The following is a 72,089-nucleotide window of genomic DNA, read 5'->3' as shown; positions in this document are numbered from 1 at the left end:
ACATCGGAAAAACGACTCTCCATGAGTTGGAAAATGCACAAAAAACACCTGCTCAGGTCAAAAGATGAACAAAGAAACTCAGATTTGATGTTACAATAGTCATCAACATGACGAGCAAACAGCTCCAGCAGGACCAGACTCATGTTAGACACACATCTGCTGAGACCGTGTTGGAGAGAGGGATAGAGGGAGATGGGATGGTTATTAACCCTTGAGGCATCCTTTAAACATACTCACAAGTTATTGCTTAAGGTCCCAAAACGCGCCCTCTCATAAAAGTGTCATAAAAATGTAATATATGTAAAAAAAATTTACTTTCAACACATCAAACGTTTTCTACACATTCAGAGCTAAAAATTGATAGAAAATTCTGTATTGTTTTTTAATATTTTAAATCTTTTTATTCCCTTTTTGTCATAAAAATCCTTTTTTTTTTTTCGATCGAAAAATTACAAAATGTGCAATATTTTCAAAAATGAGGTGCTGAATGGAATATTACAGATGAGGTTATTAGAGCCTTGACTAGGTCAATAATTGATAACAATATTGATTTTGATGCATTATTATTTTTAGAGCAATGAGAGATTATTTAAAAAACTCACAAGTTATAGCTTAAGGTCCCAAAACGCGCCCTCTCATAAAAGTGTCATAAAAATGTAATATATGTATATATTTTTTACTTTCAACACATCAAACGTTTTCTACACATTCAGAGCTAAGAATTGATAGAAAATGCTGTATTGTTTTTTATTATTTTAAATCGTTTTATTCCCTTTTTGTAATAAAAATCCTTTTTTTTTCGATCGAAAAATTACAAAATATGCAATATTTTCAAAAATGAGGTGCTGAATGGAATATTACAGATGAGGTTATTACAGCCTTGACTAGGTCAATAATAGATAACAACATTGATTTTGAACAGTGAGTATTTATTTATAAAAACAGACTCAAAACATTGTGTTGCTTAGGGTTAACCCCTCCCTACTGCTCACACAGTCCGCAGCTGATGGAGAGATGCATCTTGCAGACGTGTGCACCACATCTGGAGCACTGCTGCCAAACTCTCATGCGCTTCTTGCACCGGATGCACTGCCCCCTTGTCTTTGAGGGCCCTGGCTGTGGTTCCTCCTCCTTCGCCTCCTTCGCCTTCTCCTGAACCACGGCCTGGCTCCTGGCTTCTTTGACCAGGCTGGCTGCATACAGTCCCCTGGGCAGGCGACTCCTTCTCGCCATGTGTGGGGCGATGAGCGCTCTCCCCAGCTGCTCCAAAAACAGATGGCGCCTGTAGTACTTGCCACTATTCCATCCGGGCTCCACTGCAGTGAACAACACAAAGGCATTGAAGCCCGAGATGTCCAGCATGTGGTAAAACAGACACATTGGCCATCGTCGTGTCTGCCGACGGCAGGAGTAGTTGCCACAGACCAGCAAAAAAGCAAAAAAAAGAAATGATCAGATGACATGAATGCATTTATCAGAATCAGAAATACTTAATTCAGTCATCAAAGTTGCGTCTGTACACATTAATTAGGAATATCAAATAATATAAATACAAGAAGTAATTAATAAGATATAAATACAAATACTAAGAAAATAGATATTATATTTATAGACATCCTTCCTATTATTTTGCTAAATACAAAAATACAGAAGAAAGTAAATAGTCTATGGCTATATTAGACAATCATACATAATAAGTAAGTGTAAATAAATTTGCAAATAATTGATGTAAAATTGTCCTTACCTGGTCCAGGTGGTCCACGGCCCCTTTACACTTGTTGTAGTCCAAGATGATCTGCGTTTTTTTTTTCCCTGTTTCCTGGAGCTTTGGCTCCCGATGTTTGGTGCTGAGCAGCAGCACATTTTTCCCCTTCTTTGGGAGATAGGACACAGCAGCCCTGTTGTCTGTGAAAGCAAAGACAGAGGAATACAGCTCCCTCTGTCTGGTTTCCAGGAGCTGGGGTGGGAGCTCAGGTTTGTTAGAACGAAGGGTCCCCACCAGGGCCATCCGCTTCTTTTGCAGCTGCTCAGCCAGAGGAAAGGAGGTAAAAAAGTTATCAGTTGTCAGGGTGTAGCCCTCAAGCTCATCCGTGAGCTGCAGAACCACTCGCATCCCCTGGTTCACCTCTCGGGAGGTTGAGGCAGACTTCCCAATATACACCTGGAGCCTCCACGCATATGAGGTCATCACATCACAGAGAGCCCAAATCTTTAACCCATACCTGGCTGGTTTTGAGGGGATGTACTGGCGGAATGAACAGCGGCCCCTAAAAGCGACCAGCTGTTCATCAATGCCTATTTCTCTCCCTGGGTTGCACATTTTCGCGAGGTAATCGCTCCACCTATTCCACAGGTTCCTTATCGGGGCCAGCTTGTCCCTCCTGCTGCGGTCTGGCCTGTGCAGGCGATCGTCAAACCGCAGGACCAGATTGATCTGTAAGAAGCGCTTCTGGGACATTGTGGCAGGGAAAATTGGACGCCCCATCTCAGTGTCCCACAGGCTCTTGGTTGACTCATGTTTGGATTTGAACAGGCCTGCCAGGATCAGCAGCCCCAGGTAGGCCCGCAGCTCCTCCACACTCAGCTCCTTCCAGTTATCCTCTGACCTCCTCCCCTGCAGGTTGGTGAAGTGAAGGATCAGCTGCAGGATCTCGTCACTAAAAAATAGGTTAACATTAGATTGGTATTTAAACCTTAATAACGCAGGTATGTTAGTTAAAGGTGACATATCATGCAAAATGGACTTTTTAATGGTTCTCTACCTGAAATATGTGTCCCTGGCATGTCTACCCACCCCCCCGAGAATGAAAAAAATCCATTCTGCCCCTGTTCTGATTTCTCCACCTTTCTGTAAATGTGTGTGAAACGAGCCGTTTCAGACTTCAGTGTTTTTGTTACGTAACAACAATATCCGGTCTGTCACGGAGTCAGAGCTCGGAGCTTGTTCAGCCCATAGACTGTATAAAATACAACTCAACCCCTCCTCCGTTTTTCATTACCTGCACACGTGTGCTAACAAGGAGCTTAGGAGGGAGGCATGCTAGTTGTAGGCTGTCTTAATAAACACAAAGGTCGGTTTTACTCCCCACGTCTGCAGATTTGAAGATCTAGTGGATGATTTTTATTTATCATGGATAAGTGCTAGTGCTAGTTAGCATAGCTACATAGCTACATGTTGTAGCTGTAGCTGTGTACCAAGACACACGTCAACATACTGACAAATGAAACAACAAGAAACACTAAATCTGTGACCAATCCTTCAGAAAAGGTCCCGCTGCCTTTCTTGCAGAGGTCGGTTTTACTCCACACGTCTGCAGATTTGAAGATCTAGTGGATGATTTTTATTTGTCATGGATAAGTGCTAGCGCTAGTTAGCATAGCCACATAGCTACATGTTCGTAGCTGTGTACCAAGACACACGTCTGCATACTGATAAATAAAACAACAAGAAACACTAAATCTGTGACCAATGGTTCAGAAAGGTCCTGCTGCAGGCGCCTCTCCGTCAGGATCAGATTCTGGATCAGATTCAGAGGGTTGAAGTAACGCGATCTCTGAGCAGCCGTGTATATTCAGCCAACATGTAAACATTAGATCAACGTGCTGGAGAGCCGAGGCCACATCCACTTCCTGAGGGGGCGTGGTCAGAGAGAAAACAGACTGTTCTGAGGAGGACTGAAGAAGAGGACTTTTCAGGCAGACCAAAATCTGGTTTCAAAGTGTTTTTTTGAGCATAAACTTTAAAGACATGTTTTGGGGACCTCTTAGACCAATATAAGTTGATGAAAAAAGCGTGATATGTCACCTTTTAAAGCAATATTTAAGTATTCATTAACATTAAACATTGATTAAACAGTCAGGTAATGTTGAACCCGACTTTCAGAGTTGAAAGCATGTGAGCATGTCCCTACATCATGTTTGACCCATGACTTTTTTGATTAATTACATTTTGACTTCTCTTCACCAGCCCGTCTGATGAATTTGTTTTTGTAGTATGTTATGATAACTCCAACTCCAACTCAGTCTTAGCAGATGTGTGTCTAACATGAGTCTGGTCCTGCTGGAGGTTTCTGCCTGTTAAAGGAAGTTTGTCCTTGCCACTGTATCTTGCTAAATGCTGCAAAGTGCTCTGCTCATGGTGGATTAAGATGAGATCAGACTGAGTCCTGTCTGTAAGATGGGACTGGATCTGATCCTGTCTTGATGTTGGGTCTTTGTTAATAATAGAACATAGAGTACGGTCTAGACCTGCTCTGTTTGGAAAGAGTCTGAGGAGAACATTTGTCGGGCTATATAAATACATAATTATTATTTTTATTCTTATTATTTTTCGGGCTGTAAATGATTGCGTTATTAATCAGGCTGTGATTAATTGTTTTGTATTTAATGTCAGAAGCTTTTGTTCAGATTTCTTGCTTTTATCTGCACTTGGACAGAGTCAGGATCAACTCCCCAGATGCAATAACACTGAATCTAGACTTTTAACTTATTTAATATATATTTTTTAAATGTATTTATTTATTCATTTTTAGTGTAGCATCTAATTTTGTTTTAATAGTTTAATATTTTATTGTTTTATTATCTTAGAAATTTATTTTATTTTGGTGAGTTTAATTTCCTGTGTTGAGTTTTAACATATTATGTTTCCTCTAGTGTTTCCTCATTAAGATATCATATCAATCAATTTTTTTTTTCATTTATTTATTTTATTTTATTTTATTTTCATTGTTATTATTATTATTGTTGCATATATTGTTTTATTAACCTTAGGAATGTGGGGTTGGGATTAGGATGGGGGTCTTTTTATTTTTATATATAAATCTTTTTTTAAATGTATTCTATTTTAAGTAGTTTTTATGTACAGCCCTTTGTGTAACAATGCCATTGTATGCAAAGCGCTTTATAAATAAAGTCTGATTGATTGATTGATTTAATGTCACCCTGTGATACTATTGGCTACTGTCCCACTGACCAAGTGCTTGTTCTGACTTTTTAAAAACTTCCACCACATCACCAAATCCATCATTTAGTTGAGTACAACATTACCGGACAAGCTAAAAGTAGAAGCATGCCAAATTTAAGCCCTCAGCATGCTTATTATCCTGGAGGTATTTACAGAAAGAAGTCCCAGTTGTTCTCTGACTCTGACCCACAATCAGCCCTGACATGGTTCACTAAATATAGCATTCTGCAGCACCTGTTGCCCCTGGTGCTCGGCAGAATGCTGGACTGTTTGTTTTAAGAGAATTAGCTGGTATAATTACTTTTCCACTAAGCATGGCTTTCAAAAAATGTGGAGCAAGCTGACCTCAGATTATTCACAGTTGGCTCAACTTAAAAGGTGGATCCAACACTGAGGTGTGTTTGTCTCTTCACAAAATAGAGCAAAAGGGACACAAATAGCAGCAAAATAATGTGTGCCTAGTTTTGGTTCATATTTAAAAATAGGTTTTGGTATGTTTTAGGGAAGCAGCAACTATTTTAGATTACAGAAAATAAGAAAGGGATATTTTTCATATATTATCAAGGGACTGAAGAATCAAGACTGTAAGTATAGAAATGTTTTTAACATTAAGAGTTATTATACAATAAAAAAAGTAATGATAAGCTCATGGTATTCATGCAAATATGAATTTATAATAGACATATATGATGTCTTTTTTAGAAGTATACTGGAGTTCAGTGTTATTCTATTAAAATGTTCTCAGTAGTAACTGGACATAAAATAGACAACATGTCTTCATTGCTGCTCATTGTGAGATATAAAGCCAAACACCATCCTGTCCATCAATCTGATGAAGGAGCGGAGCAGGTGAGAGAAACTTTAGGTTAGTGATCTCTGCAAAGAAAGTTAAACCATGAGCGGTGGTGATGATAGCAGCAGGGTTCAAAGTTGTGACATTAGTTTCTTTTTAAAGGTGTGTGAACCGCAGAGCTCAGAGAAGAAGGAGAGCTGAATGAGGACAGTTTCATGTTCAATCCACCACAACAGGCAGAGAAGAATCCATCACCATGGAACGATCACTGACGAGGAATCACTGGGACTATTTTTAAAAACTGTAAACATAAATCATTTAAATCAATGAAATCATCTTTAATCAATGTTTTAACAACGTGTTTGTATCTTAAGTTAGTAGCCGGGTAATAAGCGGGGTCTTTTATCACCCTGTAGGATTAACCTGCTCATCATATATTATCCCTTACTTAGCCACTGTGAAATCCTGAACCATGATTATTTACCTTGTCAAACATGTCACTTATATTGAAATCAACTGTTTGGGTTGTGTTTCAACATTTTCCTCTGTTGAAGCTTGTAATGGTAAAATCCGTTCCTTTGTGGTCAACTGCCTGAGACGCCCCATCTCTTGACCCCTCATCAAGACACTAGGTCCCATTGTGTTTTAAATTGTGACATCTAGACCCTGAAACCTCCTTGATGAATACACAATCCCATCCTGGTGCAGATACCTACAACAGACAAAGGGTGTGAAAGGGTGTGAAAAACACCTTAGGGACCCCGCCCTGATGTAGATACCTGCAACAGACAAAGGGTGTGAAACACACCTTAGGGGGCGGTCCTCAGGTATAAATGTTCGAGCTTTCCCCATGTTCGAGGTCTTTCTTCATTCCAACCGCTCGGGTGTTGACTGACCTTTTCCTTGCAAAGAAAATAAAACCATGTCGGCCGGCAGAAGTCTCTATTTCATTATTCACCAGAAATGGGAAGTAACGGCAAAAACTTCCACAACAAGCTTTAAATGGTGACTTTGGAAAAACATCTTTTTGAGTCAAAGAAATCAGTTTTAATCATGAACATGATCATTTATTTAGATCTATTTATTTTATTTTTGAAGTCTGTAAAAGTTTAGATATTACAACAGAGATTTTTTTTACATTATTTGTTCCTGTGGGGGGAAACCAAAGCACTCAGAGTAAACCCACACCACACAGGAGTACATGCGGACTCACATATACTCCTGTGTGGCCTTGTAGGGACCTGCAGTCCTTCCTCTTGTCCAGGTTATCCTCTGAGCTACTAGCCAAAGTGAGGCTGGTACAGCTCAGAGGATAACCTGGACATGAGGGGGACGTCAGAAGAGGGAAGTGAAAGACTTGAACATGCGTCTAAAGAACCTTTTGATACCGCTGGTCTTTTCTGGAAACAGAGAGAGTCTCAACCACTAACACATTCACAGGATGAGTCTGTAACAGCAGGCTCCTCCAAAGCATCTTATCACCTACCTTGTCTTTGCTGCACAGGTCCTTGTGCACTGCCTGGCAGATCTTCTTTAAGTTCTTTGCACTTAAATCCACGTCCATGCTGCACCTCTCATCTCTGCCCAGAGCAGGTCTGTCAAAGTGGATACAGTGTCTCTGTAGGCGCTGTGGGAAGGAGAGATGGGGAGATGTTTGAGTACCTTACGTAGCAGCTCCATCACCACGACTTCACAGGTCAGTTCGTCCCATTGGTGGACTGAGAGGGGTCTGGATCTACACGCAGCTTCAACAGCCGGCACGAATGCAACGGCACTGACATCCAGCCGGCTGACGGTTGAGGCTGATGATGCTTGAATATCAGGCGTGGGGCTTATAACGGCTTCAGGCTCAGGTGAAGGGACTCGATCTTCTTCAGGCTCAGGTGAAGGGACTCGATCTTCTTCACGCTCAGGTGAAGGGACTCGATCTTCTTCAGGCTCAGGTGAAGGGATTCAATCTTCTCCAGGCTCAGGTGAAGGGATTCGATCTTCTTCAGGCTCAGGTGAAGGGATTCGATCTTCTTCAGGCTCAGATGAAGGGATTCGATCTTCTTCAGGCTCAGGTGAAGGGATTCGATCTTCTCCAGGCTCAGGTGAAGGGATTCGATCTTCTTCAGGCTCAGATGAAGGGATTCGATCCTCTTCAGGCTCAGGTGAAGGGATTCGATCTTCTTCTGGCTCAGGTGAAGGGATTTGATCTTCTTCAGGCTCAGGTGAAGGGATTCGATCTTCTCCAGGCTCAGGTGAAGGGATTCGATCTTCTTCAGGCTCAGATGAAGGGATTCGATCTTCTTCAGGCTCAGGTGAAGGGATTCGATCTTCCTCAGGCACAGGTGAAGGGATTTGATCTTCTTCAGGCTCAGGTGTGGGGCAGGTCTTGGTCCGTGGCTCTGTAGTGCTTGCTGACTCAGCCAGCTCCACATCCTGTTCATGAAGCTGCGTACCTCAGCCTGAATCTTTGCCTGAGATTGTACCTCTATACCTATCAAGTGATTGGACAGTGTTTCACTCAGGTCCTCAGCAACAGTTTGAAGTTTGTCGCTGGAGATATCGCTGGCAATCCTCTCATACAGGCAAACCTCTTTTGGACCACTTCCTGTGTCCTGAACTACCTGTTCGATCATGTCTCTCACAAGCTGATCTACACTATTAATAAGCAGTACTGTTGATGATCTGTCCTCTTTCCATGATTTTCTACCGGTGATCCTGCTTCTTAGTTTAGTCCATATGTTCACGACTGACTCTCGGGCCAATCTGTGGAGAAAGAAGGTCTTCATTCTCCTGGAGAGCCTTTTCCTGAGGAGTCTCTGATTTGTTTTCTCCATCAGCTGTGCCAGCCAGGTCCTGCTCAGCATGTTCAGTTATGACTTGAACAATATGAGAAGCTAATTCCCTTGAGTCCCTGGAGGTGCTGTCAACAAGCAGGTTAAGTTCTTCCTCTGAAATGTAACTTACACTTTCAGCAAAGCCTAAGTCATTCCCTTGATTTTCTAAGATGTCCTGTGCTGCCTTGACAGTCAACATATATAATCTGTCCTCAGACTCAACACTGTTTATTTCTTCTTGTGTCTGAGTGACGGGGGTCTGAGTGATCTCCATGACCTCCTCCTGCTCAGTCTGAGACGTGTCCACAGTCTCCTCCTCTTCCTCCTCCTCTTCCTCCTACTGCTCTAATGTTGACAAAGTCTCACCTCGCTCAGCGTCCAGAGGGAGCTGTGTTGATGTTTTATGCACTGAAAAGGCACACATGAGGGCATATTATAATGTTTTATCTAAAGCTTTTTTTCAGACATGAGAGAGTCAGGGAAGTGATACCCCCCTCCTCCCTTTCTGAGTACACCACCGGCTGGTTCACCTCAGATTTTAAAATCTTATAATGTGTACCAAGCTTTAGCTGGTTGAGAACTACGTTCAGGACATTCTGACCTGATTCCTCCCTGTTTTCAAACACATTATAACATTAAAATACCGGTTAGTGCTCACTGGGAATATTCTGTATTTCTTTGAAGTACACAAAAGAGGGTGGATAATTTATAATTTCCAGTTGCTACTCAAAGAGATGTTGAAGCTCAAGTCTGTTGTTTAGATGTCACGGCCAAATTCCACCAGATCCGTCACAGCAGGTGATAGGTTTCTATTCTAGTCAATGTGTTAACTTCCACTGGATCCGCTCCGTTACATTCCGGCTGCGTCTCTGATCCGGCAGGTCGGAGCCCTCCGGATCAGATACACAAGACTTCTATTTTTGCCGGACGCCGGAGCACGACGCATCAATCTCAACAGAGCAGATGGAGCGGGACAGGAAGTCAGGTTTCACCAAAACAAAATGAAAACACCCGGTTAATTTTCAGAATAAAACACTCTGTGTTATCACCAGATTGTATTTCACTTAACTACAACAACAAACCAAAGTCATGATGAGCGGAGCCAGACTGGGGCCAAGGCTGTTGTCAGAGGGACACATTCAACCCTGACAAAAGATACTGGAATCAAGTGCCACACGCATGTGTTCCGCCTGTAACATCAGTGCGATACCGAAGCTTTTTTATTGTATAATATTTGTTTGGTGTGGAGGGGGGGCCACAGGGGGGTCCAGGTTTAGTTTTACAGGGGCACTGGCCCCTGTTGCCCCCTCCCCAGATACGCCACTGGATGTGTGTCTAACATGAGGCTGGTCCTGCTGGAAAAGGAAGTTTGTCCTTGCCTGTGTCCTGTCTGTGAGATGGGACTGGATCTGATCCTGTCTTGATGTTGGGTCTTTGTTAATAATAGAACATAGAGTATGGTCTAGACCTGCTCTGTTTGGAAAGAGTCTGAGGAGAACATTTGTTGGGATTTGGTGCTTTATAAATAAAAATTGATAATTATATGGAAAGGAATATCAATTCACCCAAACCCTTGGCCCCCATAAATGTCTGACTATTCTGATGTTTGATAATGCCAGTGTGTCAACAACCCCTGTCTCCCCTACTGATTGCTCCCTACTCTTCAGATTAAAATGAGGATGATCAGTTTGTAATCTGAGCTGTTTAAGATTGAAACAGAGAAGATTAGCTTTTACGATTTGTCACATCAAAGATTCATTGAACCGGCTGCAGCTTTATTGACGTTGTCTTAACAGAGAATACACTATGCATGATTGTTGGGATGAAACTTATCACAATAATCTTGATCCAATGATTGACTTCCGTTGTGGTGTAAACGCTCATGAGGCTGATGGACTCTGTCAGGCTCTCGGGGCCCTCAGCAGTCAGAGAGGGGAGGAAGAGTCAATAACGGACCTCCCGGGAGGCCTCGTGGCAGCGTTTTAATGCGCGTGTGGATGAAGTGGTGTGTTTACTGCCTCGGGAGTCTCCGCGCTCATTGCAGGAGCTTCAAGCGAGGCTGACGGACGCACAGCCGCTCCTAAGAGGGACTGAAGGAGCTGCTGGAGAGGGAGAAGAAGAAGGAGAAGATGTCTGTGGCAATAAAGAGAGGAATCAGCGCCAAAGCAGAGTCTAGAAAATGCGCTGCGCGTTTCTGGAGGCTTTTTCCTCACCTGGTGCTGTGTCTGTCTCTGGTCGGGTACGCAGCGCTGGGTGCGCTCATGTTCCAATATATTGAAGGAGGGGTCCCCAGTGTCCCGCAGGACTACAGTGAGTTCCTTGGTAAGATTATCACCAAGGTCCAGAGCCTCACCGGTGAGTAACTCAGGTACCGTTTTTGATGTCGGTCCCGAAATATCATTGACTACCTCTGCATGAACTTGTCCTGGTTTCACATAGTGGACTGGACCTAATCTGTCACAATACTGCATGTCCCCTTTATATTCATGCTGGTGAACTCATTTGGACCCTTTGGGCATGCGTTCTGCTTGATGCTCGCCTTAAATAATAAATGCTTCAACACTCTCAGTCATTCAATCTCAAACAAACATTGTCTCCTTCTTCTCAGAAAATGCGTCCTGCACACACCAGAACATAGTGAAGGAGGTGGAAGGTGACATGAAAGGTGGGTTCAAGTCCATTTGGCTGCAGAATCGGGACAGATGGTCCTTTTTTGGCTCCATGTTCTTCTGCTGCACAGTGTTCACAACAGTGGGTAGGTCCGCCAACCTTAGATACTGCATGTCTTCTCTGTGCATGCTCAGACTGAATGGAACCTTGAGTGATGGTCTGTCCTGTGACTGTGAGGTAGTGTGGCTTTCCTATAAAGCAGTTATGATGAACTTTAATGTGTGCCTCTTTTAGGGGGGGTTAAAAAGTAGTATGCCTAGTGTTGTGAATATCTTGGTCCAGTGTGCCTGCTTGTTTTGGCCCACTGGAAAAGATCAAACTCCTCTCTTTTTTTTACTAAAACAGCTGTCTGCAGGAGTTATGAACAGATGTGTGGCTTTGTAAGATTAACACAATTATTTAGACACTAGTGAAACTTGAACCTTGTTCTTTAGTCCATTCAAAGCTCCACTCTTTTACTGATCCTGTCCTGTTCGTAGAGAGATCTCCTCCCTTCTTTCATCTGCGTTACAGTCAGTTGTTGTGGAAAATGTGAGCACTGTGTCTTCTGGTGTGCGTGCTATAAATTAGTTTGCTGGAATCCGAAATGACAGCAGTGACGGGCTTCAAGAATGACTTTATAGAAATAGCCAATTGTCCCTCTGATGGTCTGGTTTGTGTTTGTGGGTCATAGATCCCTCAGTATTAAAGAAAATCTCCCCTCAGTAGGTCTGAATCCATCAGCAGATCAGTAATAAAAGTGTGTGACATAAAAACACCCTAAGATCTTATCATCTCATTAATAATAATAATACCTAAGTTTTATATAGCGCTTTTAAATAACTCAAAGACGCTTTACAAATAAATAAATAAATACAAATAAAGACATACAAGACAAGCAGACGACAAGGGAAGAGGTGGAAAAATTAATGTGAGGGGAATGCCTGTTTGAAAAGGTAAGTTTTTAACTGTTTCTTAAATGAAAGAAGTGAGTCAGAAGCACGGATGTGTGGGGGGAGAGAGTTCCAGAGGGTGGGGGCGGCTATGGCAAATGTGAAACAAGGGAAAGGGAAAGTTAATTAGTTGAGGTAATGTGAGGTTTAACATGAGTAGAAGAGAGAGACAACAAAACAAGGAGTTTCCTCTTTTGTTCATCAGCAGGATCAGATAGCGGAGGGAGAGTCTGAAAACAGGAGCTGATAAATTCCATGGGCTGCACGTTGAACATGTGTCTTTTAGGGTTTTCTAGGGCGCCGTTTGTAAAGTTGTGCACACTGAAAATAACAGCCACAACTCTGCATTTGGCTCTAAATTGTCTTAAAAATGTAGTGTGGACTTTTAAATGTCACTTTTTTATCACAGTTGGATGTGTGATCATTTTCCCATTTAATTTTGTTGTGACAAATATATTTAAGATTAAATCACTATTAAATCCAAATACTGAATGTCAAATGTTAAATTTAAATACAAATGTTAAATCTAAATGAGAGTCTGAAAACAGGATACAGATATCCCATCTATAGTCTGTCAGTACTTTAGACTTGATGGCCTCCAAAACTGCCATTCCAACATTTTTTGCTGAATCAGTGCCCATTTTACTTACCTGTATGAGTCAGTTCTGACAGACTGGTTTGGATATCTGTATCGCTCTATGAAGCTCTTATTTTGGTACTTCCGCTGGACGGCAGGGTGAATTTGCATATTAGCCAAATATTTAGGATTGCAGAGCAACATGTAATATTTAGATTTTACAGTGAATTTTACTTAAGTGTATTTGTTACAACTAAATTAAATGTGAAAAAGAACGAAAATATTGCTCTAAATGTGATTTTTTTTTAAAGTGACTTCTAAAAATTCACACTACATTTTTATTACGTTTTAGAGCTAAATGTGGGAAAATGTTGCTGTTATTTTCAGTGTGCACAACTTTACAAACAGTTGCCCATAATTTTCAGTGTCACAAAGTTGGCTCTCTCTTTACCTCAGCTGGTAATAATTGAGTACACCACCGGCTGGCTCTCGTGAACTACGTTCAGGACATTCTGACCTGATTCCTCCCTGTTTTCAAACACATTATAACATTAGAATACCGGTAGTGCTCACTGGGAATATTCTGTATTTCTGTAAGGTACACAAAAGAGAGTTGATAATTTGTAATTTCAACGTACCTTCCATTTGCTACTCAAAGAGATGGTGTGGCTTAAGTCCATTGTTCAGATGTCAGGGCCAAATTCCACCAGATCCATGTCCGGTCTGTCTCCCATCCGTCACAGCCCCGGATCTGATAGGTTTCCATTCTAGTCATTGAGTTAACTCCACTGGATCCGCTCTGTTGAGAAAATAAGTTATGCGTAGGCTACTTTTTTTTTACAGTAGATGTGTCAAATGATTTGATGAGCCTTCAAGATTTAGTTGAAATGCAGCCAGCAGGCATAAACTTACTTTCCTCTAACCCAAATTTGATTGTACACTGTGTACAGTACTGTTCCATAACTTCATTAATATTCAATTGCAAACTAATTCACTGAGCTCCTAAAAAAAGATCAAGGCTGCCCTTCTTTTATCGAGTGTCTGGTGTGTCTCATTATCTGACGGCAGCTGTTTTTGGATGGTTGGGATGTCTGAATAATGACAGGCGTATGGGTGCTTCATGTTCTTCCCCTGTGGAGAAAGGTCCCTTTATGACTTTATTAGAAGAGATGTCCTGCAGTGTACTGTAGGTACAATTGGTTGATGTGTCAACAGCAGGTGGTGCTGCCCTGATGGGGAGCTGGACTTTCTCTGTGGGTTGTTTTTTGTTTTCAGTTTTCAGTTATCAATACAACTGAAGAGGCAGCAAAATGTGTGCAGCTCTAAGGTCCCTGACAAATTTCCCCAAGTGGACATAAAGTGTAACACATCATATCTAGCCTACGGTCATATAGTATCATATCCTATCATTTTGAATTGTGAAAGTGTCGTATTTTATCTTTTGGTAATGTGTTGTATCTTTCTGTTCTGTATCATGTCGTACAGTTTTTAAAAATAGTCCCAGTGATTCCTTGTCAGTTAGTTAGCTTAGTAAGTTTGTGTGTGTGTGTGTGTGTGTGTGTGTGTGTGTGTGTGTGTGTGTGTGTGTGTGTTTTTTAGGGCTGTCCCACTGTCACGTCCTCAAGTCCACGAGGGCTCTGACACGAACTTTACAATGCCAAATTACACACGTACCATGAGTCTGTTATTCTGCAGAAGCACAGGTGGAAATGTTCTGCCCATAGATCTAAAATATGGACATAGTATCTGTGACATCACTCATCGGTTCTGAAGAGCTGTTTTGAGGCCAATTGTCGGTGTGAGTCATATTGCTGCTGTCGAGCGATTGTGAGGTAAAGAGGCGGGCTTTGAGCCTCCTAGCCAACAGCTACAGTGTTCCCGCCTGTCAATCAAGTCAGCTGTGCCTCTCATTGGAAGACTCGTAATCTCAATATTTTTTTAATTACTGCGTAAAAAAAAAAATTCACCCCCCGTACAGTGTGTGCTGATAGAGAAATGAGCTATCCAGACTACACTTCCAGTACTTCTGGAGCCAGCCTCAAGCAGATCCCCGATGAACTGCAGTTTTTAGCACTTCAGCATTGGACTCATATTTTTTAGAACAGAGGTTGGTTCTGCCCCATAGCTCATTGCAGACTCTGTGAAGAGGACATGATTGATCACCCTTCTGACTATGAAGTGTTCTTTATTAAAACAGTGTTCAGTTAAATGTTAATCAAAAAAGCCTGTAAATAGTCAGATCTATGTACACTACCAGTCAAAAGTTTGTAAACACCTTCTCATACTAGGGTTTGTATTTATTTTAATGGATGTAAACACCGTAGATTAATACTGAAGACATCAAAACTATGAAAGAACATATATGGAATTATTGAATGAACCAAAAAGTGTTAAACAAAGCAGAATCTGTTTTATATTTTAGATTCTGTAAAGTAGCCCCCTTTTTCCTTCATGACAGCTTTGCACACTCTTGGTATTCTCTCAGTCTGCTTCATGAAGTGGTCTCCTGGAATGGTTTCTAATGAACATGAGCCTTGTCAAGAGTTCATTTGTAGAATGACTTGCCTTCTTAATGTGTTTGAGACCATCAGTTGTGTTGTTCAGAGGTAGGGTTAGTACACAATGGATAGTCCTATTTGACTACTGTTGTAATCCAGATTATGGCAAAACCAGATTATTTCATAGTTTTGATCTCTTCAGTGTTAATCTACAATGTTGAAAATTATTAAGATAAATAAAAAACATTTTTTGATAGTTTCACACAGAGTGAAACATGTGACTGTTGAAAGAAAGCCTGAGAGTTTACTTTCCCCAAAACACTACGTTCTCATTAGCAGGACAAAATCAGCTGAGTGCTCAGGCTTGTTGCTTTGTCCACAGGGAGAGCAAAGATTGACACGAAGCAGAAGCTCCTCACTGGAGCTTTAAACAGCTAACTCTCTGTAACACACTCTGACGTGTTCTTTATGCGATTGTTAAACTGTAAACTTCTTATTCACCTCTCTGCTCGCTTATGTTTTGAAATGATTGGACGTGTAAGAACCTCTGAAAGATACATCAGTGTGATTCTTGCAGACGTGTACTGATAAGTGGTTAAAGGAAGCCAGCTAATGGCTAATGGCTCAGCGGCAACAGGAAGCCCACAGCTCCGAGCAGAGAGGGCTTTTTACATCACCACAAAAAGCCTATTAGAGCTTGTTAGAGGTTACAAGCACATTTTCCTCTGTTTGGTCTTCTTAGTTTAAAACTTCATTTGTCTTGAGACAACCAAAGGCATGAACAGAAGATCCACTGATATCTGCCACTGTATCAGTTACTGCTCATTACTTTAAAACATTTACTTACCTCACTGCATGCACTGCCTTTATGTGTGTGTGTTTACAGTGGGTACAGAAAGTAATCAGACCCCTTCACTTTTTCTACATTTTGTTATGTTACAGCCTTATTCCAAAATGGATTAAATTCATTTTTTCCCTCAACATTCTACACACAATACTCCATAATGACCAAGTGAAAAATGTTTTGCAAATTAATTAAAAATAAAACACTCAAATATTGCATGTGCAAAAGTATTCAGACCCTTTGCTTTGAAACTCAACATTGAGCTCAGATGCATTCTGTTTCCTCTGATCATCCTTGAAATGTTTCTACAACCTGATTGGAGTCCACCTGTGGTAAATTCAATTGATTGGACGTGATTTGGAAAGGCACACACCTGTCTATATAAGATCCTACAGTTGACAGTGCATGTCAGAGCACAAACCAAGACATGAAGTCAAAGGAATTGTCTGTAGACCTCCGAGACAGGATTGTATGGAGGCACAGATCTGGGGAAGGGCACAGACAACACTTCTGCTGCATTGAAGGTCCCAAAGAGCACAGTGGTGTCCATCATATGTAAATGGAAGAAGTTGAAATCACCAGGACTCTCTCTAGAATTGGCCGCCTGGCCAAAATGAGTGATTGGGGGAGAAGGGCCTTGTTCAGGGAGGTGACCAAGAACCCAACGGTCACTCTGACAGAGCTCCAGTGTTCCTCTGTGGAGATGGGAGAACCTTCCAGAAGGACAACCATCTCTGCAGCACTCCACAGATCAGTCCTTTATGGTAGAGTGGCCTGACGGAAGCCCCTCCTCAGCACAAAGCACATGAAAGTTTGCCAATAGGGACCTAAAGGACTCTCAGACCATGAGAAACAACATTCTCTGGTCTGATGAAACCAAGATTTAACTCTTTGGCCTGAATGTCTGGAGGAAACCAAAACATGTAGGGATGTTTTTCAGCGGCAGGAACTGGGAGACTAGTCAGGAAGGGAAAGATGAACGCAGCAAAGTACAGAGAGATCCTTGATGAAAACCTGCTCCAGACTGCAGCGAAGGTTCACCTTCCAACAGGACAACGATCCTCAGCACACAGCCAAGATAACAAAGGAGTGGCCTCAGGACAAGTCTCTGAATGTCCTTGAGTGGTCCAGCCAGAGCCCGGACTTGAACCTGATTGAACACCTCTGGAAAGACCTGAAAATAGCTGTGCACTGATGCTCCCCATCCAACCTCATTAAGCTTGAGAGAATGTGCAAAGAAGAATGGGAGAAACTCCTCAGATCCAGGTGTGCTAAGCTTGTAGCATCATACCTGAGAAGACTGGAGGCTGTAATCACTGCCAACGGTGCTTCAACAGAGTATTGAGTAAAGGGTCTGAATACTTATGTACATGCAATATTTGAGTGTTTTATTTTTTATTAATTTGCAAAAAATTCTACAAAACATTTTTCACTTTGTCATTATGGAGTATTGTGTGTAGAATGTTGAGGGAAAAAATAATTTAATCAATATTGGAATAAGGCTGTAACACAACAAAATGTAGAAAAAGTGAAGGGGTCTGAATACTTTCCGTACCCACTGTATGCTGTATATGAATGTCTGTGTGTCTGTCTATCAATATAAACTTAGTTTTTAGTCACAAAGAGGAAGTGTGATGCATTTAACAATCTTTATTTATAAAGCACCAAATCCCAACAAACGTTCTCCTCAGACTCTTTCCAAACAGAGCAGGTCTAGACCGTACTCTATGTTCTATTATTAACAAAGACCCAACATCAAGACAGGATCAGATCCAGTCCCATCTTACAGACAGGACTCAGTCTGATCTCATCTTAATCCACCATGAGCAGAGCACTTTGCAGCATTTAGCAAGTTACAGTGGTAAGGACAAACTTCCTTTAACAGGCAGAAACCTCCAGCAGGACCAGACTCATGAAAATCTGATATTAAAGCAAAGACACCTTCTGCTGTTAGTGTTTAGATCAACCTGTGGGATCTATAAACTGAAGCATTTACAGTATGTCTAAACACTGAGGCCACTCTCTAAAAACTGCAGAGTAACATGTTGTAAGGAGATGCGGGAAACAAAATCTGGGCATCTCCAAGCTCTCTGTCCCATTAGAAAACTTGGTATGAATGTGTCAGCTGATACACACTCATGGGTATGAGGGCTGCCGTCTGCTCTGTATACTGTCTTACTGATGCACCCTCCTACAACTTACCTCTGTGAATCATCATTCTCCTCTTTGACTGCATTGAAGACTAAGTACAGGGCTCGCTTGCATTTGGAGAACGATCCTAGAGTCTGCCTGTCTTCCATCACTCCAAGAATTGAGAAACTGTTTAACTCATTAATTATTAGGTGAGCTCATCAAGTGAGTTATTGTTAAAGCTGACATATCATGCAAAATCAACTTTTTAATGGTTCTCTACCTGAAATATGTTTCCCTGGCATGTCTACAAACCCCCCGAAAATGAAAAGAATCCATTCTGCCCCTGTTCTGATTTCTCCACCTTTCTGTAAATGTGTGTGAAACCAGCCGTTTCAGTTTTCAGTGTTTTTCAGACGTCACAACGCCATCCGGTCTGTAACTGAAGTCAGAGCTCGGAGCTTGTTCAGCCCATAGAATGTATAAAATACAACTCAACCCCTCCTCTGTTTTTCATTCCCTGCACACGTGTGGTAACAAGGAGCTTAGGAGGGAGGCATGCTAGTTGTAGGCTGTCTTAATAAACACAAAGGTCGGTTTTACTCCCCACGTCTGCAGATTTGAAGATCTAGTGGATGATTTTTATTTATCATGGAAAAGTGCTAGCACTAGTTAGCATAGCCACATAGCTACATGTTTGTAGCTGTAGCTGTAGCTGTGTACCATGACACACGTCGACATACTGACAAATAAAACAACAAGAAACACAAAATCTGTGACCAATCCTTCAGAAAGGTTCTGCTGCAGGCGCCTCTCCGTCAGGATCAGATTCTGGATCAAATTCAGAGGGTTGAAGTAACGTGGGTCTGTGAGCAGCCGTATCTATTCAGCCAACATTTAAACATTAGATCAATGTGCTGGAGAGCCGAGGCCACATCCACTTCCTAAGGGGGCGTGGTCAGAGAGCTCATTCTCATTTAAAGGCACAGACACAGAAAACAGCCTGTTCTGAGCAGGGCTGAAGAAGAGGGGTTTTCAGACATGCCAAAATCTGATTTCAAAGTGTTTTTTTGAGCAATAAACTTTAAAGACATGTTTTGGGGACCTCTTAGACCAATATATCTTGATGAAAAAGAGCATAATATGTCACCTTTAATACTTTGAGATAAGAATGTGATGTCCTATTGCAAATATTCCAATCTAAATGTTCTGAAGTAATAAGCTTAATTACTATGATGTAGTCTGCAACACTGTTATGATAACTTCTGTTATGATTTGTTGAGCTTTCTGCAAATTATTTGAATAAGTAGCAAACATTAGTTCATTACTTTAAAGTTAAAGCACTTAATAAAAGTCAGAATTAGACTGGTAATTTTAAATGTCTGGATTTATTTAACAGGGACATGCCAGTCTTGCTACTGTTCATTTTCTGAAAGCTTTTAAGATCAATTACTTGAAAAGTATAAATGCTGTAATGTTGAGTCCACAAGGAATAAAATGACCCTCTGTTTTAAAGTATACAAGTGGTATTTACATGATTCAAATTGGAGTGTTTTCTGTTTATCACTATGGAACAGGTCTGAAGTATTTAGATTGATAAGTTTAACAATATAAATCGTTCCAAGGGCATCTAATGGGGCGTTCACACCAAACGTGAATAAAATAATTCTCGCGAATGAATTACAAGTAAAGTCAGTATACAGACGCGAGTAGACATGAGTAGTGGTCTGGTGGCGCGAATTGGGAGAATGTTTCAAATGATTTGCACGAATGACGCAAACCATTCACGTGAATAGCACTACGCGCAAATGATTCGCAAGAGTTTAAATATTTGAACTCCAGCAAATCCATCGTGGCACGATAGCCAATCAGCGTGCAGATCACACGGTGACGTGTGTTGTGTGACTTATGGACCAAGCGGCAACCTCCGATCTCAAACTATGAAGCCCATGCGGAAGTGTTATAAACTACAATTCATTGAGAATCCGCTTGAGGCTGGCTGCAGAAACACCAGAAACCACATAGACATGAATGGGAAAAAGACGATCTTTACAGCAGAAATAAACATGTTTACAGCCTGGTTCAAAAAACAGCTTGGCTCTATGTAGCTAATCTCTCTATCAGCACACACTGTACGGGGGGTGGATTTTTTTCTAACACGAAGGTTCAGAAGATATTAGGATTCTGAGTTTTTGCCCAAATAAGGACATGACTGACTTGACTCCCGGTCGGGAGCACATAGTTGTTGGCTAAAGGCTGATTTATACTTCTGCATCGAATCGACGGCGTAGCCTATGCCGGGGGTCCGCGTAGCTCCCGTACCTACGCAGTGGCCTACGCACGTAGCTGACGTGCACCTCCTCCAAAATGTAAGTACGCATAGAATCAACGCGGACCGCAAGCCCTGTGATTGGTCCGCTCGGTGGCATTGTGTTTCGCACTAGTGATGGGAATTCCGGCTCTTTTTAGGGAGCCGGTTCTTTTGGCTCGGCTCACTACAAAGAGCCGGCTCTTTCGGCTCCCAAGTGGCTCCTCAGATTTTTTCTTGTTTGAATTAATGTATGACCCAAAATAATGTAAAATTAGGCCTATATGTAAAATGAATAACTAATGTAAAAAACATACATTACATCAAATGTTTATTATTATTATTAAGGCTTTATTTATATACTCAACACGGAGTAGTGTTCTAAAAAAAAATATTATAAAGTACAAAAACAAGACCCATCTCAATTAGACAAAACGTCCAATCTCTGATTGTATATTTATTATTTATAAACTTTTAAACACCTTCATTAACAGCAGGTTCCCTTCACTGCCTTTATTCTTCCAACTGCACTGATGGATAAACAGTTCCAATACCATGACTTGGATGACTGAGATCCTTCACAGACAGTTTTAATGTACCTTTGCAGATTTTTTGTGTACCCTGATTGATGACACTGTCACCTTGCACAGTCTACATTCTGCCTTTTAAGAGTCTATGCCGTTGAACTGTGTCTAAAGTTTACTGTGTTTCCTGCAGTCACTCTTTTTCTCACCTTTCCAGTGCGTTCTCTCTGTCTGTAGCGCAAATTCTCCCTCTCATCTCCCTCCTGTTGGTGTGCTCACTGTGCTGTGTGTGTCTGTAACCCCTCCCCTCCCCGTTCTGCTCAATGTAGACACGTGATTGGTCAAGACGCCACCATGTCTTGACCAATCACGTTAGGCTTAAACAGAAAAAGACGAGAATAAAAAAAAACGGCTCCCAGACAGGAGCCAGCTCCCGTCGTTCACTTAAAAGAGCCGGCTCTTAGAGCTCGATCGTTCGCGACCGACACATCACTATTTCGCACATTTATATAATTTCCGGGATCCCGGATATCGGCCACACATCGGCCGTGTATTTCATCTCCTCCTCTCTATTCTTCATGTAATCATGTCTGTATGATAAACAGCAACATGTATCAGCTGTAGATTAACATAACACGCTCTGAATCTCTGTGGAAAAGTAAACAGAGATCATAGCGGGACTGGAAGCAGGCGACCGGCTAACAGAGAGACTACACTGCCGGCGGAGTATTGCTGCGCGACACGGACACATCGACGCACAAGTATGTGGTGCTCGTGTCTCCTCAGAAGTATAAATCAACCTTAAGAGGCTCAAACCCCGCCTCTTTACATCACACTCTCCCTGGTTGAGTTCTGCATTTCCAATACGGCTGCCGCAGTCGATTGGCTTCAAAACAGCTCTCAGGAACAGATGGGTGACGTCACAGATACTACGTCCATATTTTATACAGTCTATGGTATGGACCAGCAGAGATTCCCTCATCTGGAATATATGGGACACTTTGATTATATTTCTGTACGGCTTTCCCAAACTCTGTGACTCTACCGTTTTGTATCAGATCAGGAATAAATAGGAGCTCACTGTGAGGACAGAGAGGGAGGAGGATTATCTGCTGAGTTGTGAAAACTTTGTCTGTCACTTGAATCCTGCTATCTGTTGTAGTAGGGAGTTAGCCCTGCCCCTTTCAGAATAACCAGCTTCCCCATTCAATGTCTTCAAGCTCAACCTTGTTTGTTAACAACGGACTCTCGCGAATATTCGCGTCCTGAGCACTCGCGTACACGCGATTTTGACGTGCGAATAGAGCGAGTAATCACAAAACATTCTTGCGTCCGTGTTCGCGCGAATAGCGTGATTGTTCACATTTGGTATGAACGCACCATAAGAGTGCAAATGGTAGTAAGCATGTGCTTAATCGATGTTACAATTATGAGGGGGTCCTTGGAAAAGTTCTCACCTGTAAGGGGTCCCTAGGCCCCAAAAAGATTGATAACCCCTCGTGTAGAGACATTCTTTACTGTCAGGTCCATCAATCAAAGAATGTCTCTAAATCTCACCACAGTGTTGATTTTCTTCATTTCTCCTGCAGGCTACGGAGAGATCTATCCAGTTACCCTCCTTGGTAAGGTGGTGTGTGTGTTGTACGCCATGGTGGGCATCCCTCTCATGCTTCTCGTCATCCTCGATGTGGGAGACTTCCTTGCTATGCTGATGACACGAGCCTACATCCAGATACACACCTTCTTCAAAGACTTCCGCTCCCACAAGTGGTCACCCCGACAGGAGGAGAGGAGAGTAGATACTTTGAGCTGCCGGACCCTGGAAGATGGTACCTTTGTTTTTAGCCATGATGTGGTGGGACTCAGCGAACCCCTCGACATCCGGCAGGTGCTGCACAGCCAGGCGGACATACGACAGAAGTCCATTCAACTCCAGAATAACAAAGAGATCTTTGAGAAAATCCTGGCCAGGGAGGACTTACTAAGAAAAGGTCCACTGCTCAGGACCCTCTCATGTCCAGAACTAGCCCGGATGCCACACAAATACAGAGGCTACACCATCTGGGACTTCACAGGGTTGGGGGATGGAATGGAAACACTGGATGTACCCTTCATTCTCATCCTTTTCATTGTGTTCGCCTACATTTTGTTTGGTGGTTTGATTCTGCCATTGTGGGAAACTGAGTTCAAAGGCTTTGACCCCTACTACTTCTGCTTCATCACACTCACCACCATCGGTTTTGGGGACATTATACCAAATCACCCCAAGTACTTCCTGCTGACTTCACTTTTTATCATCGTTGGCATGGCCATCATGTCCATGGCCTTTAAGCTGTGCCAAACACGACTTGTGATCTGCTACCGCCAGTGCATTAAGTTCATCAGCAGGGGAAATGCTGAGACATTCATAAAAGAAGACAGCGACTAGTGACCAGGGGAATATCTGCCCAGCGTAGAGGGTTATACAAGCTTACAGTCCTGATTTTGAGGCAGGCTCAAATGGGAGATTGTGTTTACTGGTACAGTGGGATCTTTGCTGGCTGTTCAACTGTAAGCATGCACAAAATAAAAACAATGCATGTGTCCAAAGCCTTCGCCCAGTGAAGGACAGTTACTCAAAATGACTCCTATCAATAAGAACTGTTAAAGTTACATATCTAGTTACAGTCTAATTACAAGGAATGACCACTAGCTGTAAGTGTCACGTTTGGCTCTGAATCAGGTCTTCACTTTTATGACTGTCCTCTAGGAAACCCAAACAAAATGCCTCATACATTTTAAATAACCAAACTGACTTGCTTTAAAAGCAGTTCTTCAAAATGAAATTGAAAGGCGTGTTTGTATGTAATTGTATAGTTGTTTGTATATATCTTCTCTGGGTCCGTTTGCTAAAACTGGACCTGCATACTTGCTCTGATTTAAAAATAAAAGCTCAGGCAGTCAGCAGCTGAGACCTCATTTCCTTAAAAGTTGGGTAAAGTGTAAAAAGCCCTCAGGCATTAAAAACAGACATGACTCTGTAGTGGAAGTCACTGCATTAAAAACAGACATGACTCTGTAGTTGAAGTCACTGCATTAAAAACAGACATGACTCTGTAGTTGAAGTCACTGCATTAAAAACAGACATGACTCTGTAGTGGAAGTCACTGCATTAAAAACAGACATGACTCTGTAGTGGAAATCACTGCATTAAAAACAGACATGACTCTGTAGTGAAGATCACTGCATTAAAAACAGACATGACTCTGTAGTGGAAGTCACTGCATTAAAAACAGACATGACTCTGTAGTGGAAGTCACTGCATTAAAAACAGACATGACTCTGTAGTGGAAGTCACTGCATTAAAAACAGACATGACTCTGTAGTGGAAATCACTGCATTAAAACTGACATGACTGTAGTGGAAATCACTGCATTAAAAACAGACATGACTCTGTAGTGGAAATCACTGCATTAAAAACTGACATGACTCTGTAGTGGAGATCACTGCAATCAAAACAGACATGGCTCTGTAGTGGAAATCACTGCATTAAAAACTGACATGACTCTGCAGTGGAAATCACTGCATTAAAAACAGACATGACTCTGTAGTGGAAGTCACTGCATTAAAAACTGACATGACTCTGTAGTGGAGATCACTGCATTAAAAACAGACATGACTGTAGTGGAAGTCACTGCATTAAAAACAGACATGACTGTAGTGGAGATCACTGCATTAAAAACAGACATGACTGTAGTGGAAGTCACTGCATTAAAAACTGACATGACTCTGTAGTGGTCGATCACTGCAATCAAAACAGACATGACTCTGTAGTGGAAGTCACTGCATTAAAAACAGACATGACTCTGTAGTGGAAGTCACTGCATTAAAAACAGACATGACTCTGTAGTGGAAATCACTGCATTAAAACAGACATGACTCTGTAGTGGAGATCACTGCATTAAAAACAGACATGACTCTGTAGTGGAAGTCACTGCATTAAAAACTGACATGACTCTGTAGTGAAGATCACTGCAATCAAAACTGACATGACTCTGTAGTGGAAATCACTGCATTAAAAACAGACATGACTATGTAGTGGAAGTCACTGCATTAAAAACAGACATGACTCTGTAGTGGAAGTCACTGCATTAAAAACAGACATGACTCTGTAGTGGAAGTCACTGCATTAAAAACAGACATGACTCTGTAGTGGAAATCACTGCATTAAAAACAGACATGACTCTGTAGTGGAGATCACTGCATTAAAAACAGACATGACTCTGTAGTGGAAGTCACTGCATTAAAAACAGACATGACTCTGTAGTGGAGATCACTGCATTCAAAACAGACATGACTCTGTAGTGGAGATCACTGCATTAAAAACAGACATGACTCTGTAGTGGAATTCACTGCATTAAAAACAGACATGACTCTGTAGTGGAGATAACTGTATTAAAAACAGACATGACTCTGTAGTGGAAATCACTGCATTAAAAACAGACATGACTCTGTAGTGGAATTCACTGCATTAAAAACAGACATGACTCTGTAGTGGAGATCACTGCATTAAAAACAGACATGACTCTGTAGTGGAGATCACTGCATTAAAAACAGACATGACTCACTGCATGGGCTCAAAATCACATGTAAAACCATTTTGAACTCTGTAAAGCACTTTGAATTGCTCTCTGTATGAATGGTGCTTTATGAATAAACTTGCCTTGCCTAATCCATCTTGGAGGTAACATTTGGGTTTGCAGGAGGGTTGGAGCCTATCTCAGCTGTCCTTAATCAGATGTTGACCTGGACAGGTCATCAGCCCATCTCAGGGCCAACATGTAGAGACAAACAAATCAGTTACACACACACATAAACAGACAATTCAGAGTTACCACTTAACCCAACACGTGTGTTTTTGGACTGTGGGAAGAAGCCAGAGAGAACCCAAAGAACATGCAAACTCCTGCACAAACTACTAGCATGCTCCTGCCCAGCTTACAAACTTGAACAAGCACATTACTTTCTTTGTTTGGGTCAAAGTGCTGCTGACATCTTTCTTTGAATGTCCGTGAGTGAAGTGAAGCCACAAGAATAAACACACACCAGTTTAACCACTCACTGCAGCGACATGTACATAATGGAGCATATACATAATGGATGGAGGGATGCTGTGGCTTTTGCTGATCCCAGTGCAGGCATCATTTCCAGTAAGCTCATCCTTTGTTTTGATGCTCATCAGCGACACCATTAGCTTGATTCATATTTCATCACTGTCAGCTGTTTGTTGTTGTTTTGTTTTTTAGTGAGTGTGCAGACTTCCACAATAAAGATGTATTCTTGCTTTGCTGTTTGCCTCCTTGTGTGTTTAATAGGTTGATATTCACTTTAATAGAACATTTCCCTCTGCACATCAGAATATCTTTATTATCTGTATTTCTTTCTTATTCTTTACTTTTATTTTTTGGCATCAGCTCATAACAGAGCGTAGGTTCATTTCCTCTGCAGCCCTCGTGGTTTCTCTTTATTGCTCTTTATTGAATAAGAGTGAGATAAAGGACGTACACACAGGAGGAATCTGAAACAATAAAAAGGGAGATAAGAGGGATCAAGTAAAAGAAACATTGATGTTTGTGAGGAGCATCACAGGGTCCTTGGTTGGTGGCTCCAAGCTAATATTTTCAACCTGCTTGGTCCAGAGTTTGACAAACATTTTTCTGAAGATGAAAACAGATTACAGGAATGGTTTGGGTTAATGTGATAGTCCTGTATGATGTGTTTAAAATAGTCCACGCTGAATCTTAGCGCCGCTCGAGTGGCTGCTTGTTGCAGCAGCTCTCTCTTCGTTGTTCTTTTTTCATATCTGTTTAGTTCTCTTTGTATTTGGAGCCTGTCATGACTTTTAAAGACTCATTTGCTGGCCATGGACACCAAACTGGCTACGCTTGCAGTGGTGTTTTTACTGTTATGGGGAATGGAAGATCTATCTACGATAAGGTGGACGAGCTAACCCAGCACCAGAGTAGCATCATGCTAACAGAGCTAACACCGGACACGAACGCCACATTGGAAGGATTTCACCTGCTGTGGGCGGACAGGATACAGGAGAGCATATGACACATACACAATTCAGGTTTGGCGGGGCCTTAGTGTTTGGCTCGGCCCTACTCGTTGGGGGTCCATCGGGGCTGGGTGGGTGGCTGGTGTCCCTGTCACCCTCCGTCCCCCTGCTGCCCCCTCCCCTGCGGGGGCCTGGTCCGCGGCTGCCCTCGGGGCCGGGTTTCCCGGGGGTTCCCTCGCGGTCCTCTTTGGGGGGTGGGGTGGCGCGCAGCTGGGGGGGTGTTACTACGGCAGCCATTGGGGTGTCCCTCCATGCCCCCGCGGCCTGGTCCATCAGTCGCAGGGCGTGGGTGGGGGGAGTGATCGGGCCGTCTGGGGGGGGGCGGGGGGGATTGGCCCTGCCGCCTCCGCCCTCCCCCCGCGCCAGTTGGCGGGCTCTGGTCCTGAACCTGCCCGTCTGCCTGGCTGTCTGCTCCTGGTGCTGGGCCCCCTCGGCCCTGGTGGCTCCTTTGGCTCTGTCTTGGGGGGCTGTGGGGGCGGTGTTGTAGGGGTGTCCCTTGGGGGGGCTGCGGGATCGGGGTCTGTGCCTCACAACTTTTCTTGCAGGCTGAGAGCTCAATTACCGTACTGTAGCTAGTAGGAGTGTAAACTCCTTACAGTGAAAACAAACAGAACAAAGGGAGCGACACAGCTGAACAGAAACTACATGTTGTAGACATCGCTGATGACAACAGACATCGCCAAGCAGGAAGACAGTTTCAACTTTTTTAAATCTCTGAGAGAGTTCAAAACTTCACTGGAAATGTCCTGGAAAATGATCTTGGGAAAAGTGTAGTGTGTGTGTGTGTGTGTGTGTGTGTGTGTGTGTGTGTGTGTGTGTGTGTGTGCTTGTTTGCAGTTTTTCGTGTTGGTGTGTGTGTGTGTTTGTGTGTTTGTGTTCTTGTATTTGTATGTGAGTTTGTTTCTGTTTTTTTGTGTGTATGTCTTAGAGTGTGTGTGTGTGTATGTGTGTGTGTGTGTGTGTGTGTGTGTGTGTGTGTGTGTGTGTGTGTGTGTGTGTGTGTGTGTGTGTGTTTGCTTGTCTGTATTTTTTCGTGTTGGTGTGTGTGTGTGTGTTTGTGTTCTTGTATGTGTATGTGATTTTGTTTCTGTGTTTTTTGTGTGTATGTCTTTGTGTGTGCGTGTGTGTGTGTGTGTGTGTGTGTGTATGTGTGTGTGTGTGATTGCTTGTTTGTAGTTTTTCCTGTTGCTGTGTATGTGTGTTTGTGTTCTTGTATGTGTATGTGATTTTGGGTTTTTTTCGTGTGTATGTCTTAGTGTGTGTGTGTGTTGTAGTTTTTCGTGTCTGTCTGTGTTTGAGTGTGTTTGTGTGTGCTGTGTGTCTGTGTGTGTTTGTCTGTGTGTGTTTGTGAGTGTGCATGTTTCTGTTTGTTTGAGTTTTGTGTGTGTTTCTGTGTACTTTGTGTGTCTGTGTGTGTGTGTCTGTGTTTGTGTTTTTGTGTGAATGTTTGTAGTTTTTCGCGTTTGAATGTGTGTGTGAGTGTGCATGTGTGTTTGTGTGCATGTGCGTTTGTGTGTGTGTGTTTCTGTGCATGTGTGTGTTTTCAGAGTTTCTGTGTGTGTGTGTGTGTGTGTGTGTGTGTGTGTGTGTGTGTGTATGTGTGTGTGTGTATTTGAGGATCAAGCAGAAGCTCAGTGGTGTGTGTGTTTGTTTGTACTTATGTTTATGGACTCAGGTTCATCAGTGAACATGGACGAGCTGTAAAGATGTCATCTGTCCACTAGGTGTCAGCCTTTTCACTGAATGAGGTTTTGTGAGGGGAAAACAAATCTGGAGGATCAACATCATGATAAGTGTTATAATTCTGCTGAGGGTCAAAGGTCAGGTCTATTCATGTGACGTTCATGTGTTCTTTATTCTGTGGTGTGCGAGCTTCAGTGAACGACAAAGATCAGTAGTTGGGTCAGAGTTCTTCATACAGCTGAGCTGACACAGATAAAAGTGTACATAGTGTGTATACATCCGTAATAGTTGCCATATTTTATTTTATTTTATTTTATTCTATTTTATTTTACCCTTGTCATTGCTATTACTATTGTTATTATATTTTTTAACTATGTTAATACATTGTTGTATTCCCCTGTCCCGTGTTGTAAGCTGCTGTAACAAAAGAATTTCCCCCAATGGGGGACAAATAAGGTATATCTCTATCTCTATCTCACAAACCGTTCTGGGGAGACCATTAATGAATTTAAATGAAGTTTAAATGATAGATTGCATGACAATCAAAATAAAAAAAGATCTGTTCAGTCAGAAATGTCTGCATATGTTGCATTTTTCTTGTATTATCTTTATTATGTGGTTTGGAGAAATTTATATAAATCAAATATAGATCCCCTAATAAAATCAAGGGAAAAAAACTTTATGATAAGATAAAAAAAGATGGTTACCACAAGTCCACTGATCCATTATTCATAAGGTCGTACATTACATTTGTAGATTTTCTCTTTAAAAATATTAGAAATGATTCTCCAGCTGATTAAAAGTCTTCCTGTTTGTGTTTCTTTTTTAAGTTTAGAGGAGGACATATTGATGTAAGAGGGTCATGTGGGTTTGAAACATGTAACGTGAGAACCATTAAACAGATGAGTTCAGTTTTAGGAGTCAACTTTAAGCGACCTCAGTGATGAACTGAAACTTTGTTGTTCACTTTGGGGTTTCAAAAAAGCCTTAAAATATAAATTCAGTAACTTGTTTTTTTATATTCGTTCTTGTTGTGGTGCTGATGTTCTGGGTTTTATTACAGGTTCTATATCTTGAATTTCCCCGCTGTGGGACGAGTAAAGGACTATCTTATCTTATCTTATCTTATCTTATCTTATCTTATCTTATCTTATCTTATAGGACATGCAGAAATAAGCCTCAAGCTGCACCTTTTTATGGTGAGTGGTTGTTTTATCACTGTCTAAAAATCAAAAATGATATCAAAATAAAAGTGTAGACTTGTTTTCTTTTACAGTGAAAGACTGGAATAAAAGATATTCACACATTTATTTATTCAACATATGATGCTTGGTTTTATTTATTTAAACTGACAAATGAGAGACCAGTGAGCCTCTGAGGGTCAGGTTATTCTGTAGTAATAGTATTAGTTGAAGCAGTTTCAGTTACTGTCATTGTTACTTTAGTACATTTTTTAAGTAAATGTATGAGTATTGTTATTGAAGTAAATGGGTTTATTTTATTTAACTGTATTACAATAATCGATATATGACTTGTTTAATTAGAAGCAAATACTACTATTATTTTACCATTTTGGCAGTTTTTTTATATATATTTTTATATTACATATTTCTGATTTTTGATTGTTTTAATCTTTAATCTTTTGGTTTTTTATTCCTGCAACATTGTTTTATTTCATTTTATTTATCTTCCTCACATATCTATTTTATTTTCTTTAATTTCCTTCTTTTTTGTAAAACATTTTGTAACCCTGATTTTAAAAGTACTAGATAAATACAGATTATTATTATTATTATGATTATTATTATTATTATTAATATTATTATTATGATTATTATTATTATTATTATTATTATTATTGAAGCTCTGGCTGTATAATCTAAAGTAATAATTGTGCATCAGCTCACTGAATGTATAGTGTAGTAGTATTGCTTGAACACAGGAGGGCGCTGCTGTTTAATGATGAGGACCAGTGAGAGAGAAAGCGGTCTGTGTTACTGACACTGTTCAAGTCTCCTGCCTCCTCTTCCAGAGGAGGGCTCTACTGTGTGTGGGAAACATCTGTGAGGTTTGCATGGCTAAAGTAAAAGTGATTTAATGTTATGATCCATCGAAATCAGCAGAGATACTGAGATAAAGATGTTATTTATGACAGAGGAACCACAAGGCTGATAATTCTGAATGTTAAAGCCACAGTAAGAGATTTCACCTGGTTTATAAACAGACTGAAACTGATAACAATGACTCTTTTTGATCTACAAAAACAAACAAGACCATCAGCTACAAGACTGAAGACCTCTGTATAGTAATTTCTCAAACCTGAAACAACAGTGAGACGGTAGGTGTCTGACCTGGCGACTGAAAAACACACAGAGAGCTCACGGTTGAATGTCCAGAGGCAGAGAGTTTAGGGTCACCTCTCTGTGAGGGACACACAAGGAACATTTAAAAGGGAATCATTCGAGGACCTCAGTGATTGAGCTGGAACATAAAGTGACAGGAGATCTGTGATGTATGGAAGAGCAAGTCTGTTAAGACAAGTAAAAGATCTTTAAAATCCATTCTACAAAAGGACAAGATCTGTAAAGCTAAAGAGATGTGCATCTTTGCACACAGAGGGCGCCAAAGTGAAGACACATCAAGAATTCAGAAGCAAGTTGTTCTTTTGGTCCAAAACTTGATCTGACCATTTCACCTTCACATATCTTTGAGGAACATGCCGAGAGAGACTACCTGAACAACAATAAACAAAAAGAAGAGATGGGGAAGAGACTCTTCTTTACTAATCTGTGTCCATATTGTTGGTGTCACTTTAATCACTTAAATTGCATGCCTTGATTTAAATGACAATATGACATGATTAGAAGGTAAGTGAAGTAGGACTCTGCAGTTCTCTAAGACAGTGATGCTATTCTTTTAAACTCAAAGTTTGGATCCTTATGCAGTTTCATTGTTTTGGGGAGCTTAGCATTATAAGCCTGTTGAAACCATAGATAATAAATGAACATAGTCTCTGTGACGTCACCCATCTGTTTCTGAAGCGTTGTTTTGAAGCTGATCGTCAGCGGGAGCCATATTGGAAATGTTGAACTCAACCTAACTTCTGTCGAGCTAGTGTGAGGTAAAGACACTGGCAGCCTTTTTGTTAACAGCTGCAGTGTTCCTGCCTGTCAATCAAGTCAGTCATGTCTTTATTTGGGCAAAACTCATAAGTTTAATATCTTCAAAAATCCATCCATCTATTTTCTTCTGCTTATCCGGGGTCGGGTTGCGGAGGGAGCAGTCCAAGCAAATCGACCCAGACATCCCTCTCCCCAGCAACACTTTCCAGCTCCTCCTGGGTAATCCCGAGGCGATCCCAGACCAGGAGATAATCCCTCCACCGAGTTCTGAGTCTACCCGGGCCCTTCTCCCAGTTGGACATGCCCAGAGCACCTCTAAAGGAAGGCGTCCGGGAGGCATCCTTATCAGATGCCCAAACCACCTCAGCTGACTCCTTTCAACGCAGAGGAGCAGCGGCTCTACTCCGAGCTCCCTCCGGATGTCTGAGCTCCTGACCCTCTCTCTAAGTCTGAGCCCAGACACCCTTCGGAGGAAGCTCATTCCAGCCGCTTGTATCAGAGATCTTACTCTTTCAGTCATGACCCAAAATAATGAGTATTAAAATAATTAACTCCCCGTACAGTGTGTGCTGATAGAGAAATGAGCTATTCAGACCTCAACGTTTTTTTGAACCAGGCTGTAAACATGTTTATTTCTGCTGTAAAGATCATCTCTTTGAATGGGTGTGTATGTGGTTTCTGGTGTTTCCGCAGCCGGCCTCCAGTGGATCCTCGATAACCTACAGTTTTTAACACTTCTACATGGGCTTCATATTTTAAGACCTGAGGTTGGCGCTTGGTCGAAACACAAGCATCGGTGGGAGACATACCCTGAAGAGAACACAGATACTGCTGGTGACGGCAGGTCTTTGAACTCACCTTGGCCCTGTCACAGACATCAGTCAGTCCATCAATCAGACACATTTTATTACTTTTATTCATAAATCAGAACAAAAGCGTTCTCATCCAAAGAGCTGGATCACACTATCAATTATTACTTATAGAGACCCAACAATCAATCAATCTTTATTTGTATAGCACCAAATCCCAACAAATGTTATCTGGAGACTCTCTCCAAAGAGAGCAGGTCTAGACCTTACTCTAGGTTCTATTATTAACAAAGACCCAACATCAAGACAGGATAAGATCCAATCCCATCTTACAGACAGGACTCAGTCTGATCTCATCTTAATCCACCATGAGCAGAGCACTTTGCAGCATTTAGCAAGTTACAGTGGCAAGGACAAACTTCCTTTAACAGGCAGAAACCTCCAGCAGATCGTCTTCTTTGAATGGGTGTGTATGTGGTTCCTGGTGTTTCTGCAGTCAGCCTCCAGTGGATCCTCAATAACCTGCAGTTTTTAGCACTTCTGCATGGGCTTCATATTTTAAGACCTGAGGTTGACGCTTGGTCGAAACACAAGCATTGGTGGGAGACATACCCTGAAGAGAACGCAGATACTGCTGCATAAATTGTACTGCATCAGATGTCTTTACTGCGACTGTGTTCACACTGCACAGTATAAGGGTTCAGGGTGGTATTGAATATGATGCAGACTTTGGAACAAACCAACCACGCCACGTTTTTTTTTACAGGTGACCAGTTGTCATCCAGATTCTTCAGCAAGAAAATCACATGGCAAAGCTACCCGGCCTCTGCATCTTATTCACAATATCCAGAGGGCCTTTAGCTCGGAAAACAAGGATCTCTGAAGGTGTAACAATCGTGGGAGATAGTGATTATAAAATATCTCTTTATGCAGATGATTTGTTGCTGTTTGTTGATAAAGTACAAACTGCACCTCATTACTTATCAAATATCTTTTGGAAGTTTAATAAGACCTTTTCTTTGGTGCCATTTGAGGAACAACTGACTGTTTCATTGAAATGTTTTGAGTGGCTTTACTTCATATAAGAACTTAACGGAAATTACAAGGTCACATCAGCATAACTAAAGCGTGGGATGCAGATTTACAAAAGTTATAGACGGATTAATAAGTGAAAGAGACGACCGTAAATAATACAGAATAAATAGTCTCCTTTGCCTCCACTGTAACCAAAGAATACAGGTACATAATGTGCATGTGTTTCCTGAGGGGATCTTTTTGCCTGACATGTCTGCAGAATGACAATCAAACATGAACACCCAGCAGACATTCAGTCTCTTAACTGTTAGATTTCTTTATGTCATCATGCATTAGACTTATCGATGCATCTGCAATCAGGGCCGAAGGAGAAACATTCAAAGAAGTCAGAGGTGTAAGGGAAACACTGTGAACCAGAACTGAACTGCAGACAGCCAGCAGCTGCACCACGTCACACGTCATTATGGATGATGAGAGCTCCCAACATGTGCCCACGTGTGTTTAAACGGTCGTGCGCCTACGTAGTTTGGGAAAAAGTGAAAAGCATACAAAGCTGGTGACGGCAGGTCTTTGAACTCACCTTGGCCCTGTCACAGACATCAGTCAGTCCATCAATCAGACACATTTTATTACTTTTATTTATAAATCAGAACAAAAGCATTCGCATCCAAAGAGCTGGATCACACTATCAATTATTACTTATAGAGACCCAACAATCAATTAATCTTTATTTGTATAGCACCAAATCCCAACAAACGTTCTCTTCAGACTCTTTCCAAACAGAGCAGGTCTAGACCGCACTCTATGTTCTATTATTAACAAAGACCCAACATCAAGGCAGGATAAGATCCAGTCCCATCTTACAGACAGGACTCAGTCTGATCTCATCTTAATCCACCATGAGCAGAGCACTTTGCAGCATTTAGCAAGTTACAGTGGCAAGGACAAACTTCCTTTAACAGGCAGAAACCTCCAGCAGGACCAGACTCATCTTAAGGTGCATTACGACCAAGAGTTCCGGGTTCTTTTAGCCCCTAGAACTACTTTACCCTTAACTAAAAGGTTCCTGTGCCCCTATTGTTGTCTGCATTTCGACCGTGAGCTGAAGTCCCGGGTAGGTTGTACAAATCAGGCCAGTGACGTATGGAGAAAAAAAAAAGTAAATGCACTGAATCAACACGTGAGAGGAGATAAGCGCGAGTAGCAAAGACGTTTCAACCATAGACTGTATAAAATATGGACGTAGTATCCGTGACGTCACACATCTGTTCCTGAGAGCTGTTTTGAAGCAAATCGACGGCAGCAGCCATATTGGTAATGCGGAACTCAACTAGGCAGAGTGTGACGTAGTGTGAGTCTCTTAGCCAATGGCTGTGTGTTCCTGACCGGGAGTCACGTCAGTCATGTCCTTATTTGGGCAAAACTCATAATCTTAATATCTTCTTAACCGTCATGTTAGAAAAAAATTCACCCCCGTTCAGTGTGTACCATTAGAGAGATTAGCGTTGTAGGGCCAAGCCGTTTTTTGAACCAGGCTGTAAACATGTTTATTAATGCTGCAAAGATCGTTTTTTTCCCATTCATGTCTATGTGGTTTCCGGTGTTTCTGCAGCTAGCCTCAAGCGGATTTTCGATGTATTGCAGTTTATATCACTTCCGCATTGGCTTCATCGTTTGAGACCGGAGTTTGCTGCTTGGTTCCAACACAGCTTTAAAATCCTTTTGAACTCAAAAAGCCGTGGCAGAGATCAGCCGGTGTTTTGGTTTACACAGCGACCCTGTTAGACTTTCAGCCGGATGCATCCCTCATAAACGTCTTTAGACGATCATTAAATATCTGATGAGGATATTTTGAAATCTTAATAAAAACTAAACTAGTTTACATTCCCAGGAACTCCCTCTGTGTTTCAGCAGCTGAGTACTCCACAAACACTGACACGTTCAGCTGAAGGTCTCCAGTTTACAGGGTCACTTCTAAAACCGTAACACCGGGAGAGACGCATTCAAGGTGGGCTGAGAGAAGACTACTGTTACAAGCTGCTAAATCAAGAGAATCACAGCTTCTTCTTTTGAAAAGTACACACACATACAAAAAAGAACGAACAAATAAAAACTAATGAAAGAAAGAGAAATCAAGAGAATCACAGATGTGTGTGATGTTATTGTGGACGGAGGGCGGAATAAAAACACTGCGGTTAATCTACCAATCAGACACGTTCAGCATTGCAGGCCCCGCCCCCGAAAGTCCTGGGACCTTTGAAAAGTACTACCCCCCTAGCAGGGGCTTTTTAGGGGGGAGATTAACTACCCCAGGGGTAAAGTCCCTACGGTTGAAAAACGCCAGACACACATCTGCTGAGAGAGGGATAAAGGGAGATGCGAGGTTCCACCAATGAAAATTCACTTTTGCAACAGCAGCAGTGAAAATATCATTTTAACAGAGACCTCGAACAGAACCAGATTCTCTCCGTCTCTGCCTCCTCATCTACAGATATACAGACTGATATGGAGTCACACAGAAAGCACAACAACAACATGATCTGGACTTTTACAGATAATGTCAGTAATAGAAGTAAAACATGACAGAGATGAAGGAGAAGAGATCATTTTGCTCAGGTCGCATCAGGCCAGTGTGCGTCGCCCGTCCTCCGCTTTGCTCCAATCCAGATCCAGAGCTCCTGGTTTGAATATTTAAAAGGTAGCTCTGACAGGAACCTACACATAAAGGTTGAATGACGTCAGCAGCGGGTCCAGTCAGTAAAGACAGCATCTCCTCCTCCCTGCACAGCTGCTGCTGCTGCCGCTGGCCCCTGTGCGTCTGAGGTAAGACTCCTGCAGCGCTCTCTGTTATTTCTGCCTTATCAAGAGTTTCATAGTGACTGATAGGATTTTTTTTTTTTACCAACCACTGCTGCTTGTTTCTCTGCAGGAGGACTTTCATCCGGCTGTTTTCTTCTGCCCTGCTCTTTTCGGGACTAACACCATGGGGGGACTGGATGCGCTCCGGCAGTGTAATTTTTTAAACTGGCTCCGGGAGGAGAGGCAGTCTAGGAAACTGATTCTCTTCATCGTGTTTGTGGCTCTGCTCCTGGATAACATGCTGCTCACTGTAGTCGGTAGGTCCACTCCTGCTTTTCTCCTCTCTTACGCCAAGATTTCTTTTTCATGCGCAACAGGTTCAACAAGTCTGTGCATTTCCAAATATGCCTTTAAAACACAGCGCAGTGTGTGCATGACTCTTAAGGTTCTCTATGTGGACCAAAATCCTCCTCCTCTGAGATGTAAAGTTCAGCCTTGTAGAATAAACCCGAGTGCAAGTGCTTCATCTCCAAACTGGAGACTTTTCAATTCCTTAATTTATCTTTTTAATTCTTTAACATCTGCTTGCAGTGATGTGCATTAGAATGAAGCATGCAGAGAGCTGATATTAAAACATCCCTCACTGTGTGTGAGCTCCAGTTCATGAAATGCAAAACGGACCACAAAGACTTATTGAAAATTAAACAGTAGAGTAAACGTGCTGCGTAAAAGAGGCGTTTAGGGACGTGAATATTTGAAGGGATCCATGACTTCTCTTCAACATCTCCTTCTCTTTGCATGTGCTTTAAAACATGATCAATAAATACAGTGCAACATTTTGATATCACATGCAACAAATCTGATCTAAATGATATGTAATAGGTTTAAAAATGTCTATCAGTGGTTCTATCAAAATGTATTTTAATTTGGACATTATTATTATGTCGAGGAACTTATCACGGAATGTCTCTCACCTTTTGGATCATTCTTTAATTATTATAAGGATTCAGGTCTGGTTGTTTTTATGCTCTTAATATCTGAAGACTTATTTTAAGTCTAAGGACTTTACTTGCAAATCAGTTGCTCAGTTTTGAGTTTTTGCAGTGTGGTTAACTCAGTTGATGTGTTTGGATGTTTGGTTTTCATGTCATAAATAATTATATTTAAATAGTCTGATAGTTTGCCTACATTTTTCAATAAGTTGTTGGATGAATACGCTTTGTAAAATCAATGTGAGGTGTTTTTTAAGAGGTCAGTCCTCATATCTTTTGACCATGTATTACAATTAAAACCTCTTAGTTCATTAAAGTACATAACAGTGAAATAAATCCACCTCTCATTCCTCTGAAATCTCATCTAAAACCATTTTAATACCAGTATCAGGAGTTAGTGAAGATGGGCGTCAGCGCTTCAGAAGGGAATTTTACAATTTTTTAAAAGAGTCTGAAAAGGCTGAATGAAGCAGAGTCTGTCATTAACAAATGAGGGGAACTTACCTTTGATACTAAATAAGAATGGGTCATGACAGACCCTTTAAAGCTGAACTCATTTACAACCACTGTAATATTTAATAATGTGTGTCATAAATCACGTCAGGCGTCACAGTAACACATGATATTTGATATATGTTGCAGATATATAAGATTTATCCAAGTATCTGACCATCATTAAACAGAATGAAACTGGTTTGTGTTATTATTCTTTTTATTTATGATACATTTAGATTTATTTCTGTCTGTTCTCTTAAACAAACCTGTTCCCGTCATTATGTGATATCAGAGAGAGATTCATGTTTGGAGAAACAGCGTGAAGTGTTGACGGAGAGGGTTGGTCATCCAGGAGTAAAGTGAGTCATCAAACATCTGTTTAAAGGTGTGGCATCTTTATTTCACCTGATTTCTGATCTGCTAAATATTACAAATCTGCATGAGATGATCCAATGCTCTCCTTAGACGGGGACTGGCTTCAAAGAGAGAGAGAGGGGGCAGCAGAAGAAAGAATGAAAAACCAAACCTTTAACTATTAAAAGTGTTTTGTTTCCTGTTTTCAGTCTTTCATTTGAGGAAACAGAATAATTCTTTGACTAGAATAGCTGAGATGTATTTTTCATCCCTTCCTTTTTCCCTCAGCGTGCAGCGTCTGTGTTTGATCACTGTAAATGTCTGCATGCAGCCCCTCTTTATTTTCTGTAACCAGCAGCTTCAGGGCATTTCTCTGCCAGCCTGAATCATGTCATGTGCAGCGCTCTATTAATCCCCCCTCGCTCCTTAACTATAAATAAAGTTCCCCTCATGTACTGCACGTCTGGGATCACAACCTCCCTGATTCAAATCGCTTATTGGGGCTTTTTTCACCCTCAGTTTTTGTTGAAATTAAACATGGAATAAAAAAGGGAAATATTTTTCCATGTCAAAATTTTTGAGGCATCGGCTGGTCAATAATAGATATCTTTTGACCAGCAGTGTCACAATGGGGAAAAATGGAGGAGGACCCATGTGCAGAAAAATTAAGATTCAAATAAAAAAAGACCAAAAGGTACAAACAATAAAGAAACACACAGAGAACACAAGGAAGATGTGCAGGGATCCAACCCAGGACAGGGGAAACAGGAACTAAATACACAGAGTGATTAACACAGGTGTGAACACAGGACACAGGTGAAACTAATGAGGGTAATCAAGGAGGAGGGAAACACACAAGGACAGGACAAAGGACAAATCCAACACTAAACAAGATCAACTCATGTCCAGCAGGACTGATCCAGGTTTTAAAGATCTTTTAATTCTATTCCACCTGCTCAGTTTAGCCATGCTCTCACTGCCTTTGGCTTTTATTTATTATCTGTCTGGAATTTGATTTATTGATTGCTGTCATGTTAAAAGCCTTTTAAATAAATATAAGAAGACATACTTTGACGATCTCTGAGGGCAAATTCAATGTTTTCACTCTGTTATTGAGCCTTGTTCCACATGTAGAACAGAGTCCTGCAGACATGCACTAGGATTGTAGAGTTGGCCTCGAGATTTAAAGCCCGTGCAGAAGTGTTAAAAACTTCAGTTCATCGAGTGTCCACTTGAGGCTGGCTCCGGAAGTACCAGAAACCCATTCAAAGAAGACGAAATAAACATCTTTACTGCCTGGTTCAAAAAACAGTTTAGGTCTGAATAGCTTATTTCTCTATCGGCACACACTGTACAGGGGGGAATATTTTCATAAGCAGCAGTTTAGAAGATACTAAACTTATGACCTTTGCCAAATTAAGGGCGTGGCTGACTTGATTGACAGGCAGCCTGTAGCTGTAAGCCAGGAGGCTAAAGGCCCACCTCTTCACCTCACACTAGCTCGACAGAAGTTAGGTTGAGTTCAGAATTTCCAATATGGCACCTGCTGATGATTGGCTTCAAAACAGATCTTCAGAAACAGACGGGTGACGTCACTGATACTACGTCCATTTATTATACAGAATATGGGCTACACACAGGACAGCACTCTGAGCAGTGAATGGTTCAGTGCCTTGCTTATGGGCACTTCAGCAGTGTTCAGAAGGTGAACTAGCATCTTTCCAGATACAAGCCCAATTTTAATGCTTTTGCTCGTACAGGGACTCCAACCCTCCAAACAGACTGAGCCGCTGCCCCCACCTCTGACAATCAGTAAATCAAGCTTCATTTACACAGCACCTTTAATACAAATCAAATTCAAAGAGCTTTACAGTGATTGAAAAAATTATATCAAATATATCATGAAACAGAAATGGATTTAGAAGTGGAGAAATTTTGTAACCTTATCAAAGCAGGAATACACCCTCATTTTATATGTGGTCAAATCAAAAAGACATCCAGAAAACAGAACAATCATTGTAAAAAAAAATCAAGTTATGACCAAAGTGTACATGTTTTCTTTTTCATTGATGATTGAATCAGAGTAACGAAACATACAGCAAAAAAAAAAAATTACAATTAAATCTATATAAATAAAACCACAAAGGAAAATATTTAAGAAATAAGTAAATAAAAGATAATACATGATTAGTTAAGAAAATAAAAAAGGATGATAAAAGTCAAGATAAATAATAGTTCTGAAATAGCAATACAAAATAATTATTAGATAAAACAAATTGCAATTAAAGTCAAAATTAAACAAAGCAATAGAATATTAAAATAATATGAAATGACATATTTAATTGACTTATAAAAGTCAGCATCACCAAAAGTTTCTGTTCTCCTCTGAGGATCAGCTCAAAGAGAGGAGGCGGAGGATCTGAGAGGCCTTCTTGGTTCATACACTAAAAGCATCTCTGACATGTAGTCTGGTGCGAGGTCATGAAGGGTCTTTTTTTTTTTTGTAAAGTTATATTTTTGGGCTTTTTGCCTTTATTTGCTAGGACAGCTGAGGAGAGACAGGAAATGTGGGGAGTAAGGAGCTGGGGAAGACATGCAGGAAATGATCGCGGCCGTGAATCGAGCCTGCGACCCCTGGACGAGGACTGTGGCCTCTGTATGTGGGACGCTGAGACCGCTAGGCCGCCAGCGCCCCCCATGCAGCGTCTTTAAAGAGAAAACAGTTTAAAAAAATAGTTTACAATGAAATGGTCATCTCTTCCTTAAAATCAGCAGGATCTTTTGCAACTTTGAGATTGATAATTTTAAAGCTGCTCCAATCCATTAAAAGAAAACCCACTGATCTGTCATTTACACAATTTGGCCAAACCAACCGATACGGAGAAAGTAAACGGGATCTGTTCTTTGGTTCATAAGTGCTTAGGCAACCAAAGTTAATGCCTTTGTCCTTCATTGTATGAGGTGTTGGTAGAAGTCTGATATCAGAACAGGCCAGCTGCCCTTTGAGCGGTTAAAGAAACCTCCTGTCAGGGTTTCTTTTTCTCTTTGGGTGAAAGCTGTGAGTCATTCTGGAGGAGCCCACCTTCCTCTCCTCTGACATATGTTGCAGTGACATGTGGATTAGCATCATGCCAGTGAGCATCAGTCAGTGGTCATGTCAAATTTCACTGCATCCGTCTCCTCTCGCCTCTTTCTGCCCGGCAGTTCCCATCATCCCCAGCTACCTGTACAACCTGGATGAGTCATCAGAGGCAGCGCTGAAGAACAACACCCTTCCACAGCCGGGAGCTCCGGGGGCCTTCAACAGCATCGTGTCTCTGTACGACAACACGGTGAGGTCCTCAGGCTCCAACACCACAGCCAGGTCCGCTGATCTGATCCCCACAGCCTCCATCCCTGCAGCCCCGCCTCAGAACTACTCCGACTGCCCCAAGTCCAACAGCATGCTGCTCAATGAGAATGTCAAAGTGGGGATGCTGTTTGCTTCCAAGGCCACCGTACAGCTGATCACCAACCCCTTCATAGGGCCGCTCACAAACAGGTATGTTGTCCTTAGGGATGTAGTGTTTAAAATAATATATAAATTATCTGTCCAACATTATCAACAAGCAAGCTTTGATTTTATTATTGACTCAGGTTTAACAGCCAGGAAATTGGTGTCCCAGAATCATGGGTACACTGTGTTCTATTATTAACAATCAAGACAGGATCAGATCCAGTCCCATCTTACAGACAGGACTCAGTCTGATCTCATCTTAATCCACCATGAGCAGAGCACTTTGCAGCATTTAGCAAGTTACAGTGGCAAGGACAAACTTCCTTTAACAGGCAGAAACCTCCAGCAGGACCAGACTCATGTTAGATACACATCTGCTGAGACCGTGTTGGAGAGAGGGATAGAGGGAGATGAAGAGAGAGAGAGAGATGATAGTGGTGAGACGGATAGTAGTAGTTGTAGCAGCTGGAGTCTGGAACGTCCACAGCAGCAGAGATCAAGAGGAACCTACGAGACAAGGGAGCACAGGGACTCCAGAAAGGTCTATGGTTAGTAACAGGAAGAGTTAAAGTAAGAGAGGGGACAGATGTGATCCCAGTGTCACTCTAAGCCTATAGCAGCATAACTAAGATCTAGTCCAAGCCTGATCCAGCTCTAACTATAAGCTTTATCAAAAAGGAAAGTTTGAAGCCTCCTGGACCCTGACTGGTAGATGATTCCAGAGGAGAGGGGCCTGATAACTGAAGGCTCTACCTCCCATACTACTTTAAGAGACTTTATGTACGATGAGCAGGCCTGCATGTTGGGAGCGTAGTGTTCTAGAGGGGTAATAGGGCACTATGAGCTCTTTAAGATATGAAGGTGTCTGACCATTAAGAGCTTTGTAGGTCAGAAGAAGGATTTTAAATTCTAGTCTAGATTTTATGGGGAGTACAGGAGAGATGTGCTCTCTCTTCCTAGTTCTAGTCAGTACTCGAGCTGCAGTGGTTTGGACCAGCTGAAGAGTCTTTAGAGACGTATTAGGGCAGCTTGATAAATGGGAGTTACAGTAATCATTTGAGATGAACCGAATGATTAAAGGGTTCATTTTTGGTTATGGCAAGATCAGTTGAAACAGCTTGAGTCTGGCAGAACAGAAATACACTACGAGTACTTGTAGGCCCTACCCCCCAAAGTTCCTGCACCACAAGCAGGGACTTTTAAAGCGTTAGATCATCTGCCCTGCAGCTAAGTTTAGAGGTATAAAAGAGTTCAGATTGTGCATCCGGTGTATCCTCTGTTGACCATGTTTTAAAATCAGCTCTGTGTTTTCTGTGGATTTTAAGTTGGGTCAAACGCTGTGCCAAGGTATTTGTAAGAGTCCACAATTACCTCTTTTCGACCAACGTGAACCGGATTGTATTTCCTGGCTGGTGCTCACACTGGTTCGGAGCTGGTTGAACTCGCCAATAAACACGGCACCCGTTTGTTTTCCACCCGCTCGAGCCCGTGGAAGAGGCACGTCATGACATCAGATTTACATGACCTCTTTTCCCAGCGGCGCTAGCGCAAACTTTCCCTCTCAACAACAACTATGGCGGACAACGGCAGCTTGTCTCCTCGGCCGACCACTGCTTTGCCTTGGAATCCATTTTACCCCTTTTCGACCAAGGTAGTTTGAGGGCCGGTTTGGAGCAGGTGCCTAATTGAGAATTTGTTTTTCGTGTTGCGACTCTTTTATTTTGTTGCTGCAGGACAATGGTGGAAACTCATTGGCTTGTGTTTTTGATCACAGCTACCCCGTCCCTCGCCTCTGACGTAAGCAGTTCGCGGTTCTAGGCCAGCAAAGAGTTGGAGCTGCTCTGGAACCGGTTTTCCCGGCTGGGAGCCGGTTCACTCACAGTCGAAAAAACTGTTGTCAATTGAGCTCCGGCCCTGAAACGGCCTCAGTCAAAAAGGGGTCAATGTGGACTTCACCTCCATTGATAATACTGACTTTGGGTCTGGGGCGGTCTTTTCTGAAGTCAATGATGAGCTCCCATAGACTGTATAAAATATGGACGTAGTATCCGTGACATCACCCATCTGTTTCTGAAGAGCTGTTTGAGGCAAATCGGCAGGGGCAGCCATATTGCTTCTGTTGAGCCAGTGTGACGTAAAGAGGCGGGCTTTGAGCCTCCTAGTCAACAGCTGCAGCGTTCCCCCAGGCAGCTGTGCCTCTCATTGGAAGACTAGTAATCTCAATATCTTCGAAATTGCAGCATTAGAAAAAATTCACCCCCCTCACAGTGAGAGGACATCAAGAAATGAGCTATCCAGACTACACTGGTCTTTTGTACCAGGCTGTAAACATGTTTATTAATGCTGCAAAGATCGGCTTTTTCCCATTCATGTGTATGTGACTTCTGGTACTTCTGGAGCCAGCCTCAAGCGGATCCTCAATGAATTGCAGATTTTAGCACTTCCGCATTGACTCATATTTTTAGACCGGAGGTTGCCGCTTGTGAGCTCCTTGGTCTTATTCACATTAACTTCTCAGAAGTTTTTTTCACACCAATGGACAAAGATTGTCACCTTGATGAGGTGATAGTTGTAAAAACATTGGGCACATGTTTCAAAGTCGAACATCTGATCTTTTTTTTTTATGTTTTTAAGCTGATCTAAAAGGCTAAACATTATTTTTTCATGATCTTTTTACTTTTTGATACTTGTTGATTAAAAATTAATAATGATCACTTGGCAGAAAGTTTAAAAGTGTAACTTTAGTTAGCTTAATTAAATCTGTTTTTTCAATACATTTCTAAATATTTATCAAACATTTTATGATAAAAATTACCCCAAAATACACGTCCCTTGATGTTCCTGAGTCTACTTAATGCAATTAAATGTTGAATTTGAAATGTTAAAGCAGTAAGTAAATAAAGTAGAGATGAAAAAGATAACATTAAGAGTAGGATGACAAAGGACAGAGTGACAGGTTTCTCTTCCTTCCAGCCCTGGGCCAATACATCCTTTAGTTTCATCAAAAACAGCCAGAGGTCGATACAGATAACATTTTGTCTCTTATCTAATGCATCATCCAACACAAATTAAAGAGAAGGAGCTGCAGCAGACTCCCTTCATGCTCAGAGGAGGAACATCAGATGCTGCATATGGTAAACAAGTCAGTTTAATGCAGTTTCAGGGTTTAATGTCATGTCAGCTACAACAGATCTCATCCAGCTGAATCACACAGAGCGGAATTCCTGATCATGTGTGTTTCTCTGCACGTGTGTGTGTGTGTGTGCGTGTGCGTGCGCGCAAGCATGTGTGTTCATGGATAGCTGCACAATGTATGAGCTATTCAAATTTCAATCAGGAGTGCTTTGGCTGTGTTTCTCACATGGACACACAAAGGGACTCACAGGCATGTTTTTTTTATCACAACTCTTCTCCGTCTGTTGCTGTAAATATAGAAACACAAGCATGTTAGCTCAGCACGGCTCCATACTGCTGGACATCTCTGCTCTGCTCCATGACGCGGCTGCTCCTCGAGTGCCTGTGTGAGCCCGGCTCATTTTAACCACAAATAAACCGACTGATGTGATAATGAGAGGGTTTCTATTTAAATACTGAATGCTGTTCATTAAAATGCTTTGTGTTACAATTGGTCACACATGTGGCATCTAAAAAAAGCCCCAACTGAATTTTAAAGTAGCTCATGAGTTCATACTAGCTAAAGACTGTGTTTATTATACAATGCTACATATTTTTAAGACATTTTGATGGTTTTCAAATCATTTAAATCTTTTATTTAATAAAAAATCATTCAAAGAAATGAAAAACATCTGCTCATTTTACATTTGATAACAGCAACACATTTTGAAAGAGGTTGTACAGAGACAACAAAACAGGTACAAAGTTGTGTAATGAAAAAACACTCTGTAGTGGAAGTCACTGCATTAAAAACAGACATGACTCTGTAGTGGAAGTCACTGCATTAAAAACAGACATGACTCTGTAGTGAAAAATCACTGCATTAAAAACAGACATGACTCTGTAGTGGAAGTCACTGCATTAAAAAGAGACATGACTCTGTAGTGGAAGTCACTGCATTAAAAACAGACATAACTCTGTAGTGGAAGTCACTGCATTAAAAACAGACATGACTCTGTAATGGAAGTCACTGCATTAAAAACAGACATGACTGTAGTGGAAGTCACTGCATTAAAAACAGACATGACTCTGTAGTGGAAGTCACTGCATTAAAAAGAGACATGACTCTGTAGTGGAAGTCACTGCATTAAAAAGAGACATGACTCTGTAGTGGAAATCACTGCATTAAAAAAAGACATGACTCTGTAGTGGAAGTCACTGCATTAAAAACAGACATGACTCTGTAGTGGAAGTCACTGCATTAAAAAGAGACATGACTCTGTAGTTGAAGTCACTGCATTAAAAAGAGACATAACTCTGTAGTGGAAGTCACTGCATTAAAAACAGACATGACTGTAGTGGAAGTCACTGCATTAAAAACAGACATGACTCTGTAGTGGAAGTCACTGCATTAAAAAGAGACATGACTCTGTAGTGGAAGTCACTGCATTAAAAAGAGACATGACTCTGAAGTGGAAATCACTGCATTAAAAACAGACATGACTCTGTAGTGGAAATCACTGCATTAAAAACAGACATGACTCTGTAGTGGAAATCACTGCATTAAAAACAGACATGACTCTGTAGTGGAAGTCACTGCATTAAAAACAGACATGACTCTGTAGTGGAAATCACTGCATTAAAAAAAGACATGACTCTGTAGTGGAAGTCAATGCATTAAAAACAGACATGACTCTGTAGTGGAAGTCACTGCATTAAAAACAGACATGACTGTAGTGGAAATCACTGCATTAAAAACAGACATGACTCTGTAGTGGAAATCACTGCATTAAAAACAGACATGACTCTGTAGTGGAAGTCACTGCATTAAAAACAGACATGACTCTGTAGTGAAAAATCACTGCATTAAAAACAGACATGACTCTGTAGTGGAAATCACTGCATTAAAAACAGACATGACTCTGTAGTGGAAGTCACTGCATTAAAAACAGACATGACTCTGTAGTGGAAGTCACTGCATTAAAAACAGACATGACTCTGTAGTGAAGATCATCACTGCATTAAAAACAGACATGACTCTGTAGTGGAAGTCACTGCATTCAAAACAGACATGACTCTGTAGTGGAAGTCACTGCAGTAAAAACAGACATGACTCTGTAGTGGAGATCACTGCATTAAAAACAAGTCACTTCATCCAGAATTGCAGGTTCAAACTGAAACATGCAAAGTGGAAACCATATATAAACATGATCCAGAACCACAGAGACTTCTTTGGACCTAAGCCCATTTAAGATGGACTGAGGGGAAGTGGAAAACTGTCCTGTGGTCTGATGAATCAAAATCTGACATTCTTTTTGGAAATAATGGACACTGTGTCCTCCGCTCTAAAGAGGAGAGGGACCACCCGGCTTGTTATCAGCTCACAGGTCAAAGCCAGCGTCCCTGATGGTATGGGGATCATAAGAGTCCATGGCATGGGTCACTTCCACATCTGTGAAGTCTCCATTAATGCTGAACTATATATACGGATTTAGGAGCAACATATGCTGCCATCCAGACAATGACGTCTTCAGGAAGACCTTACAGATTTCAGCAAGACAACGCCAAACCATATTCTGCTCGTATTAGTGTGGTAATAATAAGAGATTGTTATTTTTAAGTTGTATATATATTTACATAAAAACAGACCACCTGTAAATGGGCTAATGTAAATATCACAGAAAGAAAACATATAGTAATGTCAGTTTCTTCCAGTATTGTTCGGCCCTGCTGAGAGAGATTTATGAGATGTGATTGTGAATGATGCAGCAACATAACCGGCGATCACCTCAAAGCCAGTGTTTAGTGTCTCAGCTGGGCGTTCAGATTTGCTGTAATTGAAGCAAAGAACACATTCCCATTACGGCTTCTTAGTCACCTTCCTTTCTGACAGAGGACAATACAAGGCCAGTGAAGCATGTCAGGTATCCACGAGGGAACACAACACTTCTCATCTGCACAGCAGCTTTCAGCCTGTTGATGACAATAAAGATGTTGTCGTCCTCCTCCAGTGTTTTGGTTACAATGTCAGGATGACATGAGTCGTATCTGTCACACAATGCTGAATGTGTACAAATGCTTTGTGTTCATTGTTTATAATCTCCTTTGTTCCTGTGTTTGCCTCCAGGTGAGGACTTTGTGTTCTATCACAGCAACATGTACGTGTTTCATACCTGGCCTAGTGACCATAGTAACATTTTAATGAACTGACCGCTGACTCCACATGTGTGGTTCTTAAACATGATCTCCCTCCTCACTGGGTGAAGTGGTGTCCACTTCAAAGATCACTGGTCCTCTGCAGCCTCAGTCATTAGTGTTTAGATCTCACTGCTTCAGAGAGAGAAGAAACGTTGAAGCCATTTGTGAATTGACAAACTTTTGATTACTCTGCAAATATCAAATCTGCCTTTTATTTGTGTTTTCAGGATAGGATACCAGCTTCCCATCTTCATTGGCTTTTGTATCATGTTCATGTCTACTATCAGTAAGTTCCAGCCAGCATGTCTTCATTATGAAAGCAGCAGAATGCTTACACATGTCTGACATCCTTTTTTCATTATCTCTGCTCCTCTCACTCTATAAAGTGTTCGCCTTCTCGTCCAGCTATGCTCTGCTGTTTCTGGCCAGATCACTTCAAGGTGTGGGCTCCTCCTGCTCCTCTGTGGCCGGTAAGCCCTCGTTCTCTTAAGCCCATGTGACACTTACAACCTGTGAGTCTTTTCAACTGTACCCTGTTCTACTTATCTGAATACACTGACTCAATATCAAATCCTTGTTTTAATACGACTCTGGTGTTACTGGGTATGCGACTACATTTGTAAAATTGTGCACACTGAAAGTAATGGCAACATTTTTAGCTCTGAAATGTCTTAAAAACGTTGTGTGAATTTTTAAAAGCCCTTTTTTTCTCCATCACATTTAGAGCAATAATTGTGATCTTTTTCATATTTATTTTTGTTGTGACAAATATATTTAAATTAAAATCACTGCTAAATCTGAATGTTAAATCTAAATCTAAATGTTAAAGCTACTGTTGGTAGTCACAGAGTAAACATCTGTTCAGAGAGAGGGACTTCGAATGTCAACACTCTCCCTCCCAACCAGATTTCTTCTGAGCCCCCCAACACAGATCGGAGTGTGCAGTCATGATAGTGCCGGACTCACAACCAATCGGAGGATGTAGTAGGGTCAGCCCCTTAACCAATCAGGACAGAGGATTGGAGTTTAGCTATGATTGGTCCGTCATAAAGGGAACGAGGGGAATAATAACATTGCTTGATACAAAGGCATTGGAAAACACAGAGATTCCATTATAGTCTTTAATTACTCCACTTACAGATGAGTACTGATGGGTAGTATGACTTTTCTCCAAACCCAGCAGAAAAAAAGTAACGTTTTTTAAACCATTCCAACCAACAGCAGCTTTAAATGTTAAATCTAAATGTTGAATGTTAAATCTAAATGTTAAATGTTGAATCTAAATGTTAAATGTTGAATCTAAATGTTAAATACAATGTTAAATCTAGATGTTAATTATTGAATCTAAATTCTAAATATTAAATCTAAATGTTAAATGTAAAATCTAAATGTTAAATGTTAAATGTAAAATTTTAAATGTAAAATGTAAATGTTAAATGTTGCTCTGTGATCCTAAATATTTGTATAATATGCAAATTCTCACTGCCGCCCAGAGGAAATACCTAAATAATCTTCATAAAGAGATACAGACTCAGCAATACCAACTTGGCTTGTCAGTACCATAGACTGAGTCAGTTCTGACTCTCAGCGTTTAGAAATGTCTTAATGGCCTCCAAAACTGCTGTTTCAACATTTTCTGCTTAATCAGTGAACATTATTGACGGAGGTTAGTCCCCCTATTAACACGTAAGAGTCAGTCCAGACAGACTATGGTTGGGATATCTGTATCGCTTTATGAAGCTTTATTTTGGTATTTTTCGCTGGGCGGCAGGGTGAATTTATATATTAGCTAAATACTGAGGATCGCAGAGCAGCATTTAATATTTTATTTAGATTTACCATTTGATTTAACAGTGATTTTATCTTAAATATAGTTGTTATGTCAAAAATAAATGTAAAAAAGATCACAAATATTTCTCTAAATGTGATAAAAGTGACTTATAAAAATTCACACTGTGTTTTCAGAAGAGTCCTGTCACTGCATGGACTTGGTGAAGGTTTCCTATGAGTCAGTGTTTTGATGCCACAGATTTAATAACAAATGAGTTGGCAGGGTTTGTGTCTTTCTTTCTCACACAAGACATTTAAATTACCACACACTCAATCAATCAATCAATCAATCTTTATTTGTATAGCGCCAAATCACAACAAACGTTATCTCAAGACGCTTTTACAAACATAGGAGGTCTAGACCACACTGTCAAATTGTGAACAGAGACCCAACTTCAAGACAGGATAAGACTCAGTCTGACCCCACCTTAACCCATCATGAGCATTGCACATCGCAGTATTTAGCTAGTTACAGTGGTGAGGAAAAACTTCCTAAAACAGGCAGAAACCTCCAGCAGGACCAGACTCATGTTAGACAGCCATCATGCCTCGACTGAGTTGGGTCTGGAAAGACAGATAGAGGGGAGTAAGAGAGAGAAGTGATAGTGATGAGACGAGTCGTAGAAGCTGTTGCCGCTGGAGTCCAGCACGTCCGTATCAGCTGGAGTCCAGATCGTCCACAGCAGGAGGACGTCTACGGCAGCTCAGAGGAATCTACGAGACAATGGAGCTCAGGGACTCCAGAAAGGTCTATGGTTAGTAACTATAATGGGACAGGCAGAGTTGAAGTAAGTGATGAGGGGGTTGGGGGGAAGAGGGTGAGCTAGGATCCCACACACCTTTATTTATATAGCGCCAAATCCCAACAAATGTTCTCCTCAGACTCTTTCCAAACAGAGCAGGTCTAGACCGTACTCTATGTTCTATTATTAAAAAAGACCCAACATCAAGACAGGATAAGATCCAGTCCCATCTTACAGACAGGACTCAGTCTGATCTCATCTTAATCCACCATGAGCAGAGCACTTTGTAGTATTTAGCAAGTTACAGTGGCAAGGACAAAACTTCCTTTAACAGGCAGAAACCTCCAGCAGGACCAGACTCATGTTAGACACACATCTGCTGAGACCGTGTTGGAGAGAGGGATAGAGGGAGATGGAGCCCAAAATACATATATTTATTCCTAACTTTTTATTATGCAGTTTTTTTGAGTTATAGTGAGGATGAAGACAGAACAGCTGATACAAGGCATTGTTATCATTTTGTAAAAGTGATATTGAACTTGTATTTGCTTATTTTTTCTTTCATGATTTTTGCCAGAGATTGTATTCAATTAGTCAGACACCATCCATTGCATTATGTTGACACCTGAGATCTGAATGTTGATCCATTCATAAAATATTCTGTTTATATGTGAGGGATAATGTGAGTGAGCAGGTGGTTATGCAGACCAGACAGGGTGAGCCGGACCCAGATACAAAGCTAAGGCATCAGAAACTTAGAGATGCTCTCGCCGGGTTTGGACAGGACAGGACCCAATATACTGTAACCTCCATGTTGTTTAGGCTCCTGGTTTAAAATTCGAACAGAAACTAAGTGTCAACAGGCGGAGGTGAAACACGCCGGACTCCTTTACGCAGATTGATTTGAAAAGATGTTTGTGATCAGGGTGTCCCTGGCATTGCTTTTGGTGAGGATTAATTACCATTGTTGTGGGGTTTTGACCAATCAGAATCAAGTATTAAACACAGCCAGGTGGTTGGTATAAAAGCAGGGAAATAAACAATACGATAAGGAATCATTTTGGTAAATTGGAGCTTTTGTTCGACAAAGTGGGACAAACTGCAGCAGCTCTCTGGTTTCTAAATAAATCATCCAGAGTCGCGCTGCAGACAAAGGAAGCTCCCTGATGGGGTCATAATGAATGGAGCAGTTATTTTTCACACAGTAAACATGTTTGTTTCTCATGCTGTTTAATATATTTATTTTATAATATGAGTAGTCTTCATTCATTTAATCTTATGAGACTCAAATACCCTTTTTTCACCCTTTACTGAGGTAGGAGTCAGGAAAATTGTAAAAGTCTGCCCATTGGTACTGATTTTGAAAAGGCGATTTTAGATACATTGACCAACTTCACCTGAAGTATTTCATGATGAAACCTGTGCTCACAACCTGGTGGATTCACAAGTTACCCATACAGACAGCATTACACTGAGAGTGACAGAAGTGTTTCTAAAATTAAGAATGAAGTCAAACAATATGGAAGCAAATATGTACCAAAATTAAAATTAAAAAGCACATTATAAAAATGAAATTGCATTAACAGAAATGCTTATTCATTTTCCATATATGGGTGTAGTATGTGACTCATAACAAAAATTTATATTCAATAATCCTATTTGAATTTTAATTTGAATCTTCACAATGCTAATTATTTCACATAATTAAAATGAAAATGAAAATGACATATGATTTTTGATTTTCAAAAAATGCCCCTGATCATAATTCAAATTAAAAAGAAAATTCAAAAACTAAAATGCATTCACAGAAATGCTTTATAATTTTCAGAATAAATGCGCATTTTTTACTCAAAAATAAAATGAAAAGGCAATCCTTGCCTTTTAATTTTTAATTTTGTGTTCTAGCTTGAACATGTTGTAACACAATTGAAATGAAAACGGAAAGCACCTTGCTTTCTCGTTTTCAAATCTGCTAAATCTGTCACAATATTCAAACCAACTCGAAAATGAAATCGCAATGTGCAGGGCACAGAAACGTGACGTCAGACTTCCCTTCATTTTTGAGTTGGTTTGAATATAGTGACAGATTCAGCGGGGCAGATTTGAAAATGAAAAAGCAATGTCCTTTCCGTTTTCATTTCAATTGTGTTACAGAATGTGTATGCTTGAACATGAAAGTTAAACTGAAAAAGGGAGGAATGCTTTTTCATTAAATTTTTGAGTAAAAAAATGGGTATTCATTCTGAAAATTAAAAAGCATTTATGTGAATACATTTTAGTTATCGAATTTTCTTTTTAATTTGAATTGTGACAAAAATTTAGTGGGGCATTATTTGAAAATTGAAATGCAAATGTCATTTTCTTTTTCATTTTAATTGTGTGAAATAATTAGCATTGTTGAAGATTAAAAATAACATGCATATAGGATTATTGAATATTAATTTTAGTTATGAGTCACATAATGCACCCATATTTGGAAAAATTAATAAGCATTTCTGTTAATGCAATTTGATTTTAAAATTTGCTTTTGCATTTTAATTTTGGCACATGTCTGCTTCCATGAAACAAGATTCAAATAAAACCAAGAGCAAGCAGTAAAAACAACAATGACCTGATTGTAGCTCACATCTGACAACCACAGAGACGTAATGAGCAGAGAGAGAAAGGATGTCTTCAATGTTTTCCTTATTGTAGTTTAACACAATAACTTTGCTCTTCTGTCTAACGTGACACTCTCAGCTCTATTCGGTTTCACTCACTTTCATTTTTGGCCCTTTGGGAAATAAACACACAGTTTGAAAAGCGAGCAGAGCTTTGCAGACCTCATGAAGGTAGATGAACAGAGGAGCTCAGATTTCTGTCCACTAAACTGTCTGTCATAGTGAGGAACCTGAGCAGGTGTGTGATAAAAACTACAGTCAATTTGTTCGTACAGAAGGTTTACTTTTTTGTCTTTTGGGAAAGTAATAAACTAAAGACATGTTTTTTATGACCATATTTGAGATTCTTTTATAAATTTGCATCAAGGGAAATTGTTCTGCATTTTAAAGAATTCTCTCTATAAGATCGTAGCTGTCAACTTCTTGCAAAGGAGAGATACTCACCCTGTATACATGTGACATATCGGTCTTATAGCCTGGGGCCCTGTTGGTCTAGTGATTTCAGCGTACGCCCATGAACAGAGGTCATAGTCCTCATCCTCGTGCCAGTAGTTGCTGCCTCCGACCACCTCCATTTGCTGCATGTCTTCCCCCTCTCTCTGCTCCCCATATTCCCTGTCTCTCTTCAGCTGCCCTGTCCAATAAAGGCAAAAATGCCCCATACATAACTTTAAAAATGTTGTAGCCATATATCAGTCTGCCTCACTAAATGTCTGCTTGTGTCAGTGTTGTCGTTTGATTCATAAATCTTTGTATTTTCAGGGATGGGTATGCTGGCGAGTGTGTACACAGACGACGAGGAGAGAGGTCACGCCATAGGGGTCGCACTGGGAGGTCTGGCATTGGGAGTGTTAGGTTTGTATACAAAGTCATTGTTCAGCTATTATGTAAGTGATCATGTATGTTCAGCAGTTGTTACCCGGCTACTAACTTAAGACACAAACACGTTGTTAAAAACATTGATTAAAGATTATTTCATCGATTTAAATGGTTTATGTTTAAAGTTTTTAAAAATAGTCCCAGTGATTCCTCGTCAGTGATCGTTCCATGGTGATGGATTCTTCTCTGCCTGTTGTGGTGGATTGAACATGAAACTGTCCTCATTCAGCTCTCCTTCTTCTCTGAGCTCTGTGGTTCACACACCTTTAAAAAGAAACTAATGTCACAACTTTGAACCCTGCTGCTATCATCACCACCGCTCATGATTTAACTTTCATTGTAGAGATCACTAACCTAAAGTTTCTCTCACCTGCTCCACTCCTTCATCATATTGATGGACAGGATCCAAGATGTAAATGTCCGTAGCCTGCTGATTTAGCATGCTAACTGAAGCTAACGTTTTAGCCACATTGTTTTGATGCTAACGGAAGCTAACGGTTTTACCTCACCTTACGGTCTGTGGTGTCAACAAGCAGAAGCTAAATGTGTCTGAACTCTTTTCTGTGGATTGATTTGACATGAGGTGTGATCAGTTTGTGTTTGGTGTTGCTCATGTTAGTGAAAGTTAATAACCATCATCAAGTAGGTTTGACCAATCAGAATCAAGCATCACAGGCTATTCTGGTGCCATATAATCTGTTCCTTCCTCGTCTTGTTATTGAAAAAATTGTGCTTTTAGAACATTTGACAAAGGTACAATTTTTAAAGCTAATCTGACACAGAGAGTTGTTTTGTCTGGTCCACAGTGGGACCTCCGTTCGGCAGTGTGATGTATGAGTTTGTAGGGAAGACGGCTCCTTTCCTTATCCTGGCTTTCCTGGCGTTGTTTGATGGAGGTACAGTAACATGTTTCCTACTCTCAAAACAAACATTTAATCATAGTTTCATCATTAAGACAATGATTTATGATTTATGATTTATAATATCATGGGCTAACATTAAGTGAATCCTCTGTGTTTGCAGCTCTGCAGCTCTTTGTTCTTCAGCCCACCAAGGTGGAACCAGAGGTGAGTTTATTTTCCTTTATGATTCATTTCCTGTAGATTATCTCCCTTCATTAAGACGACCTTTACAGCTGCAGAGTGTTTAACACAGAGCTTTATGGCTTTAACAAACAAACTGAGTCGTATATAAAGAGAGTTTATGATGTGGGATTCAAAATACAACCTTCAGGTTAGCATTCATTTTCTTTAACAACACATGATGCTTGTTGTTTATAGACGTACTTCAGAGAAGTTGGGGGGAAGCAGATCCTCTGTCTCCTTCTCTCCCAGTTACACACACACACACACACACACACACACACACACACACACACACACCCACACACCCACACACATGATCAGATCCCTTGATTAATGTATGAGCACACAAACCTGAGATTGTAATTAACTCAATAACCCTTTATGAGGCAGCTGAGCGTTTGTCTCTGTGTACTTGATGGTTTCAGACAGTGAAGGTAAAAGCTGATCAGGAGGCTGTGTGAACAGAAGTGACTGAAATGTATTAAAAAGTAGAAACATAACACCAAAGAGAGGAGGCTTTGGTAAAAGTGGACGAGGATCCCTACCTCCTTTTATTCGTTCCTCGGGTCACAATTAAAATGCAGTAAAATAAAGTGACTCTGTTAAAACTCCTGAGGGAAGCTTGAACAAACCCCTCGTAACATCACCTGTGATTTTTTAAAACTTTTTTGTCATCAGTTTTAGTTTCCTGTTTGAACCCAGCTCCCACATGATGATGTGTCCTTGGGCAAGACACTGACCCCTGAACTGCTCTTTTTGCTGTGAATGCATGTGAATGAGATTATTTAACACTGATGGACACTTTAGCAGCCTCTGCTCTCAGTGTGTGAATGTGGTGAGAGTGGATGAGTGTGTAATGTAAAGTGCTTGAGTGGTCAGAAGACGAGAGAGGCCGCTATATACTGTAAGTACAGTCTGTTTAGAATTAGAGAACAGTTATTTACACTACACACTGACAGTTTGTTCACCATAGACTCCATTCATTCAAGACCCTTGTAAGTAATAATAACAATTATAACTTTATTTATACAGCACCTTTGAAAACAAATGTGTACAAAGTGCTTTGACAAACAAAGCATGGCAGGATTCAAGAGGATGACAGAATGAACCTTTAACACAGAGAGGAGGGTAGAAACAACAATGCAAAAAACTAAATACAATGCAAAAGATTAAAATGAATAAATTAAACAGAATAAAGTGATGAAACTGTAGAGCAATAAATCATTGTTATAGAGTTTTGAAAAATAAATAAATACAATTTATAAAAATAATAATAATAATAATAATAATAATAATAATAATAATGTATAAAGGCGTTAAATGACAAGAATAAGGTTTTAAGAAGAAGACGACACATCAGAGAAAATGAAAAGATAGATTAAAAACATTAAAATAATACATGAAAACATAAATGATAAAACAATTAATAGTCAAATAAAAATAATGAATTAGTTGGATACAAAAATACAAATATACATAGATAAATAAATAAATAAATAAATAAATAAATAAATAAAAGCATTAGAGGAAATTTTTAAAAAATTAAGAAGAAGACATCACATCAGAGAAAATAGAAAAGGATAGATTAAGAACATTAAAATAATAAAATGAATTAGTTAAATAAAAATCAGTAAATAAAAAAGCAGTTAAAAGTTGAAGTCACATAAAAGCAACTCTGTTAAAGTGAGTCTTCAGAAGAGATTTAAAAGACGTCACTGACTCTGCGAGCCTTATCTCTTCAGGGAGGTCGTTCCAAAGTCGAGGGGCTCTGATGGAGAAAGCTCGATCCTCGTTTAGATTTGAGCCTCGACTTTGGAACGACCTTATGGAACAAAAGCTTAAGCTAAGAGAAACCCATCAAACTCCAGAGCAGATTCAACTCATGAGACATACAACTTTGATCTGGATCGGACCTGCAGAAAAAAAATGGATCTAACTTTAAAATAATCCTTCAATAATGGATAAGACTAAAAAACAAGCAGTTATAATGACTTACTCAAACACTAACGTTTGAATGAAACCTTGATGTGTTTGTCTTTTCAAAGTGGGGTTGTTGGTTGAGATCTTATTTGACTGCATTTGTTAAAGTTCTGTCTTCATCCTTCACAGACTCAGAAGGGAACCCCACTGCTGACCCTGATGAAGGATCCATACATTCTGATCGCAGCAGGTAAGAAAATAAAAACAAACATGATTACAATGGGGCGCTGTTTGCGGGCGTGGTTCAATTATGCCACAATCACTCAATTGAGTATATCTAATTTTTATTTTTTATCTTAATCAAGTTTAAAGCATTTGTAGTCCTACTGTAGCAATCACTTGTTATGTTCTCCACCTCAGATAGCAGCAGAAGCAGAATATATGAAGGCAGTGTTAGATTCAGGTAACAGGCTTACCTCCATCTGGACTGCTGGAAACTGAAAATTCTGTTCTCTCTGACTTGGGGTATGGTGAAGTATTTATGGCCACAGGAAGTGTAACATTTAAGATACAGAGATATAGAGCTCAAATTTAAGCTTACAAAGTTGGGCAGTTTTTTTAATACAAATGAGGCATTGACTTTGACCATATAATGCTCAAAAGTGACCATTTCGTATGAGATTTCATCAAACAGATGTTACTTTTATAGTCTGTTGTGTATTTTGTGGATGATATTTTGAAATCTAAAATCAGCAAGCACCAGAATCTTATTTTGCCACTTCCCCCCCTATGTGTCAGGATACTCTATACCAAATGTCATACTTGGATATCAAAGAATGCAATTTTAACACCTTATTTTGTAGATTTACATTATCATGCCAGGAGCATTTTTCAAAAAAGGGTTTTTTGTGGCCCCTCACGACCAAACGGCCCCGAGTTCAGAGTGCTCATTGTCATCTTGAGATGGCCCAAGTTATAGGCTAACTGGAAATACTAGTGATAGCAAAAAACATCCTGAGGGCTGGGCCTGGCTCCCTATAAAATGTAACTCTAAGAAAAACACAAATAAAGTCTAAACAAATCTAAATGTTGCTCTGCAATCCTAAATATTTAGCTAATATTCAAATTCACACTGCTGCCCAACAGAAGTACCAAAATGTAAGCTTCAAACAGTGACCCATAGATAACAGATTATATGAACAGAGCCAGTGTCAATGCACTTTGGAGAAACGTCTGCATGGTTTGTTTTTAGAGAGGGACTGACTGAGGGTCTGGTTTTTCTGTGTAATCCTTGCAGTCTTGATGTTACTTGTCAAAAATCTCAACATTTAAGCAACAAGGTGTCGTCTTCGTCTGATATCTGAACAACCTCCAGGTTTACAAATCAATGTTTTAATAAGCACTTCTCTTTCAACTGCCAACTATAAGCTCATAGCTATGGAGTGCACCTGAAGTACAGTTCTATGGCCTGAGTCCAGGAAGTGTGATTTTGGCACAGTGATTTCAAACAGCTGCAAACCGTCCCAGTGTGCATAGATATTAGATCCTCTCCGTGACAATCAGTGCACTTTGAGGCCAGAGGTTCTTCTTCCTGTTCGAAGTCCTCTGTCTTAAGCTGAGTCTGCCTTACTCTTCTGATGGTTTGTCAGACATCTTTGAAGTCAACATTAAGTCATCCTCAGTGGCCTCCCTGCCCTATTGTGCAACAACAGTGGCTGCAGACCTCCATGCCTCCTGACACCTGCTGTTTTCAAGTCTCCAGTGAAGCTGTAAAAGCTTCCTTTATCGCTGGTGTCCACAGGCAATAATGGGACATTCAGGGACACCCTGTAATAAAGGTGTTTGTAGGAGCTTCCATGTGATGACTACCAAAGAAAGAGAAATCAGGTTATGACTAGGTAGACAGCAGACAGGCCATTCCTGCCACTAATGCACTACCTGGGTCCTGGTTTGTGAAAAATACTGTAGACATCCTTGTTGATCTGGAGGCTTGTATGAGCACATCGATGTCAAAGACTCTCAGGCTTGACTGTCACAAGAAAGCAAACATCAGCGTGTGAGTTGTTTGGTTTTGACTAAGTATTGTGCATAAAATGATTTACAAAAAAAGAATAAACTACTCTTGGTTTTGAGTTTCCTTCATAGGCTTCACTGTTTCAGGCAGGAGGAGCTAAGTCTGTGGTGACCTGGCTTGCTAACCATGGCTTGATGGATCAATAATATAAACCTAGAAGGCAAAAAGGGGATCAAGACATTGTGTGTTCTTTTTTTTTACTCCAACTAGACAAGTGTCGACACACCAAATCCTTTAGCTCTTTAATGGCGTAATGCTCTTTGATTGTCTAGCCTCAGAGGGAGATGTTGTTTTTCTTGGTCTGGGGGAGGTGTTCTGTTCATTTTAAGGGTTTGAAACCCTTCACTTTGAACCAGTTTATGATACAGCTAGCTCCCAGGTTTACAATGAAACTCTGATGCTGTGACAAGATGGCTGTTCTCTGCAGGGACAGACAAGAGACATACAAAAACAGGCCACCAGTCATTGATTGTTAAGAAGTAAAGAGACAAGGTGTGTTTAAGAATGCTGCCTGGTGCCAAGCTGAGAGTCATCCATATGTACTTGTCCCATGCATTACCATCCAAAGCACTCGGGGGGCCTGATTGGGTTGGCCCACAAATGGGGCACATACATTTCCTGCTCAGATGCACCACCGTGTTAAGCTCATGTGAGTTGTTGAACGGCCCCTGATGGATCCAAACATGGCTCAAAGGGGTTGAATGTAGAAACACCATTTCTGTGTCAATACGCCTTTACCACGTCAATAACTCATAACACAGTGACAGTACGATCAGACCATGTTTGTATGTGTTTTTGTGCGCTTATTTGGTAACACACTGAACAAATCCTGAGCTCACACTGCTTCCACCTGTCCTCAATCTTCTGCCACAGGTGCCATTTGTTTTGGAAATATGGCCATCGCCATGATGGAGCCGACACTGCCCATCTGGATGATGGAGACCATGTGTGCCAGGAAATGGCAGCTAGGTAATAACAAAGCTTCATGTTTGTGTTTTACTATTGTCTCATAGTTTTAAGAATACATTGAGTTGAATACTCAGAGTTATGTAGATTTTTTCTATATTCATAAAACTGAAGAGGTATTTCATGGGAAAGTAATTTGTATGTGAATGTGACTTAATGTTGTTTCTTTTTTCTTACACACGCTCAGTTAAAAACATCAAGTTCAATGACTTAATATTAACTAACATCTGTGAGGGTTGGTCAGCTGGCTCAGGTATCCCACACCTAACCCACACTCATGCCTCTGTCACCCATCCTCATTATCTCAGGCGTTTTAGTGCAGCGAGAATCATGGCTGAGTGGGATGTGGAAGAATTATGAGCTCTCCATGGCTGCTCTGCTGTTACTTTAGCAAAGCTATCATAAACCTTTTCTAAATAAAGCATGATCCACTTTCACCAGAGACAGAAATGATGCACTTGTTCACCTCATTTTTTTTCTTACAGCTTTTAAACTACTAAATCGTTTTCAGCATGTTCCTGATGTTTCATTTATTTTGGATTAGAATCTTTTCTGAATTGAATTATATATGATATAATTTAGACTTTAGCAGCACCTTTGCAAGTCATAGTTTTCAGTCACATGAGCAGTGTGAATCCTGGAGGTCATAAAGAGTAAAATGACGGCTTCCGTTGAAAGCTCTGCAGGAGCTGTAGCTTTTAATCGTCCATCTCTTCAGAGTAAGGCATATTTATATCATCAGACGAGTCCTCACTGGAACTTCATGTTGGTGATGTTTACATTTATCTAAACAAGAATCATTTCCTTTACACCGCCTCCAGGATGAAAGCCTATAAAAGTACAGACAGATAAATGTGTTTGGATCAGTAACGCTGCAGTTTGAGGTGTAGGGTGAGAAACTCCTCCTCATCAGAGCAAAGGTGACTGATATCATGCAGACGTGTAAACCAATCACTATAAGCCTCAACACTAAATATGAACCTTCTCCTCAGCTTACTTCAGAACACTTTATCACCAGACTGTCAGGATAAAAGAGTCCGCCTGTGAAAACAGCGTTGTTATTACTAAACTAGCGTTAGCTGGTTTGCTAGCGGTGTCAACAAGTTACTGCTGGAGTTGTTAACATCGGTCCACGCACATTAACCATGTCAGAACCACATGGACTAAACATACATGAATTAAATACTCTGTGTTTACTTCAACCTTCTGTTAATGAAATGTTCAAAGCTCAAATACGTGTGGACTTTGATCCTTGTTTTGTTCCCTCAGCAGGGACAGCAGAGAGTCTAATAGAATGAATCCACATCTCCTCCTCTCAGGGTTTTCATTTCTCAGATGGGATTCTAAAGAAGCAGAACCCGGGCTTGACTCCTTGTCAGGCATTTTAAAATGTTTTTAAACATGTAGTTGGCAGCAGAGTCCGCTCATTTCCCCGTAGTAGTAGGAAGCCTTAATTGCCCTCCTGGGGGGCGGGTCGATAAGTGTGTGATGTCACAGGAAAATTATGAATTGTCAGCCAATTGAGTATTAAAGGATGTAGACAGATAAGGATGAGCATCTTGGGGCATATGCTCACATATGAATTTTGTAATGTCTTCCCATTTTTTAAGAGATACTTCCTTTTTTTATAATAATAATAATAATAACAATAATAATAATAATAATAATAATGATAATAATAATAATAATAATATTTATTTGTATGGCACTTTTCAATACAAGTAACAAAGTGCTTAACAAAAACAATAAAAACACAATAAAAGCAGAGAAGCAATGAAAGCAAACTGACAGTAAAAGCAGAGAGGTAAAATGTCAAAAATTGCAATAAATTCATAAAATAAAAGCTTTACTATGAAGGTCTTCAGTAGTAAAATAAAGTGAGGGACTGATTCTGCAAGTCTGATTGTCTGAGAGTCAGCGGGCTATGACAGCAAAGACCCTGTCCCCTTTAGTTTCTAGTCTAGACCGTGGAACAGCAAGCAGAGCACTGCCAGAGGGTCTCAGACTGCATCCTGGTTTATGTGGGATAAATGCTCAGAAATGTATATAGAGGGGCGGGTCCATGTTGTGCTTTAAATTTGAGTATCTTAAAATCAATCCTAAAAACAACAGGGAACCAATGTAGGGATGCTAAAATATGGGTGATGTGGGAAATTATTTCTAGTTAAAAACCTATATATTTATATATAGGTAAAATGTTTAGAACTGCCCTGAATCATTGAATCCTGGTATTTCCATTCAACAGCCCTCCCCAGCTTGTTGTGTGCTTACCAGTGTGGACCCTGCCCCTTGAAAGAATCAAATCACCCTTTTGGAAGTAATTGTTTCAAACCATCAGTGTCCCTCAGCCATCAGCCCGGTTAATGATGAAGCTCTTTGTTGGTTATTGCTCTCATGTCTCGTTAGCGTTACACAGATACATCTGGTGTTTTGTACAGCTGCATGGAGCGAGCGTGTCACTCCTCCATCCTGCTGGATGTTTTCTCCACAGAGGCATCTTTCAGCATTAGGTGATATTAGTTTCTCCAGTATCTTGTATATGAAGTCTGGGTCAGATAAAAAAAAAAGATGGGTGTGCGGGGAACAGGATATTAGGGTGTCACACGCTGGCAGGTGGAAGGCACAAGTCTTCATTAGAGACAATGGAAGATATACAGCAGCTCAGAGATGAGGCGCTGATAGAGATCTGCTTATCTGCCCACACCTTCAGTCCCTCACCCCCCTCTCTCTCTCTCTGTCTCCCTCTCTCTATGTGTGTGTCTGTCTCTGGTCCAGGCGTCGCTTTCTTACCAGCGTCCATCTCCTACCTTATTGGAACCAACATCTTTGGCACGCTGGCGCACAAGATGGGGAGGTAGGGGGGGAAATCATCCTTATCTGCTCTCTGTCTCTCTCCCTCTGTGGATGTGATATCTGTTTCCGCTCCTCTAAATGAGTTTTCAGTGTTTTTAGGGGTAGAGAGGCTGGCTTTATTGAAGCCTTGATGATACAGGGCGTCTGTAATGTCTGTGTGTGCCTGTCTCCTCCAGGGTGTGTCCATTCAGAATTTATTTTCCTATTGCCTCTGCTTTAAACAGTTTTCAGTACCATCATACGACCCAAGGTTTCCATGTTTTACAACTTTAATTTAACCATCTTTCTGCAACAGCTTCTAATGTTTTAAGGCTGCTTGTGGTTCTTGTGCTTATGCTGCCTGTTTATTCACAACATGTTACGATATAAGGAACGGATGAAAATCTAATTATTTGAATGTTTCCTAAGATTAATCAAAAGAAGGATTTCAAATACAGTGATGCCTAACTTTCAAAAATACTTTCATTTATACTCTAAATCAATCTTTATTAATAAAGCGCCAAATTCCAACAAATGTTCTCCTCAGAGCAGGTCTAGACCGTACTCTATGTTCTATTATTAACAAAGACCCAACATCAAGACAGGATCAGATCCAGTCCCATCTTACAGACAGGACTCAGTCTGATCTCATCTTAATCCACCATGAGCAGAGCACTTTGCAGCATTTAGCAAGTTACAGTGGCAAGGACAAACTTCCTTTAACAGGCAGAAACCTCCAGCAGGACCAGACTCATGTTAGACACACATCTGCTGAGACCTACCGTGTCGGAGGGAGGGATAGAGGGAGATGAAGAGAGAGAGAGATGATAGTGGTGAGACGGATAGTAGTAGTTGTAGCAGCTGGAGTCTGACACGTCCACAGCAGCAGAGATCCAGAGGAACCTACGAGACAAGGGAGCTCAGGGATGGGGGGATCCCAGTGATTTGGGCTCTTTTGCCAAAAATGTCATATGTTCCTTTTTTGTTTGTTTTGATTACCATAGTGTTTGATTTCCTGTCTCCTCATGTTAGATTTACTTTGTTTCATCCCTGTGTGTATTCTGTAATGGTTATATGTTAAGTGATCCTTGTCTTGTGTTGTGTGTCTTAGTGATCCGATTGTGTTTCCTGTTTTATTTTGTAGTTATTGCTACCTGTGTGTCTGTTTTAGTTTTATTTCCTGTGTTTTCCCTCCTTTTCGTGTGTCAAACTGTCCCCGAGTTGTTCCTTGTAGCTTCCCCTGTGGTTTCGTGAATTTGTGTTTTGGACTCTTTTGTCTGCATTTTGGGTCTTGCACCTTTGTTTGCCTAAACGTGACAACAAATTACTGCATCAGTGTGACGTAGCATGGAGGTCATCAGCCTATAGCTCAGGTTGCTATGATAGCAGCTTTCAGCTGGTCTGTATTTTTGGGTGGGGTGTTTCTAATCTCCCTTTTGACACATAGCTCCCAAAGTCTCTGAAGTTCAGGTCAGATGGCTGACCAATCATGCACAGTGATATCACCCTCAGGTAACCATGCAGAGGTAGTTTTGGCGCTGTTGGCAGGTGCTGAGTCCTGCTGGAAAAGGAAATCAGCATCTCCACAAACCTTTGAAACATTTAATTTAATTTAATTTGAAATGTTTTGGTGTATTGACTTACATATTATCTAAGTTGTGCATTGTTTAGGAATATGATTTAAGTGCTGGAGGCTCATGTCTGTTAAATAGTTTTAACTTAGAAGTACGACATACGTCATATTTCGAAAAACTTTCCTCCTCTTAATTGATTAAGAAATTGAATTCCTCTTAAATGAATGTACAACATTGAACAGATGGAGTGTGTGAAACAGAATAAACAACCCTTTCTTTTATTAGGACCATTAAAGGGTCTCATTATTATTAATTAATAATGAATTGCTCAATTTCACTCGTCTCCACTCGTCCTTCAGTCTAAGTGGTGAATGATGAAACACTTTCTGGCGCTGCTAGTGTAAACGCTCATATTTCAGTCCTTTCCTGAAATCATTCTTACACTTTCCTGAGAAAAACACAGAGGTTTGACCTTTTAAGGTGTTGTCTCTCTTTTCACACATCGTCCTTTAACAGAGAAATGCCAGCTTCCTGGAGAACCATGGAGTGATTTCCTGTTTTATTATTGCTGAGAGTCTTATCAGTGCTCCCATATTTCCTTCTCTCTCAATCCAAATATTGCCTCTTCCCACATTATCAGCTACAGTTGAGAAAAGGTGTAACTTATCAAGGTCTAGTGATGAAAGAAGAAATACAGTTTTACCCTCATTATGATGACTTAGTTTGGGAATGCCAGGAATGCAGCCTTAAGTGCACAAAGTTTAAAGAGGCGTGATTGTATATAGTCAGAATTTATTACAGCGGAAGAAAAAAACGAGGTATGATATAATGATTAGATAACGTACATAAATATATGCATCCAGAAAAGTTGTGTGTTTGAGTCAGGATTATTGGAGTTAAAGCGTTTTATAACAGATCTTCTGTCCTTCACAGATGGCTCTGTGCTCTCATTGGGATGGCAGTGGTTGGCATCAGTGTAATATGTGTAAGTATGAACAAGATGCTGCTGCTACTTGTTGATATATTTAGTCAGGACCCATGGCATTGACAAGTTTAAAGGGATCGTTATTTTTACTTTTTTTAGAGTTACTTGTCAAAAGTACATTATAGATCTCTGATGGATGTCCTGTGGGTAATCTACTTGTCAAAAGCAGATTACCCACAGGAGATCCATCAGAGATCAGTTCCGCCCCTTCATTGAAAAACCAGGTGGAGAACTTGCACAGATGTTAGGCTGTCCACCATTGGAGAGGGAGGGAGGGAGGGAGGGAGGGAGAGAGGAGGAGGAAGCTAATTTTGAGAAAGTCCAACCAAACAAACATTAATCAGTGTAGGTGTATGCTCTACTTAGAAAGTCATCAGATCTTAACTTTGCTGTCACAGTGGTAGCACTGCATTCGAACGCACTGATCAGCTGTTCAGGTCTGCAGGCTTCAATAGAGACAAAAATACAACCAGACTAAAAATGAGTGATTCTGACGGAGACGATGACAAGCTGTTTACTGGAGAGCAGCAGAGATCCAGAGTTACCTGGTGGAGCAGGTGTGTGAACTGTGAGTCCATGAACCCAGAGAGCTCCTGATGTCAGGACCTGGTAACAACAGGACTTCAGGACCTTTCTGAATCAGAGGATACCAGCGGCTCGCATACGGCTGCACTCTGCATCACTCACTATCCAGAGTTCCTGCAGCCTCACTGAACGCTGCTGTTTGACCCGCTTTCTTCACTTTTTAGAAGTTAAATCAGAAGTGTTTTTTAACAGAACAGTGTAGCGCTAATAATTTGTAAAAGGGGCATACGCTTACACTGACATCAGTTTTGGGTCAGAGTCTCTGAAAATGAGCTGAATTATGGGGTCTGCAGCGGTTGGTAGCCTAGCTTCTGCTCAGCTTCTCTGCCTCATATCAGCAGGAAGTGTAGGCAGGCTAAAGGTTTGAATAGGACACGCATTTTGACCTTTTCCAATTGGAGGTAATCGGCTTAGCTGACAGCTGATATGGGGTGGCTTGAAGGAACAGCTGATGTACGTGGGCTGAGCCTGAACTAACACTATATGCTCAGTTTATGAATAAACAAAGACATAATAAACACTTTCAGATATTTGTCCGTCTGTTATAGGTCCCATTTGCCAAAGACATCTACGGTCTGATAATTCCAAACTTCGGGGTTGGTTTCGCCATAGGTAAGTCAACCAAAATCAACACTGTGCTGAAAACATGTCATTTCTGGAAAAGTGATATCTGTATTGTTTGTGGTTTATTGCAGGCATGGTGGACTCGTCTATGATGCCTATAATGGGTTATCTAGTAGACCTGCGGCATGTCTCTGTTTATGGAAGTGTCTATGCCATCGCTGACGTGGCTTTCTGCATGGGATTTGCTTTAGGTAAGCAGGAACCCGACAGAGTACCACAGTTTATTAACCCAAAACACATGAGGTCTGTTTCAGTTTGCCCTTTTCAGAATGAGAAGCTTAGCTTACAACCTCTTCATAACTAAAGATTACGAGTTTTCCATTACAAGAGGCAAAGCTGACTTGACTGACATGTTGGAACACTGTAGCGTTTGGCAAGGAGGCTCAAAGCCCGCCTCTTTACCTCACACTAGCTTGACAGAAGTTAGGTTGACTGCAGCATATCCAATATGGTTCCCGCTGATGAATGGCTTCAAAACAGCGCTTCAGAAACAGATAGTTGACATCACGGATACTATGTCCATTATTTATACAGTCCACCCCTGGTGTCACTGCAAATTTATAAGCTATGATTGGCTATTTGCCTTGACAGAGGCGGGGCTTACGCTAAATGTACTTTCTTGGCTGTATTGCATCAGGTAGCTTCTTTGCATTTCAGTCTAGCACTTTTTTCTTGTTAGTTTTCAAAGTCTGACTTTCAACAGACATCTTCTCCTTATCTCTCAAAGAACAAAACTTAGAAGAACTATGTTTCCACTCCGCAGTGGGGCTTTTTAAAAGTTAAAATCTCCTCAATGTACGACTGTATGATACTGTGATGCTTGAGTCAAAGTATGATAAGACGATCAAAGAGTATATAGATGCTATTCAAATCATGTGTGGAAACATACTTCATGCCAACCCTGCATGTAAGTCAGTGCCCCTGTATGCAGTCCACAAAGGAATGCATACACTTCTTTCATGAAGATACTGTGAGGAGTATAACTGAAATTAATCTTTGATTCAGTTCAGATTTAGATTCTTATGCGCCTTTTTTTACCTTGTTTTTACCCTGTGTTTACCAAACTTAAACATCTCCAGCATTAAGCTTCAGTGCAAAGTGCTGCCCTCACTTTAACAAACCAAACGTGATCATTATGGGATGTTTCCTCTGCTCCTCTAGGTCCATCCATCGGAGGATCTGTAGCCGAGAATATTGGCTTCCCCTGGCTGATGACCATAATTGGCGTGGTGGATATTTTCTTTGCTCCGCTCTGCATCTTCCTCAGGAATCCACAAGGACAAGAAGAAAAAGTTGTAAGTTTGAACGCACTCTTAAGCATAAGATGATGTATAGTTAACGGGTGGTTATGCAAATTAGAATTAGAATAGAATATGAAGCTTCTCCTCAGATTACCTCAGACCATGTTCTCACCAGACTGTCAGGATAAAAGAGTCCGGCTGTGAAAACAGATGTTATTGCTAAGCTAGCGTTAGCTGGTTTGCTAGCAGTTACAAGTTACTGCTGGAGTTACTGCAGTCGGTCCATGCACACCGAGCATGTCAGGAGAACTACATCTACTAAAGATACATGAATTAAAATACTCTGTGTTTACTTCAACTTCACGTTAATGAAATGTTCAAAGCTCAAAGACTCGTGGACTTTGATCCTTGTTTTGTTCCCTCAGCAGGGACAGAGGACTGTTTAATAGAATCAATCCACATCTCCTCCTCTCAGGGTTTTTTTTCTCAGATGGGATTCTTAAGAAGCAGAACCCGGGCTTGTTTCTTCATTGTATAAATGAACAGCAACTGTCAGGACTTTTAAAAAGTTTCCACACACGTAGTTGTCAGCAGAGTCCGGCAATGTCCTCGTAGCCCGTAGCAGTAGGGAGCCTTTCTTGCCCTCCAGGGGGGCGGGTCTAAAAGTGTGTGATGTCATGTGAAAAGTAGTAATTGGTCTCTCTAAGTCTATCACTAGTATTTGTGTAGTTGATGAGTATTCAGATCTTAATTGTGGCTTTATTAGCCCCAAAATGTCTGCATTTAATCATTCAGCAAGATTCATTGAATGTGCCGTCCTAAATCTGCACAACGAACAAAACAAAGAAGGTCTTTTGACACCAGCACCATTTGTCTTTCAGGCCATTCTGATGGACACCAACTGTTCAATGAAGACCAGGTCCTACTCCACACAGGGGACGTACTACCAGGGTGAAGACATGGACCCAGAGTATGACGATTATGATTAACAGAACACCGGCCATGCAGGGTAACCCTTCAGAGGATATATTTTGTTGTACAAAAAAGGAACACAGAGGGGAAAAACAGCCAAGATATCTCCATGTGAATGTCCCGCGTTCAGTCTTCACTGTCCAGTGTCCTCTTAGCGGTTGTTCTGGGGGAAACCAAAGTTGTTCTTGATCTATGGTTGCAAGTGCATTGTTTGAGAGATATATTTTTAGCCGACCGCCTTATTCAGTAGAGAGAAGTGTCAAAGAGTACCTTTGGGACAGGAGGAGGGTGCTGAGCAACAAGCACGCTTTGCTGGTTTATTTGAAACACTCACCTGTCCAGACTCATATGTTAGCCATTACACGTCTCTTGTTTATCTGCTGTCTGTCCATGATTCTGTCCAGAGTATATTTACCAGACCTTGGTGTGAAAGTGGGTATTTAATTGGATAATTGTGTGGTATATCAATATACTGTTGTTTGTTTGAAATCCAGGAGGGTTTGTTGGCCCTGTTTATGGTCTTTGTTGGCATTGATACAGTTGCAAAATTAACATGCAGATCATTTTCCGCCCAGCTGTTCTGGATGAGCAGTGAGGAGAAGGTGACAGAGGCTGAAGAAGGATAACAGTGTGTCCTAACAGCATGCAAGCGTCAGACATTACGGTGCATCACGCTGCAAATGATGCTGCATCCGTCAAATACACACTTCTGTAACATCCTACAAACCACATTACTATCGTCTGTGCTCAGAAGAGCAGCTGGAGGTGCCTGAGATAGAAGAGTATTTCTATCGTCCTGCGTTTGCACTTTATAAACGGCAGATATGGATATCATTGGCTCACCTCTATCTCTGTTTGTAAAACAAGCTAACATGCTGCTAAATCAATAAACACGTCCTCCCTGAACACACTCAGCCCCCTCCTCCAGCCAGCCAGCTGCCCCTTTATTAAGGTTTTAGTAAAAGGAGGAAGTATCACATAACTCCTCATCCTAATGTCATGAATGAACCACCCCTCGTCCATCTCTGCGCCAGTGACAGGAGAGAAAATAGAAACAGGACACCAGAGTCAAAACAACGTGTCACATCATGTCGCGTCACTCATGGTCAGATAAATAGGAAACGATGTAATCTGGCGCCTGTCAGCGTCACATGCTGTTAGGACACAGTGTAAGGAATGTATTCTTAAAAACACCACATCCATGATGAGAACAGATCCTACATGTTTAGTTTTTAATTCATAGAGGACAAAAGTTCAGAGGGAAAGTGATCATAAGCTGCTGTTGTCTTGTTTTTCTCCTTTTTTAAATAAATTATTATTTTGAACTGTTGAATCTTGGCTTTGTTTTTTGAGCCTCCCGATCCAGGATGACACACCCGTCTCCAGCTAATGTCATGTTGCTTTAGCTCAAAGGTGCAGCCGAGGACAATAACAGAATCAGAAATACTTTATTTTATAAAGTATACAAGTTATACAAGTTTATAAGTTATACAAATACAATAATAAGCTCTGTACAAAATAAATACATGGTTGAAGTCCCCAGAGATCAAGAAGAGGGCACTCTGGTGGTCTGTCTGGAGTCTGGCTATGGCAGCGTTGAGAACGTTGGATGCCGTAGTCAGGTTGGCAGAGAGGGGGATGTAAACAGCTACCAGTATGACGTGAGATCTCCCTACAGGTGCAGATAAAATGGTCGGAGGCCCACAGTGCTCTCGGTGCTATCCCGGTCTGCCCGGACAGTCTGGAAGCCGTCAATGGAGACGTTGAATATCCTGATGCAGCCACGTTTCTGTGAAGCACACCATGCTTCCTGAAACTCTGTCTGCCTCCTGGTTAGTCCTGTTAACATCTATCTGAGCTCTGAGATCTGAAGTAATACCTGATTTATCTTCTGAAAAAACTCCAACCCCCCTCTTTGCTCATGATGTGTTGGCTCTGAAAACTCACAAGTAAAAGAAAAAATACATTAACCAGAAGCTAGTATCATTACAGCGTCAAAGCTTGCAGTGCTCAGGCGAGTGTGTTACATGAGGTTTGTCTGCTCTGTTGTTCTGCTCAGACATCAACGCTGAGAGTTTTCAGTACCTTACTTTGACTTCTGCTGATTTAACTTGAACTTGAATATTTAGTTTAATGATTTATTTAACTATTCTGACCTGAGGCAACCTGCAGAAGATTCCCTTGTGTTAAAGAGAAAATTATCTTTTGTGAAACAAAAAGGTTCAAAGAAGACTGAGCGCGCTCTGAGCCCACAGACAGAAACAAAGGGAATCCTGTGAAAACTGATGTTTGGAAGCTCGTGTGTCACTCCATATGGTCCTTATGTACTGTCACCTCACACTTAGTCACCTTGCAGCTTCAGCTAACACCGCAACTTCTCTGCAAATTTGACCAATCAATCAATCTTTATTTATACAGCGCCAAATCCCAACAAATGTTCTCCTCAGACTCTTTCCAAACAGAGCAGGTCTAGACCGTACTCTATGTTCCTTTATTAACAAAGACCCAACATCAAGACAGGATCAGATCCAGTCCCATCTTACAGACAGGACTCAGTCTGATCTCATCTTAATCCACCATGAGCAGAGCACTTTGCAGCATTTAGCAAGTTACAGTGGCAAGGACAAACTTCCTTTAACAGGCAGAAACCTCCAGCAGGACCAGACTCATGTGAAGTAGAAATCTGCTCTGTGTGAACGACACTGTGATTGTCTAATACAGTATGTCCTCGTATGAGTACTTCATGTAAACGCCTGATTCAGGACAGGCTGGTCTGATCCGACTCATTCAGAAAAAATTTTTTTCCAGAGGGATGGATATAATGAGACACTTGACTTTGACGCTGATGACATAAGACA

At 40.9% G+C, this 72,089-nt stretch overlaps 2 protein-coding genes across 4 annotated transcripts; both read left to right on the top strand.

Annotated features, from left to right (window-relative positions):
* Positions 1-10,572: 10,572 nt before the first annotated feature.
* On the top strand, positions 10,573-24,007 carry kcnk18 (potassium channel, subfamily K, member 18). 2 transcript variants are annotated; one of them, XM_034681298.1, is made up of 3 exons: positions 10,573-10,936; positions 11,190-11,246; positions 22,654-24,007. In XM_034681298.1, exons 1-3 carry the CDS (start codon positions 10,711-10,713, stop codon positions 23,490-23,492), a joined length of 1,122 nt encoding a protein of 373 aa, XP_034537189.1. In that variant the 5' UTR covers positions 10,573-10,710; the 3' UTR covers positions 23,493-24,007. The 2 variants fall into 2 exon arrangements, with proteins under 2 accessions (XP_034537189.1, XP_034537188.1); XM_034681297.1 differs by having other exon boundaries at positions 11,190-11,336.
* A 12,261-nt stretch (positions 24,008-36,268) lies between these two features.
* Positions 36,269-70,564, top strand: slc18a2 (solute carrier family 18 member 2). 2 transcript variants are annotated; one of them, XM_034682597.1, is made up of 16 exons: positions 36,269-36,636; positions 36,743-36,929; positions 41,658-41,994; positions 48,489-48,547; positions 48,648-48,731; positions 54,257-54,349; positions 55,180-55,269; positions 55,397-55,440; positions 57,568-57,628; positions 60,326-60,421; positions 63,194-63,272; positions 65,758-65,809; positions 66,943-67,006; positions 67,090-67,209; positions 68,180-68,313; positions 69,141-70,564. In XM_034682597.1, the coding sequence occupies exons 2-16, from the start codon at positions 36,797-36,799 to the stop codon at positions 69,246-69,248; spliced, it is 1,554 nt and encodes a 517-aa protein (XP_034538488.1). In that variant the 5' UTR covers positions 36,269-36,636; positions 36,743-36,796; the 3' UTR covers positions 69,249-70,564. The 2 variants fall into 2 exon arrangements, with proteins under 2 accessions (XP_034538488.1, XP_034538489.1); XM_034682598.1 differs by lacking the exons at positions 36,269-36,636; positions 36,743-36,929 and adding an exon at positions 39,266-39,376.
* Positions 70,565-72,089: the final 1,525 nt, after the last annotated feature.

This window comes from Notolabrus celidotus, chromosome 4 (genome assembly GCF_009762535.1).
Source record: "Notolabrus celidotus isolate fNotCel1 chromosome 4, fNotCel1.pri, whole genome shotgun sequence".
In the NCBI taxonomy this organism is placed as follows: Eukaryota; Metazoa; Chordata; class Actinopteri; order Labriformes; family Labridae; genus Notolabrus; species Notolabrus celidotus.
The sequence above is the reverse complement of the archived record's forward strand: the minus strand, read 5'-3'. Positions and strand labels throughout refer to the sequence as shown.

Bases quoted from the DNA above. Each gene is read 5' to 3' on its own strand.
- kcnk18 (XM_034681297.1), top strand. From the start codon at position 10,711: ATGTCTGTGGCAATAAAGAGAGGAATCAGCGCCAAAGCAGAGTCTAGA. The intron at 10,937-11,189 runs GTGAGTAACTCA...CCTTCTTCTCAG, and splicing joins CAAGGTCCAGAGCCTCACCG to AAAATGCGTCCTGCACACAC. The intron at 11,337-22,653 runs GTAGGTCCGCCA...TTTCTCCTGCAG, and splicing joins CACAGTGTTCACAACAGTGG to GCTACGGAGAGATCTATCCA.
- slc18a2 (XM_034682597.1), top strand. From the start codon at position 36,797: ATGGGGGGACTGGATGCGCTCCGGCAGTGTAATTTTTTAAACTGGCTC. The intron at 48,548-48,647 runs GTAAGTTCCAGC...CACTCTATAAAG, and splicing joins CATGTTCATGTCTACTATCA to TGTTCGCCTTCTCGTCCAGC. The intron at 60,422-63,193 runs GTAATAACAAAG...TCTCTGGTCCAG, and splicing joins TGCCAGGAAATGGCAGCTAG to GCGTCGCTTTCTTACCAGCG.